We start from the raw sequence: 72089 nt of genomic DNA, 5'->3' as shown, positions 1-72089 counted from the left end.
TGTATAGATAAGATACAACATAAAGGAAAGTGGCCTTCTAAGTCAAACTGTGCATAACGGACTACACTAATTGACTGGCGTTATATCTTTGCCAGTTGTAGGTAGGTGTAACAAACTAAATATAACAAGTGATAAGTTAGTGGCCATGTGAGTATCATAATGACCACCAACGTGCTAAGTGTAGATATGTGGACTCATCTAGCCAGTCAGTCCATCATCAATGTCCGCATGTCTTGAGCTTGCCAGCTCAACATCTCTTTCCAGTTGGTATCAGAGCATGAGTGCGGGAGCTCAAGAATGGAGTGAGGAGTGCCTTGAATCGAGGTCTACATCGAGGTTCCTACTTGCTGTCTGCCATTGAAATCAGGTACTAATCTCGATCTAAGCCACCCAAAGCAGGTGCCAAGCTTGAGAGAGCCATTGAGGCTCGGAATTTGAGCCATTGAGCCCATTTTGGATGCATACAGGAAGAGAAAGCATGCTGGAAATCGTGTATGATAGCAATGGATTGGTGGGTTTTTGGTTCGAAATCGGTTCATGGATTGATGCTAGAAGTTGGGGGGCTTAGAGGAGATTGGATCAATCGGCGTCCTTGTCGGCATACTCTGAGATGGCGTGAGATGGAGATGGACAAGAAGGAACAGAGGCTGCAGGCAACAGTGTCGTTGGAGGCCAAGACGGTTTTGAAAGGGCGGCCTTGCGATTGTGCTAAGGAGCCAAGTGGCCATAAGAAAGGATTCTGGCATGCAACACCAAGCTTTGAAGCCCTTGGAAGAGGGTGTGTTGTTTTTTTTGGAGGGCAAGGAGATTTGAGAAGGGAGATGGCCTGCAACTAGCTCCAGGCGACTTGTTGAATACAACTGGGGGAAAATGCTTACTCCCGCAACGTCGGACTAGGCTAAGTGCTGAGATCTAGAGAGGGTTGCAGTAACATCGTTGAAGAACACGTCCCCTTGCATCATCGTGGTGAGCACCTCTAGCTTCAAAGCCTTATCCATTAAGGTTAATTTAAATTTTAAAAAATAAAAAAATAAAAAAGAGAAACCTTTAACTTAAACCATGTTCATATTGGTCAAGGGGTGAACTGGTTATTTGCTGGAATTGTGTTCACATTGTAGAGCTCATGAACTGGTTATTGCCCAAATTGGTTCATAGTCAATCTGTTCATATTGCACAGAAGAAGAACTAGTTGGTTTGAAGACTGAAAAATGCAGTTTCTATACAACTTACGGGAGGCTATTTAGAGGTCGATTTTTGCTCAAAAAATTCTAGCAAAATTTCTATAGCTTCAACTTGATATGTACTTCCAAGTTGGCACAAAAATGCATAAAAATTGTAGGAAAAGTGGTCAATTTTAGACCCATGTTTTGATGCATTATGGGTCATACAAACATCGTGTGGGATCCGATTTGAATGTTTCTTGTTGGAAATTGAATATATGACATATTGGCATCATGGATGGATGTATAGGTTAGTTTTTGGACACATGTATGATAGTCATATTGCTGGAAGCTATTTTTACATGCATTTTTGGACTATTTTTGATGCTTTTTGGTCTCGGATTTGACCATTGATGTTCCGGATTGGGGCATGCTGCTGAATACCATTTGTGGACACTTTGTATTGTTGGTTTTTCTGAATTTTCAGCAGCCATAATGTCTGACACATCACAGATCACTCAGATTGTAGGAGACAAATTGACCAAAGACAATTATAGTGTTTGGTCTTATAGGATGGAGAATTTCTTGATGGGTGGAGGTCTATGGGACCTCATAACAGGTGATGATGAATGTTCGAAAGTTCTAAACATCCAACTGAAGAGCAAAAGAAAGCGTACAAAGATTGTACAGGGAAGAACATGAAGGTGTTACTACATTGGATCTCCATATGTATTTTAGAAACCTTGATTCCTCATATAAAAAATGCAAGTACTTGTAAGGAGGCATGGGAAATCATTGAAAAATTGTATGGAACATGTATAGAGGCTCGTAAGATACAACTCAAGCAGAGATTACATGGTGCATGGAGAGGCAATCGCATCATCAGTGACTATGTGGCAGAAATCAAGCAAATTGCAGAAGACATTGCATCCATTAATGCATTTGTTGATGATTATGATTTAGTGTCAGTGACACTAAACGGACTTGGACCAGCTTTCAAATCTTTGGATACCTCTATTTCAGTTAGAGGAGGCTCTATGCCTGACTTTGAGGAGCTTATTGGATTGTTACTTACAGAAGAAATCAAGTTGGGATTGAATGCATCTAGCAGTGGTAAAAATGCAGGTGGAGACAATGTTTTCTATCACCAAAGAGGTCGTGGCAGCTCATCTAGAGCTAGAGGCTCTTCACTTGGTCGTGGTAATTATGGTTTTTCTCGTGGAAGAAGTAACTTTGGTCGTGGTGACTTCATGCATAGAGGCAGGGGGAGATCTTTCCCTAGAGGTAGAGGATGGTCTAGTCCTTCACAAAAAGATAACACTTGTCATTATTATGGGTAGTTTGGTCATTTTGAGAGGGATTGTTATCACAAAAAAAATGCTATGTCTAGGGGTCGTGGAAGGACCCAATATGGCTACTATGTGGGCATTTATGGTAGTATAGGTTATGGACCTAGAGGTGGATCGCCTAGAGGTCACCTATTTGCTATGGAGCATGTGCTTGGGAGCATGACTCACCCTCTTCGTGAGAATGACTAGTTTTTGGATCTAGAAGCTACAAACCACATGACTTATTATGTTGAGTGGTTTGATAGCAAGGAGCAGATGCAGAATGAGGAATATGTTGCCATTGGTGATGATACTTTACATAAAATTACTCATATTGATAGTGTGCCACTTGTTACCAAAGATGGGATTGAGAATAAGCTTGGTGATGTACTTTATGTGCCCACAATAACTAGGAACTTAGCATCGGTTGGTTAAATGACAGATCAAGGATTATAGGTGAGATTCAATAAGTTTGGATGTTTCATTAAGGAGTTCAGTAGTGGAAGACTTGGTAGGGTGATTGCTCATGGTAGAAAGAAAGGGAGATTATTTGCTTTGGATGTAGGCACTCCAGTGATTCAAAACTCTATGTATGTTGAGAAAGGACATGGGCAAGATAAGGTTGTGGAATTATGGCACAGAAGGATTAGTCATGTCAATTTGTAAAGATTGAAGCAAATGCAATCAAAACACACAGTTTGTGGTCTACCGCATTTTGGATATGTGAATTTTGATAATGTATGTGAGGCTTGTCAATTTGGCAAGCAGTCCAGATTGCCATTTCCAAAGAGGGGGAGAATAACTAGCTATCCTTTGGAAATGGTACACTCAGATATTTGGGGCCCATGTCAGAATGTTTCCATGAGCGAAAGATATAGATTCTATATCACCTTCATTGATGATTTTAGCAGAATGACTTGGGTGTACTTTATGCAGCATAAAAGTGAAGCATTTGAAAAGTTTTTGGAATTTAAATCTATGACTGAAAAGTAGTTTGGATGCTACATAACATGTTTGAGGTTAGATAGTGGTGGAGAGTACATGTCATATGAGTTTTGTGACTTCTTGAGATATCATGGTATCAAAAGGCAATTGACATGCAGGTACACACCTCAACAAAATGGTGTGGCCTGAAAGGAAGAATCGAATCATTTGCAGAGGTTGCAAGGGCAATGATGAACCAAATGAACATGCCATTGTCATATTGGGCAAAAGCAGTGCATACTACCGTTTACGTTATGAATAGGACACCTATAGCCTTGATTCATAATGTGTCACCATATGAGAAAATGTATGGCAAGACACCCACTATTGCATACCTTAGAGTCTTTGGATGTGTTTGTTATGTTCATGTTCCGGATGATTTGAGAAAGAAGATGGAACCAAAGGCTGTAAAATGCATTTTCCTTGGATATCCTGATGAGAAGAAGGGATACAAATGCTACGATCCAGTGATGAGTAAGGAAGTATACATAAGCAAGAATGTTAGATTCAGTGAATATGAATCATGGTACAAGCCCAAAATTGTAGTGGATGTTGATTCCTATGAAAGCAATAAACGATGGCTATGGAAGAAATTTTTTAGCAAACAACAAGGCTGAAAATCAGCATGTGGAAGATGCTTCAAGACCTCAAGAGAATGTGGAAAGTAGTGGCAGCTACAGTCCATGGAGTGGTAGATTAAGTGCAAAAGGAGTGTAGAAGTTGCGAAAGGAAAGAGACCTATGGTTGAAAGTTCAGAAGATGAATCTGTAGATGACGAGTATGGCATTCCACATGTTAAAACACTTGGCACTAGAAGTGCAGGAAAGTATGTTCCACCACACGCTAGATCAGTTGAGACACATGGTAGTGCACCTCAATTGAGAAGGTCAGAAAGGGTAAGGTATCCAATCGATAGATTGACTTATAATGGGTTCATGAATATGCATTATGCATACATGGTTTCTAGAGAGCAAAGAGTGGAGACAAGCAATGGATGAAGAGATGAATGCACTAAGGAAAAACAAGACTTGGGATTTCCTGAAATTACCTCATGGTAAGAAATCCATTGGATGTAAATGGGTTTATTAGGTCAAATGTAAGTTGGATGGTTCCTTTGAGAGGTATAAAGCAAGGCTAGTTGCAAAAGGATATGCCCAAACATATGGTTTAGACTATGAAGAAACATTCAATCCAGTAGCTAAAATGACGACAGTGAGATCGGTGATTACTTTGGCTTCTATCTATGGTTGGAAACTTTATCAAATGAATGTGAAAAATGCATTTTTGAATGGTAACTTAGAAGAGGAAGTGTACATGGATCAGCCAGAGGGCTATGTAGATCCAAAATACCCACATTATGTATGCAGGTTGAAGAAGGCTTTATATGGACTAAAGCAAGCACCAAGAACATAGTGTGATAGAATCAAAAAATTCTTGTGCAGTATGGGATTTCAACAGAGAAAACCTGATTATTCACTTTATGTGAGACATACAAAAGATGGTATGGTTGTTGTCATCTATGTTAGGTACATTTGAGAGGGAGATTGTTGAAGTCAAGCATGGGTTACATAAAGAGTTTGATATAAAGGACCTTGGTTTGTTGAGATACTTCTTGGGTATTGAGGTTATTGACACCCCTCATGGTATATGGCTGATACAAAGGAAATATGCATTGGAGATGTTGGAAAAATATGGCATGACAGGATGCAAACTGCTTGATAAACCATTGGATCAAAATGTAAAGTTGATGGATGATGGATCTTATGTTGAGGATGTCACTATGTTCAGAAAGATGGTTGGTAGTCTTATCTACTTGACCATTACAAGACTAGAATTGAATTATGCTATTGGATTGATAAGTTAGTTTATGCACAAACCATGCAAATCACATTTGGATGTAGTGAGAAGAGTTGCTAGGTATGCGAAGAAGACATTTGGCTATGGCTTGTTTTATGAAAAAGGAATCAAGCCTACATTTTTTGGATACTCAGATGCAGACTGGGTAGGTAACTCTATGGATAGAAGATCTACTAGTGGCTATGCATTCTCATTTGGTTCAGCCATGGTAAGTTGGAGCAGTAAGAAACAACATATAGTTGCTCTATCAAGGCACTGAAGCAGAGTATAGAGGCATTGCATTGGCAGCATGTGAGCAGACATGTCTGAGATTGATTTTATATGACATGGGAATAGAGATTGATGGTGGAGTTATTATGTATTGTGACAATGTTAGCAGCATTATGTTGGCAAAGAACCTAGTCTACCATGCAAGGACAAAACACATAGAAGTGCACTATCAATTCATTAGAGAAAAAGTTATTGATGGAGAGATTGACTTGGTCCATGTGAAAACAAATGACCAAGTTGCTGATATCTTTACCAAAGCATTAGGTAAAGATAAGTTTAAGTACTTCAGGAGTGCACTTGGAGTCTTATGTGTGCAAGCTCATTCTGAGCTTGAGGGGGAGTGTTGATAAATATGACATATCATAAGTCATATCCCATGGTTGTATGTATCTAAAGGAGAAGCATATGTAAAGTGTCCTTAAGTTGAGGGTATCTATCACTTTGAGGATACCACCTGGAGTAGTCTGTGAGAATAGATGTATGTAGAGATAGAAGAAGATGAATATTAAAAAAAAAATTGGTTGAGCCTCCATATCCCATGGTGTCCACTCTCCATTGTGCATCTCTCCCCCTCTCTTTTCATGCTGCATATAAATGTCCTCATGAAAGTCCTCATATAGAAAAGCCATCTTGACATCTATCTAATAAATATCCAAATCCAATTGAGCAACCAAGGCTAACAAGACCAACCATAGGGTGGTCATCTTGACCATCGAAGAGAATATCTCACCAAAATCAACTCCCTTTTCTACCTTGAAGCCCTTAGCAACCAATCTGGCCTTATGTGCTAGCTTAGGGTGACTAGGGGTACTCTTTAACTTGTACAACCACTCACATAGCAATACACACATTTCTTCAGGAAAGGAAACTAAATTCTATGTATGGTCCTTCTGTAAAAAAATCAAACTTTGGCTGCATAGTCCTCTCCAACGAATGAGAATACCTCGGTGTATAGCCTCCTCATAAATAAGCTTGTCACCATGAAATAATCCATAGAGGGCTCATAGCAATCAATAGGATGTAAAGCTTTAGCAGAGCATCTCAAAACTAGCTTTGAGGTGTGTATGGCTTGTCCTCTCTATCCAACACGATTATTCTGCACAATAGATGGATCTTAGGCCACTGCGTTATCAACAACAATAGCAAGCTATCGCACAAGGGCTAGCTGTACTATAGTAGGAGGCTCCTCTTGAAAGATCACCTTGTGTACCTCAATCACCTACTTTGGTTTCATATGTATATCTTCCACATGGAGAACTACATCATGGCCGTAGTTAACCTTTCAGGCCTATGGATCCCAAAGGTAATAGCCTATCTTAGCTACATCCCCATATCCAAGAAAGATGCATTTGAAAATCTTAGGATCCAATTTATTGCACTTGTCTTTGGGAATATGATAGAAAGCATCATAGGCAAAGACTCGCAAGTGTGCATATGAGGAAGATTTACCAAATCGTATCTCCTCTATAACTCTACCACCAAGAGTAGTGTATGGGAATCAATTATTGAGATGCAAGGCATAGTAACTGCCTCAACCCAAAAGTATTGCACTAAACCTGCATAACTAAGCATACTATAGAATCTTTCCTTAAATAGTCTTGTTCATGCACTCTATGACACCATTTTGGGGTGGGGTGTATGGGTTGGTTTACTGGCATTAATACCCCTCTCATCACATAGCTACTCAAAACCCTTAGAAACATATTCATCCCCATTGTTAGACTATAGACATTTCATCCTATACCTAGATGGTTCTCAACTATGGCCAGAAAGCACTAAAACATAGGCAAAACATTCAATTTTTGCTTAATAGGATAAGCCCAAACCTTATGCTAATAATCATCTATGAATGTAACAAAATACTTCACGCCACCCAAGGACTGACAGGACATGGGCCACAAATATCCGAATACATAAGAGCTAAAGGCTCACCCACATCCATAGAACCAGACTTCTTATGTGAGTTATGAGTCTGCTTGCCATACAAACAATGATCACATGAATCAAAATAAGAATAATACAATGATGGAAGATACTGCAAATAGATCAATACTTTTATTTCTTTCAAAAACATGTGCCCAAAAGGAAACAATGCCATAAAGATACATGTGGAAGATTGGCTCACAACCAAAACATCGTTAATAGATCCAAAAACATGCACATGTTAGAGGCTACTACCCCTAGCACCTTTAGCAAAAACAAGAATGCCATGGGTGATCTTCCATGAAGAATCACTAAAAGATACATGATACCTATAATGATCCAACTATCCATTTGAGATAAGGATTTTCGTCAAAGTCGATACGTGATATATGCCATGAAGCACAAAAGGAGCACCAGTACCAACATCACCTATGCCAATGATATCCAATGTAGTGTCATCTCCCAGTCTAGTAGAATCCATAATAGTATGATAACTATGAAACCAGTGGTGATGTGGGTAATATGGAATGAAGCCCTCGAATCATGAAGCCAACATTGAGAGTAAGTGGACAATTCATCAATCAATTGAGTGTAGCATCAAGACAGAAAACTGCAAGAATGTAGTCATTAGAACTATATTCCAAGGTATTTATTATCTATCTTCACATTGGACTTAGGCACAATCTAAGTGGACTTTGCATTTTCATGTACTTTTCCCTTGCCTTTCTCATTGCACCTATCATTGTGTATTTTATGGCATTGCAGCCTAATGTGACCCTACTGCCCACAATAAAGACATGTCAAAGAGGACTTATGACCGTGAGACTTTCTAAGGGATTGCCCATGAGACTAAGCACAAGAGCGTGCTAGTTGCATCAAATATTCTTTATGTTTTTCTAAAGTAAGTAAAGCACTCTCTATATCACTGTATTTAAAACCATCCTTAGGAGGATTAGCACTCATAGTAGTACAAAATGTATCCCATAACTCTGGTAGTGTGACAAGCAAGAACAAAGACTTTATGTTATTCTCAAACTTGATGTCTTGCAAGACAAGCTAGTTGAAATAGAATGGAACTCATTCAAATGAGTGGACATAGGGGTGGCCTCCTTGATGCAAAGATCCAAAAGTTTCGTCAACCAGTACAATTGAGATGCAGGACTTTGCTTGTCATAAAGATCAAGGATCTTATTCCATAGATCATAAGCATCACCCTTAGTAGAGATAACATTGAAATACACCTACTTAGACAAATATAATATGATAGTTGACTTGCATAACTCATCAGGATCATCCCACCTTTTGGATTAATGCTCTTTATTATCCATGGCCTAATGTGGGTCTTTTGCACCATGACTTTCCATATTTGCATCTTCCAATATTATAAGTGGTTACATCAAGCTTTTGAATGTTGAAAATAACACTATTGGGTAATGCATGTGAAGTACCTGCCATAATGGTTGCAAAAGAATTGCATAGGTATCCTAAGGACATATATTGCTCATCAATACATTTATGCATTGTTTCAATGAAGTCCTTTAACTCATGAATTAGAAGGAAGATGCAAGTAGAGAGGCAACTAACATTACGACTTATCAAGCTAAGGTTGGAAATCCTAAGTTTAATCTCACCACAACTCTGGAAAGACTTATAGAGTTTAGCAAGCAACTTAAAAAGGGCGAGAAACTTTGGAAGGGCTTGTGAAGCTCATGGTACAACTTAAAGCCTTGTTGCATGTGGAGGTGCCTTGCATTAATGCTTATGTAGAGCCTTTTTTCCAAAGGAGGAGAAGATGAAAAGATTAGTCCATCTCCCATGCTCATAAATTGTAGGGTTTTGGATGACTACAATGAGATAGACATGGAGGATCATAGAAGAAGAAAAGGTTCCTAATGGACACACTTGAGTAGCCCCCAAAAGATATGCATGTTCTGCTTGCAGATTCGTAGTAGAGGCATCCGCCCCTATTCTAACAGACTCTGCCTTGCCAAGGTTTTGAGCTACTTTTCATAATACAATCCCCAATATGTCAAGGACTCTAGAATCCAAAAGCGATTCTTTATTGTTGTAGGTAAAAAGTAGTTAGCTGATAAGACCCTAACTCCCAATTCCTAAACTTTGTTGAAATTTGCTTACCAACATTAGAATCTTCAAAACTATTAAAATTTGACAATAAAATACAAAAACTTGGACATGACCTCCATGAATTTTGAAAATAGAGTCTCAAAATTATATTTATGGGTGAGATCCAGAGTTGATTTATAAATAAGCAACTCTAGCAGTAGCAAGGCAAGATGAACAAAGTTAAAATAATCACTCAAGTTCCAACAAGAAAGAATGTAGAAATATTGATGAAGAATTACTTTCAATATATAACATTTCTAGTGGAAAGAAAGAGTAATGACATGGAAAAATAACTTAGAAAAAGAGAGGATATTCTCTATACAAGATAGTCATGGAATGCACATACAAATGAAGCCTTTTGTAGCAAAACCTCTAACATACTCCCACAATATCCATAATGGCATTGCATGTTGCTAAGCTGATTGAAGAGAACATGGTTGGAAAATGGCTCCCTCTTTGCACTCCTTATATACAAGACCATGTGTGAATGGAAGATGGAAGAAGCTCCATTATTCCAATTAGGCAGCAAAGATAGTAGAAATTGCCTAGGCACATATTATGTATCTTTAGACGAGCATCCACAATATCTTTTTTTGTTGGCACAAGAGCACAAGGTAACACGTTAGATTAAAATTATGTTGTTTAGGAAACAAATAGAAGCATCATAAGCTAAAATATAGACATTGGCATGTGAGGAGGTGCACTTGCCATTGCCATAGCCAATATTGTGCCTCATGCTAGTGCTTATGTCGGTGTTGGTGCTACCATAGCCAAAGCTATTCCTTCTACTATTATTGCTTCATGAAATGCTATAGTAATCTTTCCTCATCATGAATTAATCATTGTGAGGCTTGCCAAATTGATGGTCAAGAAGCTTAGCCATGGTAGCTCGATTCCTCTCTCTCGGATCAAATGAATTGGTTGGATTATGAGAAGGTGCTTCCATGTTTAGGCGATTCTCCTTTTGGGATCAAAATGGAAGGGGCTAGATTATGAGAATTTTGTTTCCCTGATCAAGAAAGACATGATGTGAGGAGACTAGTGATGTTACTGTACACGTGCATGCACATGTGTGCATGCTTGCACGCATGCACATGCACACAGGGGGGGAGGGAGGCAAAAGAAGAATAAGAAGAAGAGAAGTTTGCAATTATGGTGAGAAGCATGATATTAGCCTCTTTGCTCCAACAATAGTTCTTCCCCTCCATATTTTCCACTTCCAACTCTATCCGACATAAAACTTGAAACATGGGAGTTGTGCAAGAGAGAGAGAGAGAGAGAGAGAGAGAGAGAGAGAGAGAGAGAGAGAGAGAGAGAGAGAGAGAGAGAGAGAGAGAGAGAGAGAGAGAGAGAGAGAGAGAGAGAGAGAGAGAGAGAGAGAGAGAGAGAGAGAGAGAGAGAGAGAGAGAGAGAGAGAGAGAGAGAGAGAGAGAGAATTGATCAAACCTAAGGTACCATATATATATATATATATATATATATATATATATATATATATATATATATATATATATATATATAGTTCCAAATCAATTACCACATGTTGCAATGGTATCCTGGCATAGCCCTCCAATAGACATATATAGATTCTTGCTAGGTGTGAGATAGATGTGCAAAAATGACATGATGGATCTGAGTCCTCTTGTGAAAATAAATTATAATTATAATTATAAATACCCATTCAAGAACATCTTACCTCTTTGGCCCTACAGTGTGCACAAAGAGAGATAATCCATTATGAAAAAATAAAAAAGAGATAGGTAGACATTCCTACATCTTCCACCTCCATATCAAATATCTTAGATGAAGGAATAGAGCCATGATATCCAGCATCATACTTGCCACTTGGGCTTATCGACGGTAGTGGTAAAAAAATCATGCAAGTTCTCCATTGATACATGGGCTCTAAGATTGTGATCTCATAAACTTGAAGAGAGGCATATCTTACACAACAAAAGATTGATGAAAGGATAAAAAGGGAAAGTGACAATAGGAGGGTACACACACACACACACAGAAATAAATAAATAAATAAATAGAGATTACGCTGATATAATATAAAGTGAGATATTAGACTTAAATGCACCATTGGAAGAGAAATGGTATTTTTATTTTTTGAAAAGAAAAGAGGTTTGCGAGTATTGTACACTTGATAGCTAGGATTGGTGTCAAGTTTGTGAAATCCCTCAATTATAAGTTTAATAGACTCTAATACTCAATATTGAAAAAATGGAACACTTAAAAGAAAAATCTGTTGTTTATCTCATGCATAGTTTAAAAGACATGTATTCGCTTTAGACCACTTACAATCTTTAAGACATGCATCTTACATTCAACTTTTATTTTCAACTAACAAAAAGTAAAGCACACTCTTCCAAAACAGGATATCACTACCTAAACTTGGTTGCATGTGCCAACCTAGTTATACTTATCTAAACATGACGATATATATGTACATAAAAATGTTGTCAAGATTATTAAGATATAATATTTCATATCATGATAACGTTATCACAATTTGAAAATAGTAATATACTAGTTGGCATGGCCAACCCTGCTTCATGCAATGGGTGCCATTGTGAAGCTTGTGAGGCTATGTCTCACTTGCTTCATGTTTTAGTGAGTTTCGCATGGTTACTTCCCATCACTCACAAAAGAAAATAAAACAACCAATACATTTTTCATGTAAATGGCATGCTTCACGTGTAATGACATATGTTATAAAGGTACTTGAATGTATGATGCAAACTCTTAGATACTGAATGTAGCTTTTTTATGAGACAAAGAATTAATACTTTTGAAATCTTCATTTTTGTAGAATTAAGCCATGCATAACTAATCCTAACCTACAATGTTTAAAATCTATATACTATAATAACAAATCATTCACATCTAAACAATCCGTTGAACACACACACACACACACACACACACACACACACACACACACACACACACACACACACACACACACACACACACACACACACACACACACACACACACACACACACACACACACACACACACACACACACACACACACACACACACACACACACACACACACACACACACACACACACACACACACACACACTCACTCACTCACTCACTCACTCACTCACTCACTCACTCACTCTCTCTCTCTCTCTCTCTCTCTCTCTCTCTCTCTCTCTCTCTCTCTCTCTCTCTCTCTCCATTATAGGTAGAAACTCATGGTGTTATCTCTTTTGAGGGAAATCTGGCCCAAAGTAAAGTACTTTATAATTTAACTTATGGATTGCAATCAACTACAAATTAGGGAACCACCACCCTTCTTAGTCAAGGAATGTTGATTTCAGATAATGCATTTATAAAAAGCAAGATCAAGTGCATTGGTGGAGAGAAAGCAATTGTCTACATGGAGCCCTCTTTAAAGTTCTAAAACATAAAAAGTTTTAGTCATTTAGCTCACACATTTGTAATGTGTTTGTCATAAACATACAACTTCATTATGTCTTGAGTTCTCTTAATACTTTTGCATCGTCGTTTAAAAAAACCCCATCTTAACTAAGCTCAAAGATTGGCAATCTTTTGGAAGACAATGGAGAAAAGATAGCTTTTACAACCATACAAAGCGTTAAAGTATGTAATTCCAATATTTGAATGAGCATTAGAGAGGTTGAATACACTTGCACAATAACCTATGAGGAGATGGATCAGCTTATAAGAAGTTGTATATTCACCCTAATGCAATTTTTCTTTATGGAGCACAATTCTATGAGGCCCATAGCCACATTGCAAATGTTAAATACCCATTGGATATTTGGCCCAATCTGAACTTGAGCAAACCATAACAGTATCCAAAGCTATTATGATACTTTTCTCTGCCTAAATTGTGTCATCTTAGATCACGTCCAATCAATCCTCAAGGTTAATTCAATTGGAGAATTATGACCTACAATCTTCAAACTTTGAGATGCAACTACTTTCAGGATAATTCACAAAGAGACACCCAATATGTATAGTGAGATGCATCTATTGTGACATTATTCAAGTAGAGATTTGCCAAGTTCTAGCCAAAAAGCATACGTCTCCTTGGTTGGATAACAACAACATACATAGCATCATATTTATCATTCAAGGAAGACTTTTGTAAAACATTCAAGAGTAGCATACTAAATTGAATTGTAAAGAAAGAAAGAATGGAAGAGACATGATCATGTTTAATCAAGAGCATGGTTCTAGTCAAAAGCTAGAAGGGAAGTGACATGACCATGTTTAATCAAGACTCAAGAGCATTGCTTTGGTCAAGCAAACGAGCACCATGTGGATCAAGGTGGTAGAACATAATTTATAGTTCATCATTTAGGCATCAATGTGCAAACACACATATAGTTGTGTGCATAAGTGGTTATTTATCACATATTTTCACATAACATACTTAGCAATCATGATACACACAACCACTCTTGTATCCATGTAACTTGTAAGATATCTGGGTATTCCATCATAGTAATGTATTAGCTTCAATGTATGATTACACCTAGTTGCACTAGCATGCAAGTTTTTTTCAACCCTTTACGTTAATAGAATTGTGTCTACAGTACAATTAGCTCATGGAACGTAAACCATGTAAGTGTTTCCCAAGGTCAAGAAAATATTTAACTTGGCTTTACACACATGAATGCTAAGGTGAAGAAGTTATGTTTACATTCTTAGGTTAATGTGTTGAGTGGCACATTCTAGAAGTTGAATGATTATGATATTCTTTACAGTAATGACATAGGTTCTTGACCACTTTACATTAATGACATATTTGGGATTGTATGATAATGATAATTAAATCTAAATTTAAATGAAAAAAAGTTTAGTATTTATCTTTTTTCCCTCCCTTGTTTTGTTCTTCTAGTCTCTTTCCTTCCTTGGTGGTTACTTGTTTCTTTCTCTCCCCTCTCTTTGCCATGGATATAGAAATTCAACCTTCAACAAGGTGCCCAGACCTTGAAATCACATCCATATCTGCGCTTAATTCATTTCAAATACATGGAAGATGGATTTCTATCATTACTAACAAAGGTAGGTAGATTATCTTGCAATAAGGAAAATGTGGGAAAAGACAAAGATGCGAGAGCCCTTTCATCTCAGCTTGGAAGGGTAGGATCAAAGATTTCGGACTTGGAGCAAATAAGAATAGTATAAAAGAGATTTTACTACAACATGTATTTACGCATAGAGAGTTGCATTTGAAAACCTGAGCTTGAGATATTCCATTACATAGACCAATTTGTAAATATTTTATTCTCAATCCTTTTCTTTTATTAATCTCAATATTAGGTTTTATTATGATATTTTAATTTTTTTTAAAATAGATATCTATCCTTATAATCTTGAGGAATAGCAACCAATCAAGTAGTATTATTGATGTTATGCATGGTTTGATTGGAGAAGAAATCTACAAAGATAGGAGAAAAATATAGCTCATAAAAATGAAATATTTTTTTTAATGACCATTCTTATATTATTCCTATGTAGCATGACCAATGGGAGAAACAATATCACTTCTTTCTTTGTCTAGTTTTACAAGCCTTGAGTGGTTTTTATCAAGTCTAGCCACTAGTAAGATCTACAGATGTAAAATTTTTTCTAAGATATAGGGAGTATTAAAAACTAATATCTCAAGTAGGCTAAGCAAGATTACTTTGTTTATACCTATCAATATATTTATTGATTTTTTTCCAATGGTAAGTTAATAAAATTAAAGGCTATATTGTGAGTCAACAAGCTAGCATATGATCTTGAATGCAAGATAATTTGTTAGATAGATCAATACTCTATTGCTTGCAAATACATGCTTGCTACTCAAAATTTCATACTTAGCTGTTATCATAGTAGATGGCATTATGTTGGTGGTAATCTAGTTGCTTTTGATTAGAATCTTGAGTATTTTAGCAAAGATTATGTAGTGGATCTTGATGTTTTCTCAATGAGAACATTATTACAATTTTAAAGGTTAGATCATCATTCACTCTACATCAAGTGAGGATGGATTCATAGAATGAAGATATCGAATTGCTATATTTATTTGAATTCTTACTTAACGACAAACGTATAAGTTTGTATATTAAGTTATATATAGTAGATGCATATTTAATTCCACTTCTTGAATGTCAAAAAATATATCTTACTTTAATATAAATATAAGTTCAGATATTACAATAAATGTGTACATTTTTTTTCTTTATGGTCTTATAAGACAATATACAAAAGCTACATCTTTTGTACGAAATATCATTTTTAGGAGTTCTTTTGTCTTTCTTTGATGCTTTAGTTGCCTTAGTTGTTGAGGGCATCTCTATTTTCATCTCTACTTTCCTACTCGCTCTACCCTCATTATCTCCTTGTTCTTCTTGTATGCAATTGACAATTATGTATTTAAAAAACTTTACTTGTACATACCAAATATGCTCACTATTGTAATAATCCTTGAAAGGCTATCACATATTTGAAAGAAAAGAGTATTAGTTTAGTATTATTTTGTAATGGACTATCTTTTGAGTGAAAATCTATTTTAAAGTTAAACATGTTTTACATTACTTTTATAAGTTTGTCATCATTAACATAAATAAACTTGACCAATATTTTAGCATTTGCAATCGCCCTTCAACCACAGAATGGCTATCATATTGATGAAGACTCTACAACCACCAACACAAAGAAAAATTATGTAACTTTTTTATGGTAGTTTATGATTCGACTATCTTGATATATTTTGATGAAAAACTTACCACAACTTGTCTATACTCCATTTGTGCAAGTAGATTAAAAGACATAGGACTCTTTCTTTGTAACACTTTCAAATGATCAAGAAGCCTTGGATTATTCAACTAATATCTTAGTATTTCCATGGATTTCTTTCAAAGAATTGATTAAGAGACATTGCTTATTCATATAATTTATAGTAATTAGGCTTCAATGAGATTTACAAATAATTATAGGTAAATAATATAGTATAATAAACTCTCTTGAAATTAGATAAAATATCAAACTACTTATTTTTCATTGTATGGAAAGAAGCCATAAAGTATCAAAATCAATTTGATTGAGCCAATGGCCAAATCTATTCATTTCAAGCTCACCTAGCCTCATGTGATGGGAGATTGAAAGATCAAGAATCTCAAGTTTTTTAAATATATTTATTGGGAGTTTTTACATCATACACCTAGTAAAAGTAGTAAGATAGTAAGTATATATTAAAAATTTTATTGCTAGAAAAATATTATTCTTAAGAACAAACAAATATGTGTATATTATACTTGAATCTAATAAGAAGAATACAATCATTTACTTCTCTTCTTTTATCCTTGAGGATCCGAACATATTCTAAGTCCAAAGCGACAATATCATTTCTCTTGCTTATGTAACCAGGTAAGAAGCAACATACACATTGAAACATGCTAGATGAACCCCCCTCAAGTATGTCAGAGAGCTCATCTTCTAGTGCTTCTAGTTTCTCAGCTATTTTTTTTCTACTTTCTTCCTCTTATGCTCCCCCCATTTCTATGCTTGTTCCTTTGTAGCCTTTTCCTCCTCATATAGTCTTGTATTTGTGATATCGTCCCCTTTAGGATCAATGTCTTCCTTTTTCTTTTTGTATGGTGGCACATTTAGAATATTGTATATCTTCTTATTTATAAGAGGAACAAGCTCTAAAACCTTGAGAATCTATACCTTAACCTTCTTAAGATAATCATATCCTTATTTGTCAACCTATGTATGTGGACGGTATAGATGTATGCATCCTAAAAAAACTCAATCGAGAAGTCATTTATAGCCTCCTAGATGCAATTGAGAGCACTTTTTGTCCACTTAAAACTATTAAGACTATGCTTATCACATATCTCCCTAACCATTCTTTGAAATGATAGCTTTCGAACTACATTATTAAGAGCCTTCGTTGCCTTTCTCATCTCTCTAACATCTCACAACTCATAAAAATATTATCTTATGCTTTGTTGGTGGCTTGGAAGATATATGAATCTTTTGAGTAATATTTCTAGGGTCAACCTTTTGCTTCCTTGTAGTGGCTTTTGTTCTAGCTATAATTAAACTCACCAACTGTCAAAAAAGTCATTGCAATATAGTCAATAATCCATCATGTCCACATTGACATATGAAATACAAAAACCATATCATGCAACAAATAAACATCTACGAGAATCATGTTTTATAATACAACATCAATCTAACATTTGATAAAAAAATGTATAAAATACAAAAAACAAGCAAGTCAAGCAAAAGCAAGCAACTATTTTCATGTTTAATACGATATCCCTATAGAGTTCATCTAGCAATTGGTGAAACGTGAAACCAAGCTTGCACAAAAAACCACAACGGAAAAAAAATAAATTTATATGAAAGGGGGGAGGGGGGGTAATAGACATCCTCTATCAACGTATAAAACACGACAAGATGGCCAAAAAATAAGACATAAATACTAAAATCGTGTTTCATGCAATAAGTTTACTCCAAAGCACCAAGAAAATTGGTTTTTTGGCCCATACCTTGTGATTACTAAAATGTTTGCATTGGAGGATTGAGACTTTCTTGGATACTCTTACTAGAGTTGGGGAGCTTGTTGGATTCGGAATGAGCCTCTGAATGGAAAAACTAAGGTTTTATTGGAGAGGTTGGATTGAAATGCTAGAGTTTCTCTCAACTTAAGAAAAATAACATTAAAATACTAAATTATAGTAGTGTTTGATAACATGTGAAAATTTGTATTTTAAAAAGAAAAAAAAAAGCTCCCTTTTTAGATTTAAAACATCATTTTTACTTAAGTTTTAAGGGCAACAGCTCTATTATTAAATGTTTTGTTTTTGAAGTCTTTCAAGAGCAAGATCTCACATAAGCTTTTTTATTTTCAAATGCAATCTTCTTGTATCTCCATCAAAGATAACCCAAGTCCCCCCCCCCCCCCCCCTCCCCCATGTCCCATTGCAACAAAAAAAACATCATCCATGACCTACTAGTGCTCCACAATATCAAAAAAACAAACCATGTAAGTGATCATTTCAACTTAATTCCTAGTTGGTTGTCTTGTGAAACACGATTTTTTGAAATTTGTGAGTTGTGTTTGCCTCAGTTGTTTTCATATTTTATACAAAATCTTGATCAATGAATTTTAATAAATGTTGTCATATGAAACACAAGTTTCATTTTGTACTTTTCTCCTATTTGTCTTTTATTTTATGCTTCATACAACAAAGGCTATAATGGGCATCTCATAATGTAATTATCAAGTTTTATTTCTCACTTGAGTCTCTTGTTTGTAATGGTTAGTTTTTGCAAGGTTAGAATGTTAATAAAGAAGCTTTTCCTTGAGGGAATGGAGAAAGAAAAATTGGAGGACACATGTGATGATAGACTCTTTGATTTTCTTTAGAAGATAGGAAACTCATCCAAGTTTATGTGTATCAGGGATATATTGAATGTTCCTTGACAAGAGCTCTTGGGGCATGTTGAAGAGAAACTTGAGGTGTACATGGAATCTTATGCTAAATATGCAAAGAGTCTCACAGTTGATAAATCCAAGTAATCAATGCTCCTAGAATAACTTTGCTTACCAAGTTTTATCCTATTAATGATGAATTTAGAAAGTGTGAAACAAACTACCCTTTTCATAAGGATAAATAACAATATTTTTGAAATCAGCTTCAAGGAAAATAAATCTATTATTAAATGATTTTTTAAAAAAAGTATTTTAAGAGTAATATCTCACATAAGCTTTCTATTTTCAAATGCAATCTTATCGTATCTCCATCAAAGATAAGCAAAGTCCTCCTATGTCCCATTCCAACAAAAAGCACATCATCCATCACCTAGTGCTCCACAATATCAATAAATCAAACCCTGTAAGTGACCATTTTAACTTAATTACTAGTTCATTATCTTGTGAAAAAAGAATTTTTAATTTGTGAGTTGTGTTTGCCTAAGTTATTTTCATACTTTATACAAATTCTTGATCAATGAATTTGAATAAATGTTTGTCATATGAAACACAAGTTTCATTTTATACTTTTCTCCTATTCGTTTCTATATTATATTTCATACAACAAATGCTATAATGTGCATCTCACAATGTATTTGTCAAGTTTTCTTTCTCAATTGAGTTTCTTGTTTGTAATTGTTAGTTTTTGCAAGGTTATAATGTTAATAAAGAAGCTTTTGAGGGAATGAGTAAGAAGAATTGGAAAAAACTATTCTTTTTTATTGACAAGAGCTCTTGGGACATCTTGAAGAGAAACTTGTGGTATACATGGAATATTATGCTAGATATGTGGAGAGTCTCACAATTGATAAATCCAAGTAACCAATACTTCTAAGATAACTTCTATCACCAAGTTTATCCTTTTAATGAGGAAATTAGAAAGCATGAAATAAACTACCCTTTTCATAGGGTTAAACAACAGTTTTTGGAAAAAAAGGTATACGATTGTTTCTCTCTAATATATAGAAGATTCTTTTGCAGAGAAAGTGCAAGGCAAGAAGGTTGAAGATGTTGCATGCATAGATTGATAGGTTGAAGAGAAAACATGGATGTTTCAAGAGGATGTTAGGAACCAATTGGTATAACTTTGTTATCTTATTGTGTTTAAGAACGAGAACATCACAAAGGTAAAAGAAAAGGAGATAAAATTGAGAATAGAGATTGAAGAAGACCCTCTTGATTTTATCCCTACATTTCCTATCTACCTTATCAACAAAAAATGATATTTATTGCTCAATGGTATTCAGCACCCTTTTTATCTTAGAGAAGATTACTATTTAGCTATCCTAGTAGCATAGAACTAGATTGATAATGATTTCATAAGATATGAACCATGGTTACTAGCATCTCTAGATATTGAGGAGAAGAATTTCCAAGCTAGCTCCATAGCCTTATATTCATGTATTGATCTAATTGTGGAATGTAAAGAAGGGGCTATCCACAAAAGAATTCTTAGAGATCCAAAAAAGACTTGACATTGAGGGCATGGGTTATGAAAAAACAATAAAGTCTCCATTAGAGGATAAGCAAAAAAACTCAAGAAATCTTTACAAGATAAGAGCCTTCTTGAAGATGATGAAAATCCGAAGTTATGAAATATATTTTCAAGATCTTCATAAACTTAATGCTAGAGTTTTGTTGTGCTAATGGAGAAGTAACTTTTAGATTTTTATCTATTAATAAAGAAAACTTTTTAGGCTCTTATGCAGATTGAAATTGAAGACCTTGATAACTTTCCTAGAAGAACCAAGGCTCTAGGGTATTGAAGTGACACTATATTGGAAGCTTGAAATCAAACTATTGTAATTTATTATAACAAACTCTCAAGCTCTCTAAGTTTACTAATGATGGATTTAAAAGCTATTTCCAAAGTCCCTAAATCTAAAGCTTTCAATAGAGGAGCAGAGAAGATAATTTTGGTGGAGAAGAAAGAAGCCATAAGGGTTTTTAGCTATATGCCTAGTTACAATGGATCTAAAGCTAGATACTTAGGAGTTCTTAGCTCCTATTTATTCTCCCATATAGGAGATGAAAAAGATTTGAAGCTTCTCCCAAGCTACAAAAAGCAAGAGTTTTTGAAATGCAAAGACTTGATTGAATGGGCTGAAACCAAATATTCATATGTACCCAAATTAAATTAAAGGAACTTAAAGAGTCGAGGGTTTCTTAAAACCCATCTTTTATCTTCGCTTTGTTTAGTTTGTAACCATCCTAGAAATCTTTTCTTTGCACAAGAGTTTAGATATCCCTCTTTTCTTTTTTAGGTAATCATTTGTATGATTTTTGTCAAAGATGATAATTACATGACATATTTGTGGTTTTAAGCTTAAATTCATATCAAAATTGTCTTTAGAACCATTGAAAGACCTCTCACAAACTATTTTCTTTGACTCTTTCAACTCCGTGTCTTATGTGTCTAAAGTATTTTGTTTTACCTGATATTGTGATTTTTTCCATACTTAGGGTTGACCTGATAGAGGCTTCCATATTGTTTGATGAAATATGATTTATAGTTGTATAAAACATGCTATAAAATTAAAAAATAAAGAGTTAGTTAAAAATATTATATGAGTTAGATATTTAAGAAACACAACAATGCTAACTTCTTGCTATATAGCGAACAAAGTATTGATTACTTTAAGCTTTTGTCATTGCATTTTTGAAAAGGTTCAATTGGTCTTTGAAGTATTTCAGACAATAAAGTCTTAAGCTGTGGGAAATATACATTCATGTGCTTTATTCCAAAATCCTAGTTCTGGGGTTGTTGTGAAGCCTCTATTTAACTTCAAGATGGTACTTATCCTCTACCTAATGCCTATGAAGCTCTTGGATTCCTTTATGGTCTTTCTAGATGTGTTTGTACAACTTTTGGGGTTTATGAGTGTTAATGGGATACTTGCAAGGGGTTTTCTCACGTTTTTAAATGTCAAGTTTATGCCACTTTTTGATGTTTTTGCCCTTTGCAATACTATTCATCTAGCTAGTTCTCAAATACAAGTGAGAGTCTCCATCAACCAAGTCCAACCAAGTCTCAAGCTCCCTCTCATGGGAATTTTGGAATTAAAAAATAGGTAAGTATTACCTTGAGAGCATTGCAAGTTTAATCTTTTTATGTTTTGAGTCCTTCAATTCCAATCCTGACTAAAATCAAGTGCTAGTTAAGGTGAGCCCAAGCTGCCAACACTCTAGTGTGATCCAAGAGTATGTTATCAGTTGATTAGAAAACTCAAAATAACATACAAGGCTCAAGGTCTAAGTAACATTCATCAAGCTGTTAAGATTTCACCATGGAAATAAGGGTCGAATCCCATCAAGATAAGGTGTTTTACTAGGTGAGGATTAGGGTTATCTTCTCCCAAGTCCTCAACTACCTAGGCTACTCAATGGGGTGCATGGGGCCTACCCTAGCTAGCATAAGGCTAGTCTTCCTGGATCTATCAATTGAAGGAAGTGAAAATAAGCAGACTTGTGTGACAAAACCAAGGGTGTAAGGGCTTTGTCTTGTGATAGCACTTATGCAACTTGTTGTGGATACTTGACTTACAAAACAAACAATCAAGGAGATCAAATGCAAGTCTAGGATGCCCATGAGGTATTGTAAAACGAGAATCCCTTGACAACTTCCTTTCACTAGAATTTTGGCTAATTCTAACCTCAAACAACCATGCAAGTGTCAAAAGCCAATGAATAGGATTTCCAAGGGTAGGTTGTGCAAAAAGCGTACATTTTTCTCAAGCTAGGCATCTCAAGAATGTCAAAAAATTCCCTTAAGGTATCCAAATCACATATCTTGGTATTCTTTGGGTTGAAGTTGAAAATTTTGAGGAAAAGGTAGTCAAGCAAAATATCAAAGGTATAGGGAAGGTCAAGAAATATGCCTATGCAAGCCTTTTTATTTGAGTCATTGTAGATGGTACCAATGCCAATTAACAATTGTCCTAAAATTATTCTTAGAGAATTCATTGAAGGGAGACTTCTATCAAGGTCAAGGTCCAATTTGGGCAAGGCAAGCAAATGTGATGTCATGAAGCTACACAACTAAGCAGAAGCAATTTGATGGTAAGAGTGGGGTGTTCTATGGGTGAATTAACTATGCAAAATGGAAAATAGGGTTAATTAACAAGCACCAAGTAGTCTAAGTAAATACCCTCAAGATATACAGGTGTAAGAATATGTTCATGGGATATTTTAAGAAAGATTTTGAGTTCAAGTAATAAACACAACACAAAACCAACTTTACTATGTGCCAAATAAACACAACACAAAAATGACTTCACTATGTGCCACAAAAAAATATTATTCACTATGCATGCACCTTGTGCCAAGGTGGGAGATTAATGGCCCCTCAAATGCTATTGAATAATGCCCTCGAGTTATTATTCCTAGGAATACCTCAAAGGTTTTATTTTTCGAAACTCTGCTAGATTTTGAAGTGTCAAAGCTATTCCAATATAATACAAGCATATTGCACAAAATGCAAGGATGATGTAACCCCACAAGCCTCAAAAAATGGCTAGGCACAACTCATTAAGGTATGCAAGTAACAAGAAGCAATAGTGGTTAAATTTTGATATCCAATAGTGCCCAAGATATGCCTCTAAGATAATATGCTTACAAATGGCTGGTGGGCTACTATTTTTCACAATTTTATACTTTTGGATTAATAAAAACCACTCATACATTCATCCAAGCAAAGGTGATGCCCATGCACTATGATTAGCACACATAGAATTAATTTCAATCATGGCAATGTGCTTGGTGTACATATTGGATAGATGATCATTAAAAAAAACTACATATCATTTGAAAGACTCAAACCCAAATATGCAATATTTGAAAAAAATTATAACTACATTAAAAGAACAAAATGAAACAAGGATAGAGATAGATTTGGAATTATGCACCATGATTACTCATCATCGTCCATCACAATAGCACTAAGTAGTTGCAATTCAAAGAGGAGATACCAAAGACATATATGCCCCACAATATAATAAGGTAACTTCACATCCAATCCAAATATATAAACTATGGTAATCCAAGCCCTAATAGTGGGCACAATCCAATGACCTTTTGTTCCCTAGAGCCTTTCAAATGCAAAATGAAAGTGAAGAAATTTTTATAGTTAATGCAAATGGACATTTACAAATAGTATCTCCTATCATATTTACAACATTCACTAGAAAAAGGTAGACATCTAGTCAAGTAAAACAACTACAAGTACTATTATTAATTATCTTATCAAATCCATTTTGCACTTCATCACATGCACTTTCATTTGGCAACTCAACAACAATTGCAAAACATTATGTACAACATCTACACACATCATGTAAATTACTAAAACATGAATTGTTCTATGTTTTTCTAGCTCCCACTTTTGATCATGTCCTACAATTTATCATAATTAGCCTCCAATTACCATTTTTTGTAGTTGCTTTTTCACCTTCACTAACCATTTTTTACATTCACTTTAACATTTTTCACATTTACTTTTTTAGCATGTGCTATTTGTTGTAATTGTCACTTGAACACTTTAACTTTTCCTAATCTAAAATTTTCTCTCTCAAATCTTTCTTGGTAGCTCATAAGCATTGTTATTTTTGTACCTTCTAAAACTAGTTAATATGATGCAACCTTGTGAATGAGTACTCTCTAACAAGTAGTAAGGAAAAAGTACACGTGAGATGCCCTTTTTCTTCATCATCTAAGATTAAAAACAGTGTGACCTACTTGACAGTAGCTTGCCAACTCAACTCATGTCACATCCAAATCCAAAGGAAATGGCTAAAATCTTCTCAAAAAGCTATTGGATCTACATCAACTATGTTTCTATTGTTGAGCTTGGTTTCTTCTACAAAAATAACTATATCTATCCCTTGATGATAGTTCATGGTCTTGATCCTCATTTCCTTATACATGCTTTCATGTATCTCAACTCAAGGGCCAAATCTACTTAACTATTAGTGTTCTTTGTACTTCACAATCAAATGTAGATAAGGCTTCATCAAGATGTGAAATATAAACATACTCTCTTATGTTTAATGTTAAACTTTTGTAGTACATGTGTATCCATTATTTATATGAACCTTTTAGTAAGCATCTGTTATTAGGCCTTTTATATAAAAGTGTATCATTTAAGGACCTACCTAAATGAAAAGTTGAGGAAGAAATGTTCATAACAAGTCAAATTGGAAATTTAAAAAGTAAATGCAATTGCATTAATCCAAATTTAAATTATGAAGCCAATTTGCAATATAATGGACTTTTCAAGTTTTACATAACCCTACAAATTTAGGATACAAAAACAAGGACCTTGATATTATTCAACAAAAGCAAAGTCGAAAATTTAGAAGCCATTATGACTCATGACTACATGCTGTACTTGGAGAAAAATAGCACAAAAGAGAGTCTAGACAAAAACCCACAATGTAATTGAAAGGAATAAAGAAAACCTTGAAATTATTGGCAATGAAAAGCTTTTGAAGAAGCAATTTAAGCTCGAAGAAAGAACCACAATTTAAACTCAACCCAACACAGCTACTCCGAGCATTTACTCGCTCCTCTTTCCCATACTAGGGCATTAGTACATGATCAACAATTACGATTACGATTATAAACAAAGGCTACACAACACAACAATTATTAATAGGTACTTGTATGTTAATTGAATCTACAATGGATTGGATGTAAATACAAATATCTAGGCATGGGCAGGAACCATCAATCAAGACACGGCGGCCTCTCACAAGCTGTGTAGGGGGCAGGCAAGTGAGAGAAGGCCTAGTTTTGGGGAGGGTCATCCAACGCTGCATCAGTCTTGAGTCCTGGCGCGTCACGAATGCATTCATGAAAAAGTGGGCTACCATTTCAATATACGCTACCCTTTTTTCCATTTCTCATTGCTATTAGTTATTATTACTCTTTTTTTAAATTTTAGATTAAGGGGAAAAAAAAAAAAACCGAACCATGCTTAATACCTAACCGTCCTCTATGCGCAACCTCATCCCGATCTTTCTCTTTAGAAAGAACTTCTAAACGTTGTCCATCATAAGCATAGAATAAAATAGATTAACCAACAATGCTAGCCCTAATCATTTCATTGTCTCATTTGTTACTGAAATAAAGGTTGTTAGCCTATGGTATTGCTTCATCCTTCATGCATACGGTTATTGTTCAATCCATCTTCTTCCAACCTTAGACAATTCGGTCCCTTAATGACAGCAATTTATATCACAGTGCTTGCAAAGTTTTAACATGTAACTTTTTATGCATAGAACACACCATGCATCATTATGTCATGTCTTCAAGGGTATAATTTAGTTAAGGGGATCCTATTTCAATATGCCGAAGGCAAACCCTCTTCCTCGTTTTAGAAAAGGTTTTTGTTACATAGGTTTATAAGAAACAATTGTTTATGACTTGAGAGGAATAGAGAGATGGTTACATTGTCAAGAATTACTTGTAGGTCACAAGTTGTAATCCTTGTTATAGCCTTATCTCCACATGTGAGCGTCTAGTGTAGAGGTGATACCTAAGCATTTATCCAATCCTACAACAAGTAGTGCATGCATGCGTTTGCGTGTACACGCGCATGCAAGCACGCTCATGGATGTGCGTATCAAACAATAATCATGCCAAGACACACTTGTTTTGAGCATCTTATCTATTATAGGATAATCTACATAGTGAAAAAGTATAATCAATTTTGAGCATCCTACCCAAAACCTTTGTGCAAGGCTATAGCTAGTTGTACGTTCTCCGTTCAACCCTTGAGACCATAAGTAGGACATTCTCATGTGCACCAATTACAAGGTCCTTGTATCAAGCCACTTCCTAGTTTACAACTATGCAAGTACCATGGTAGATCCTACTGCAACAACAGGCCTTAACAATAGAGATCAAAGCAATACAATTGATATTCACCATACAATACCATTCCTCCTCTACTCTCTTCATAAGCTACATATAGGTGCCCACCTTGACAATGAGCCTCTATGAGGGTCACTCCTAAATGCAAGGAGCGGCCACATGCCACTATTATCACGACATGGAAGGCTTCAAGGAGTCTCTCTCACCAATATCTATGATGTCTTTGAGTTGGGTAGGTCTCTTGGTGGCCTTCACAATCACATGCAACTCATAGTCAAGCCAAAGTCAATCAAACATGACATGCTAGATGTGGTGACGAGCACATTGGTGATGACATGGTCGTTGGCAATGTAGAGTAGATGCACTATACTATATTGGAGGCCTAATTAGGCTAGAATTCATTGAGCAAAAGAACACATATCGTCTAGTTGATCAATAGGCAGATAATCGACCTCATCATCATCATTACCTCAAATCCACCCATGCAAGGAAGCAAGGCTTATTCTGAGGGGATGGAAATGCAACCACCACAGAGAGAGAGAGAGAGAGAGAGAGAGAGAGAGAGAGAGCTCCCCCTTATAGGAAGGTCAAGAGATGAAGATGAGACCTCAAATCCACTCATGCAAGGAAGGAAGGCTTTCCCTAAGGAGATGGGAACGCAGTCACACACACACACACACAGGGGATAGCATAAGTTCTCTCCATGTCATGGCACTACAAGCTAATGATGGGAACATCCATCATGAAGTCATAGCACTCACCACTATCACACCAAGCCATGGATACAATGCTGCCCACGCATAACAAGCAAGCTTGTGATACCCATGTGTGTGTGCATGCACATGCGCGAGTGAGAGAGAGGACAAACAAAGAGAACATGCTATGAGGTTAATGGTGAGCTGCCCTTCAAGAGAGAAGACTCATATGAGTGTGCATGTGCGTGCACATGCATGTCTGTCTGCACGCGCAAGCACTATTATAACAATGTGCTATTATGACAATTTTTTCATGGAATTACTAAGCCCTCTCTTTCTTTAATCATTTTATTTCATTTTCCATCTTAAAAAAGATAAATATTAGTGCATAAAACCATCATGAACAATCATCAGCCCAAGTGGAATGATGAAATAATGCAGGAACTACATGCAAAGATTTAGAGCAAATAATGTGAGATATTCACCAAAACTTCGAAAATATCTGGCACAAATCAACTGGAACACTAAGACCTTCCAAAGGCAGGCCACAAACATCATAAAAGTTGCAAACGGTCATCATTGTGTATATTGAATGCTTTAGACACTCGATCATCAAGTGTTGTAAAAATATCCTCAATTCTCTTTTTCCCCAAAGAATACTTTCGCTTGAGGAAAAGCCAAAGCCAAATGCCCCAAAAAGAAATTATTTCCACGCTGTTCTCTTCAGTTTCAAATATTGTATCTTCCTCAATGACTTAGTTACAAAACTAGTAGGTCAATGCACCCATGTATAGCTCAACACCACTAAGCATTATGCTCATCATTATTTAGCAACTGTTGGATCGAGACCATCCCCCTTGGCTGATCAAGTACCCAAATTTTGATGGGCAGGATTCATCAAAATTTTGATGATCAACTGTCCTAGTCAAGAAAAACTTGGCATGTAATACAAATCGATAGCCTAAATCTGATGCCATTGACTACATGAGATACTAATTCCAAGTCAGTTCCACTCTGCTATAAGCATTTGCAGAAGGGAGATCATGAAAAAAGTTGTGGCAACACCCTAACAAGACACTCCCAGATGTTTGACATCATAACGGTTTTAGACACTTTAATGTCTGGTTGCCACAATAGAAGGATAGCGTTCTCAGACTCAGCTGTAAATTGTCTCGACTGCTCCTATTTGTTGTTGCTATATCAAAACATATCCATATGGTGAACAGTTCTGATTATGGTGAGTACCACTCTAATACACTTCCTTCCTTCCTTCCTGAGATATCACAGCAATCAGAAAACATCCATAGCCCATCATGGGTCAAGTGCCATTATTTTTTTCCAACTTGCTAGGAAGCAATTACAAGGCAAGTCCTCATATTACAAGAATGTTGACAATGAGCAACTTAGGTCTGTACTCTATGATTGCTGTATCCCCATCTAAATTTGCATCTAATGCCCATTTCCAACAGGAACTAATGATAAGTTTCATGTGGAGTAACCATAGACATCATTACTCTTACCAACTTTGAGTAAATGTTACTACAGTTACTGTTTTGAAATTGTTAAGTGTTCAAAGGATTTAAAAATAATAATACTTTACATTGTAAAGAATGAAATGAAAGGCTATGACCTAAGCCTACCAGTTAGTGGGGCCAATGTTGATGCTGTACAAGGACTTATGTGCAGTATATCCAAGACAAGACTCAGGCATACCAGACCTGTTACAGACAGCTATGGATCTAGCATACTTCCTCTAAAATCTCAACTAAAATAAATCTTCCTCAAACTCAATGCATGACATGGCCTTTACAAACTACCTAGAACCAAACTCTTCAATTCAAAGCTCAACTTGCCTGAGCTATCCCCTTGATACACGATCATGATCCTCGTGGCAGACTTGAAATCCGCATATCTCAATGAGTGGACTAGATCTGTCCACACTGACTTCACTTGTATGTCTAACTCACGGATTGGGATTATTGCTGCCTCTTGGCATAATGCTTGGAGATCACTGCCTCCGTAACCTTCCGTATCCAGTGCATGGTTTCTATGTTTATTTCCGGGCAAGGAAAATGCTTTACCCCTTAGAACTTTGTTGAGGAGCTCCTTTCACACACTTGCATCTGGCAGAGCCACATAAATCCTTTTGACTGAATGGCACCTGAAAGCATCATTGACATGAGGCCCATTTGTTGCCTCCATTACCACAACATGTTTGTAACAAGTCAAAACACCAAGTTGCACAAGAATCTCTGACTTGAGCCAACGACTAGCTTCATGCTTGTTTGATCCTCTGCTAGACATAATACTGTCTATTTCATCTATAAAGACAATAGAGGTTGCCTAGCTCTTGCAACACCAAAAAGTGCTCTCACCAACTTCTCACCCTCTGCTACCCAGAGGAGATGCCCTGAAAAAAGTTGCTGATGATTCAGCAGCTACAGCCTTTGCTAACAAGTCTTGCCATTCCTAGGAGGACCAAAAAGGAGACCTCATGCAGGTGAACAACCCATGAAGCGGTCACTTCTTTGTATAGGTAAAATAGTCATCTCCAAGAGTCTGCACTATCAAGTCCAGCTATAGAATCCCATCTGACAGCTGGAGATCTATCTACAATTGTATTATTTACTACCTCTGCAAGCATTGGATCAATGCCCTTGGGTAATGAGGCTTCATTGAATGACGAGCCCTTGTAGAATCCCTTGCATTTTTAGACACAGCAATACTGCTACTGTCTGCTGATTTAGAGGATTTGCCACAATAAGACAGGTTTCTAGAGGAAATCTGTCTATTCCCATGAGAATATGGTTCACCCTTGCAAATTCCCTGCTCACCTATTTTGCCACTCTTGCATTTCCTGATGTAGATGTTAAGCATAGATTCGTGGCCTTTGCAGACCAATTAGACATGCCCTCTGGCATTGAGAATATTGTTGACTGTGATGGCTGACCGGTGGCAGCGTGAGTCTGAGCTTTCCATGGCCCCTGAAATTGGTTGCCACCACCCTGCTTCTTCTGTTGGGGGTTACCCTGCTAGGGTGCAGAGATCTGAGACTTGCATTTTGGCTGTGTACCTCTTGCCTTTGATTGACACTCCTTGTCAAAATGGCTACCCTTCTGACAACGTTGACAATACCTATTCTTCTTAGGTACATTTTGCCACCCTAGTTTAAGAGAGGATTGACTGTTCACTTGGGTCTCACTAGATGAGGTCTAAGTGGAATTTTGAGGTTTCTTACCCTTTCCTTGTTGTCCTGTTTGAGAAGTGGCAACAAAAGCCCCCGCTACTACAGGAAATGCCCCATGAAACTAATCGAACAATTTAGCATTATGCAAGAGCTGACACACAAATTCATAGAATGTGGGCATAGTAGGCTGTGAGATGACCTGCTGCATAAAGTCCAAATATTTCCTTGGCAGTCTGTTTAGGAACAATGTGACCTGGTCATCAAGGGACTTAGGAGCCCCCATCGTAGAGAACTCAGCAAGGAGTCACTGATACTCAGACAACTTGACCTTAAGGTCATCCTTATCATTAATGGTGAAAATTTGAAGCTCGTGGTCAAGATTAATGCAACGGGTCCTATCTCAAGCCGTATAGCGGTTAATCAAGTGTGCCCAATGCTTTGACACTAAGTCGAAATGCTGAAGTTGAGAATGAAACTCAAAGTGTAAGCCTCGCATCAGCTCAACTATAGCAGAGGCATTACAAGCCTTCCATGAGCGGACGACCTTGTATGCTTGTATCTCGAGGACTAGGGTAGGGGTAATGAGCTGGAGAGAGTGTCATACTCCGAACGAATCCTTAAATGCAGCAATGTGACCTTGGAGTGTCAAACACCAACAAACACAAGGAAGGTTGGATCTGATGCAAATGGCAGTGCAGGACAAAGAGAGACTAAAAACATAGGTGAGGAGAAAGAAAGACTAAAAACACATGAGGAGAGAGAGAGACTAAAAACGTAGGGAAAACCAGTAGCAACAGCTAGCTAATTGAAATCAGCTATGAACAATGTGTGGTAGGCTGGAAACAAGTGCCAAACTGTTGTAGACAACAATGGCCAACTAGGACCACGATGTTCTTTGCATCTAGGGTGTGGGCAACAAGCTAAAAGACCTGAAATTTGCAAAGACAAGATTAGGGAGAGTGGTAGGCTGCATGCTTATTTATAGAAAGTTTGGGGCACCCAAAATAGGGTTTTACACGTGGGACATGGTAAGTCTTTAGGATCGTGTTTCTTTTTAAAATAAAAGGTTTTTTTCATTAATTAAGTATGTTTTGGGGTTGTTTAAATCAAGCTATTGTATTTTTAGCTCAATAGTTAGTCACGTGGTGAAGGGGACAATGCAATGACTGATGTTGGGTATGGTTCTCAGCATGGAAAACCAGCTAAAAATGTGGCAAATGGCCTAAATGTTGGCACTTCAATGCATAAAGAGGTTGATGACCAGCAAGGGGTTGAAGATTTCAATGATAGCTTCAAGGATCGAATATGCATAATAGCAAATCTTTTTGTTGAAAATTAGCAAAGGATTCCTAGTTTTCTCGATTCATAAATGCCCTAAGGAGGGAGAGCCTGGGACCCAAGGAAATCACAAGATGTCAAAGACAAAAGTTGCTATAAGTTATGTTGCGCAGGTACTTGGTGGTATGGTGCAAAGATACTCATGAATGGAAGTTGCCTAGCCACTTTAATTATTGGCTAGCCATATTATTTTTATGGGCACCAAAATAATTATTAGATTAATTTTCAATATTTAAAGACTGAAAATTAATATTTAATAATGGATGATGCTGAAAAATCCATTTGGAAAGGCTGCTACTTGTCAAAAATGCCCATGCAAGACTAAAAAACATCTTTAGAGGTTGGAGAGAGGAATTTTAGTACATTCAGCCTACAAGAGGGAGGGAGGAGATATTGTTGGTCTAATTTGCAGCCATTGGAGGACCTTCTAAGTAGCCAAGGTCAAGAGAAGACCAATCTAGAGCAAGCAACAACATCTGCATGCTATTGAGACAGGGCAACAGTAATAAATGATTGATTTTCTTTAGTATTTTGCAAAGAAAGTCTGAATTTTCTCTCTCCTTTGCAAAGGTTGAGAAATTTCAGATTTCTTTGCTATAAACCCTAATCTGAGTAGAAATTAGGGTTTAGCAGCAGTCTAAGAAGCGTCCTAGAAATTGAAAGCTCCAAGTCTTGGATTCAACAAGGCTGAAGCTGTTTTCAGTCAAATTCAAGTGGAGGGACCAGCAAATCAATGAATTTGGGGCATTTTCCATCTCCATAAAAGCGGGTGAAGACCAATTGACTGCGCGAATCAAGGGGCAAATCAGATTGAAGACTTGCTGGTCATTTTGGACAGCAAGGGGAGTTGGAATAACGAAAGGGATTGGGAAAATCCCATTGTACATCAACTTCTTCTTTAATTAAGTTGAAGAAATATCGAAATAGGGACCAGTTTTGGGGCCAATTGGGTGTCCATTGTCCAAGATTGTGAGTTAATTTGCATTTCTCAGTTTTGTGATAAATATTGCTACTGTAACTAAGTTGTAATCAAGGAATCACTACCCATCCACGGAAGAAAGACTAGTTTCAGCTGGAACAGCTATCACTTGCTCCTAAATGGCCTTCTCCTACTGTTGGCTGCATAGTTACGTGAAATGGCCTAAAACAACTCCAAGACAAGTCCAAAACATGGAAATGAAAGATGGTATGGGCGAAATGCATTCCGGTAAGTGAAATGTTTTGGGCGTTTTGATTAAGAGCCACCTGACGTTTTACATCCTTGGCAAAACGTTTTGGCTGCCGTTTCAAGGTATGCTGGTCCATTGCGGAAACACTTGGTTCAAACATTGTAAATGTGGCTTTGTTTTTAGTTACACCGGGTTGAAATGTTTCACCTGGTTGAAACGTTTCATGTCTCGTTTCTTTTTTGCTCCTTTCATGCTATAGTTTGTTTTACGCTGCTTAAAACGTTCTATGTCAATACGTTTTATGCTAAGATCTTATTTGGTAACGTCTTTATGCTAATGAAAACATAAAACATTAGCAAATGAAATGTGTTGACAAGCACCTCTTTTAAAACTAAAAACGAAGTGTGGATTTTAAAAGAAAGATTATAAGTTGGAGATGAATCTGGATTTTGGCAATTTCTGGGTCGATTCGATTACTAAAGGATTCACGAACTGGTCATTCGCACACAATGCCACCACTAATAACCACTCTCTCCCCCAGTTTGTTTCAGCCCTGAGTGGACTGCTGCAAAGATTCGAATCAAATCTCTCTCTCTCTCTCTTCCCCTCCAAGTGGTACCTACCACAGTTGTAGCAGAAAAACATCTATATTCAATTGGAACGAACGACTTCAGTCTATCAGTGACCACACATACTGCAATGGAAAATTTCTCTTTTTTCTCTCGTGAATAAGTGTATATTAATATTGGAATATTTACATACGGCCTTTTGGCCAACCAAACAAAAAGGATACAAGTCTCACATTTTTGCATCAGACCATCAGGTCAACAAACACAGATACAACTAAAAGTCTACCACAACATAGAAATGTCACTCAAAAAGAACAGCTGGAGTAGAGCGAACAATATCCAGCCAGGGAGCAACAATGTCAGGAAGAACCAGATCAGCTAAGACCATAGAGGAGATCTACCATAACACTAAACCACGGACACGGGCCACATGACCATGGATACTCGATACCGAATCACAAATGAATGCATTCCAAGTGCATCAAATATGCCATAGGGTTGTCCATCTAAGGAAATGGAAAAGGCAGGAGTAATCTAAGTGCAAAGAAGACAAGGAAATCATATTTCCCATAATCCACAAACGAACCGATATCCAGTGCTGAGTTTCCGCAAACCACACACGGGAAACAAAACTCTAAATCTGTCTAGCAACAGGGCAAGAGACAAAGAGATGAAGCATTGTTTCATCGCATGTAGTACAGAACACACAACGACCAGTAGAGATCTTGTGGACATGCAACACATCGCCAATTGGAAGACCCCCAATAAGTAGTCTCCAAATGAACACTTTACCCTGATTTGAAACCTTAGACTTCCAGAGCTGCATGAATCTTTCTTGCCACTTCTTTTTGCTATCCCGAATATGCCATACTTTATTAGCCTTTTCCGTAACCCATCTCTTGGCCTCCACCATTTGATGATAAATCTAGTTGGCTGACCTTTTCTCAAAATCATCAAGAATTGCGAACTTCCAATCACGCCAAGGAGAACACGGCTGTAATACTGGCAAAGGGGAGAACCTCAAAAGCCTGTCCTGTATAGACGACCAAATGTCATGATAACCTCGAGGTACCCGAAAGTGTGTGATGAATACACCGAAAAGAATAAAGACGAGGCTGCCCAGGAATGATACCATCAAGAACTGTCTGCAACCCCAAACGAGCCATCCGATTAAACTTCTCTCTCTGCAAATCTTTATGAGGTCAATCCAACAACCTAAAATTAGCCAGCACTTCACCTTGCAACGAATTCTCCTCCTTACAAGAGTCAAGAGGGCGCCAAACTGCAAAATGTAAAATTGCTTGCCAAGAGGTGATCAAATGAGAAAGAAGAAAAGACTGAGAGACCTTTACAGGTCTTGTGGAATTAAGCACATGCCACCAAGAAGCATGAGCACTCTAACTGAAAGGCAACTCGGTAAAGTTGCAACAACTGAGGATGGTCTGCCAAGCCATCCTCTTTCATCCTTGCTCCTTAAATTTAAAATATTAATTCTGAAAATTAATTTAAATAATTATTCTAGTACTGAAAAAATTAATTTCACCAACCAATAATTAAATTGGCTAGGTCAATTTGTCTTCCAAGTATCCCAAAGCAATTATTGATCCTTAGATTAGCATTAATTAATTAATTAATGCCTAGCCTCTAATGTCACCACCAACATTAGTGGCCAATAAATTGGTCTAGGCCAGAAGCTGACACTTGGTACCACCTAGTACTTGTCAGACATAACTTATTACAACTTTTGCCTTTGACACCCACTGCATCCTCGAGGTCCTTGGCATGTTACCATGAAATAATTGCCATGTGCATCACATGTGCTAACAACCTTGCACATTTGATTAATAACTTAATCAAATGTTATCGGCAAGATTAAAGCATCTCAAACATTCACATCCTCGTGACAATGCAAGTCAATCTATTCACCTTCTTCTTTTTCTTCTTCCATAGCAGCTTAAGCATTGCCAACAACAAAGGGATAGATAAGTCTCGATGCTCTAATACCACTGTTACGTATGGAGCTGATGTGTGCCCAGTAGACTGAGGATGAAGCTCCATGATGCGGAGAGAGAGAGAGAGAGAGAGAGAGAGAGAGAGAGAGAGAAAACTCTTACAAGTACACAACAAGATGAGTAGATTGATGTGATATATTGTAAAAGGTGTTCATACCTAACACGTACTTTTACACACAATAATGTATGTTCACACACAAGGTTAAATTAATCTAAAACTAGCGTCAGATACATGCTTGCATTCGCACTCTAGGATCTCCACCATCAGTCATCACCTCTCCCACACCTGGCGTCATCTTGGTTTTTGCATTTGGTAGATTCAGAGGTTTCTTTGGTATTGGCATCATCTCTCAAACCGCTAGTACTTGCATTTGTAGCTTGCCTTCACTCCTTCCGCATGAAGTCAGCACTTCTTCCTCCAAGTGTTATCTTTTTTATGTGTTTGATTGTCTACAAGGCTAATTCCATCCTCGTGACCACCGTTTGCCTCAATCATCAGCATCTGTGCTGATCTTTCCTTGCATTTGGCAGCTCACACTCCATGTATTTGCGTTTTGCAGCCTGGACCACTTTCTAGCATCAAAGGACAGTACTTTGCTCCCTCCATAGTTGTCCTTCAGCTTCCAATGACTACTTTGATAGCCCACTACCCGAAGGATTGTGTTTCACTCCCTTCACTGTGCAAATTCCCTATAGGTGTTGTCATAGACAGGACAGTGCAGTCATCTTCTCAGCTTTGGCATCAACTTTTCTTCACAGAGCATCATGCAATGCTTCATCATCTTGTTCTTTTGTGTTTTCTATTTTCTAAGTTTCTCTTCTCTCTCAGTGTTTGCCATATAGACTTTGTGTTTTCTCCCTGCAAACCCTATTGTCTCTCTGGTCTATCACATATTTTGACATCTCCCTCTTCCTTTCCCACTTTAATCTACACTCCCTCTCCCTGTCCCACTTTTATCTACAACCCCTCTCCCTCTCCCTCTCTCTCTCCCTCTCGTTTTCATCCACACTCCCTCTCCCTCTCATTTTCATCCACACTCCCTCTCCCTGTCCCACTTTTATCTACAACCCCTCTCCCTCTCTCACTTTCATCCACACTTCCTCTCCCTCTCCCTTTCCCTTTCCTCATTTCTCCTCCCCTTGATCTACCTCAAACCTCCACCTCCATCTCTTTCTCTTGCCCTTCTACCTCTACCCTAGACTCTATATCCTTACCTTTACCTAACACTCCATCTACCACAATACCTAAGCATATTCACAAAGCTTTCGGATTGTACACCCCAAACCATGAGAAGGCCGCATGCAAGTATAATTGCTACCAATGGACTTGGAAGTTTTGTGGTAAGACCTACACAATTAGCATACTCATTCACTTGTCCAAGATGGATGGACAATCAGGCCCATATCCCGAAATCCCTTAAGCCCTAGTAGATAAAATTATAAAGTACTCCCCTATATCCACTCACAGTGGCAACGTTTCTTCTAGTACCACGAAGGCTCAAGAGGAGGTTGTTATCCCTAACATGAAAGTAGATACTTTTGAATCTCCTAGTCCATCCATCTCAATGGCCTCAAGCTCCGCCACTACCCTTGGAAGTAAAAATCCTAAGAGCCAAACCTCTCTAAAAGAAGCTATAGGAGGCATTTTGGTCTGTTTCTTTTCTCAAAGAGAGAGAAATGAATGCAAAGATATAGATTGCATGCAACCATCATTGAGTGCAATCTCCAATTTCATTTGCTTCAAAGTGTCTTTGGCATTTTCGCTTAGGACATCTCAAGTATGATTCTCTTTATGAACTAGTCTTCCATGCCTAAAGCTATCTCAAGATATCTGTAAAGAATGCTAGCTCGAGAAACAGCATTGTCTTTCATTTCCTTAGCAATCCACACATGGAGTTGAGGCTCCTCTAAGATTGATTCACATTGATCTTTGTGGACCAACGCCCACTACCGCCTTGAATGGCACTCTTTATTTCTTTTTAATTGTAAACAATTACTCTACATACATGTGGGTATACTTTCTCAAGCATAAGTCAGATGCTTTCACATAATTTTATGCTTAGGTGCTACTGGTTCATAACTAGACTAGACGTCATGTTGATTGCATGAGAAGTGATTTTGGTGTGAGTTTATCTCCCACGAGTTCTCCAAGTTTCTATAGGAGCATGGCAACTCCCGCTAGCTTACCTCTATTAATTCCCCCTCATAGAATAGAGTTGTAGAGCGTAGGGACCAGACAGTCATAAGCATGGCCCACTCTTTGCCGCTAGCAACAAAGCTTCTTGATCATCTATGGATCGTGGTTGTAAACACTTTGATGTGCATCCTCTCACCGATACCCAACCACAGTTGATCCTCAATGGACTCCCTACGAGGCATTCTTTGGTGATTGGCTTGTAGTGTCCTACTCCAAAGTCTTCATGTGTCATGCCTACACACACACTCCTAATGATCACATCAAAAAGCTCATTCCCCGAGCTGATCTCTTGATCTTTGTAGGTTACTCCTCTGAAAGCAAAAGCCAACCATTTTTCAAATCTCGAATGAACAAGGTGATGGTTAGGAGAGATGTAGATTTTAACAAGAGGGATATAGTGCAATCTTCTATACCAAACTCCAAGCTAATTCCTCATTCTATACCATTAAAGATAGTGCCTACTGAGCCAAGCCTCCCAAACTTATATGTATGTATCATTTTTAAAGGGGATCAACTATATCCTACTTTATGTAGATGATTTGCTCATTACTAGCTCAGATTCTCCTACCATAGCAAAAATTAAGGCCAAGCTTTGTGCCACTTTTAAGATGACAAACCTTGGTTTGTTGTCTTATTTCTTGGGGATGGTGGTTGTTTGTTCTTAGGGTTGTATTTTTGTGTCTCAACAAAAGTACGCTCTTTAGCTAGTGGAACAACATTCCTCCTATCAAACATGACCTGTAGCCACACCACTTGATCCCACTGTCCACATGTCTAAAGATACCCTCCGACAACCCTTTGATGAGCACACTTATACGTCTATAGTAGGGAAACTTCTATGGTTGACTCATACTAGGCTAGATTTAGCTTTCTCAATCAATCTACTTATTCAATATTTCACTGCATCTTGCATGTCACATTGAATTGCTTGTTTCCATATTTTGAGATATGTTCAGTGTACCTATGCTTATGGCTTGACTTATGGTTCCAGTTTATGTTTGTAGGGTTATGCTAATTCAGATTGGATAGGAGATCCCAACACCCGACATTCCCATGGTGGTTACCTCTTTACCTTGGGCACGGCTCCCATTTCTTCATTAAGCCGTAAACAAGATATAATAGCAGCTTCCACAATCGAGGCTGAGTATATCGGACATTGTTCAATGATACCTCTAAGGCCATCTACCTGAGGAGTCTATTGATAGCGCTTCATCTCCCATATGACTCTCCTACTATTGTCTACTACGACAACCAGAGTGCTATTGCCCTTGCAGACAATCCAATCATCACACCATGAACACAGCATGTGGAAATCAACTTCCACTTCACCAGAGAGCAAATTGAGCTAGGTAGTACACGCCTAGAGTTTGTGCCATCATCCAACAACTATGCACATATATTGACCAAAGCAATCAATCGGTCAGTGTTGCAATATATTCTATCTCGGATCAACTTGGGTACACCCTCCCCTACTTCTTTAGCTTGACAAGAAGAGGGTGCAACCCTCCAACTTGCCCTTCTAGTCTGAGGGGTTGGCTTTCTTCTCTTGGTGATGACAAGATGGTTTTACAATCTTTGATTCAGACATTTGATATTTAGTACTATTGTGTTCTCATCCCCACTATCAAGATGATGTGATTGTAAAAGGGTATTGGATAAGTGAACAATTCCCCTACGAGGGCACTGTCCAATGGCACAAGTGCATAGCATTTTGCATGACCATGCACCCTCTTGCATAACTTCAGTACATGGCATTTTGTTCTTGTTAACATGCATCTATACGCTTTTATTCATTTTCAGTCTTTGAAGTGGTCAACTCTAGATTCACCATATTCGTAGTATTGCACATAGCACTCTCTGAGGCAGTCTCCCTTGCTTGCTTAACTGGCCTAGCTTCCTATTCACACATCTTTTTTGTCTCTCCACATACCCACCATATTTGCCTTACCCACCCTTAGCCTATTCCTTCATCATTAGTATCCGATAATAGTAGGGTTAGCTTGCTTGTTTTCTAAAGGTCTTGGATCTGCCTATTTTTGTTGTTAGTCTAGCGTCGGTTACTTAATTAACCACAATCCATATTTTCTAAACCAAAAAAATAAATTTAAATTTAAATTTAAAAAATCATCGTGGTTCCATCTGCCTTCGCAAGACTTGATCGGCCACTGAGCAGCTGACATGTACCCTTTGTCTGATACCCTAGACTCTCTAGGGTGACCACTTGGACTCCCTTGGTAAGACAACCATCGCCTCCGTAGTCTTGGTAGGCCACTGGCAACTAACGTGCATTCTTTGTTCAATGCCCTAGTTACTTTGAGTTGGGACCACCTTGGGGGTAAAATAAAAACAAACAAAATTTGAGTTGGCCTTCCTTTCTAGCTCAAATTTTGGACCTGAGGGGAGTATTGTGCTAAAATAGGCATTATATGTTGATTAGCCTCTTACACAACCCAAAAAATGCTTATGTAATGTAGAAACCCTAAAACAAGGAGCTATTCAAGAGAGTTAAAACAAGGAGAGATTGTCAAGATTGTGGGAGAGAAGGAAGGAGTCTCACTTGTAGCTTTCTTGCTTGCACAATGGGGGAATACACAGGGAGGTGGAGGCTGAAAATAGTTTTCCTCTTCTTAGTTGTGTAAGCCAAAAAGAACTCTCATACAAAGAAATAGAAGAACCCTATATATGGGTCTCAAACCAAACTCAAATAACTAAGGTGGCATACTAACTGAGCCACGAACTAGAGTAGATAAGGATAGCTATCATCTAGCTATTATTCATGGGCAGTGTACCAACTGCATCTGCAACTGACAAGTCGGTGACATAAATGCACAACGGTCACCCTGGCATATCACGAGTGGAGCTCGATCTCTCAACAGAGATTCTAAACTATTGAGGACATGAAACTTTCAATAAATAGGTATACTGCCCTCCATTCAATCTTAATCTCGTTTTTGCAAGTTTCAAGTGCTAGAAGTTCATTGTCCACACCATGTTTGCGGACATCTCGGCCAAGGCTGCCCCACACTTTCTTCACCCATCCAACTCTATTTCCAACTTCTACATTACAACCTCTGTCACTTCCTTCCATTTTACTTATGCCATTTTATTGCAGCGTTTTACTACCGTGTTTTATTGTTGCATTCTATTGCAGCATTTTACTCTCGTGTTTTACTATTACATTTTACTATGGCATTTTACTATTGCATTTTACTTGTTCGTCGCTCATAGATTCAACAATTACTACTAGATTTGCTGCACCCAAACATCTTTGGAGATTGCCTTGTTGTTTCAAGACCCATCAAAGTACAACACACTCTCCAACTCACTTACTCTACCTCGGTCCTTGAGACATGAGAGTTCAAGGTTTACTATTTATTCCTTGCACAGTTTATTTACTACATAAGCATTGTATATTCAGTATTCATTCACTTTTTCAGTTAGCGTGTTCATTGTCTCTGAGTTACCCTAACCCTCACATTGTTCTATGTTGAGTTTATGCTTCGTCATACACTTCCGTTTGTACTTCTATATTAGGGTATTTATTTACATGACGCACTCTCCAACTCATATTCTCTACCCTAGTCCTAGAGAGACTGTAGTTCAAGGGTCAATATTCACTCTGCATAGTGTGTTTACTACATTGAGTATTGTATATATTGATTTATTCATTATTCATCTTTAATGTTCACTATCTCTAAGTTACCTTGACCCTAATTGTATTCTTTATTAGTCTGTACTTTGTCGTATGATTGTGTTTAATATCTATAGACAAGTATTTCTTTACATAGGGATCCTCGGACCTCAAGTTAGGTATGTCCTAGCCTCAATTGACCGGCTCCGTCCCTAACCCTCTTTCCCATTTAGTGCACTACATCTACTTAAGGCCCTAGGGAACTTAACTCATCTATGGTTAGACATGTCTTCTAAGTCGCTTGCATCTCCTGTCTATACTTCTCTTACTTGTACCAAACCTTTGGTATAAATTGTTACAAAGGTATATTGGGTCAATGATTTCTAATTAATTTGATGCTCATGTACTTTGAAAGGCGATTTATATTATTTAAATATTTCAAAATATGATTAAATGCTCATCTTTCTATTTAAAGGTGGCCAATCACCAAAACACCCTATAATTATACTTGGGTTGTCATTGACAAGATGCCCAAGAGAAATTAACAGTAAAGTCGAGTGGTCAAATTGAGCAAAAAGCTCAGATGACTAAGATTTTACACTCAAATCGTCACATTGACTAGAAGCCCATATAATAAGTATTTCAAAAAGTAAACCAAATGCTCATAATCAAAGAAACCAACCGTGAACTGGTGAGCCTATATAATGAAGCTCTCTAGAAGCTAAATTTGGCAACTCCTAAAAATTAGAAGCTTACTGTTTTTGAAAGTTGCTCAAATGAAAATTTTGTTTGCGACAAAGGCTTCAGAATTTCACAAGGAACAATTTTGTTCAACAGCTATCTCGATCTTAACCATTTGAGAGATTTTCAAAGTAGAAAGTTTGAAAGTTTCTTTCTCTACAAAAGTGACATGCGTCATTTAGAATAGGACATGTGTCATTTTGAAAAGAAGTGTCACGACACTTGTCATTTTCAGCAAACACTTGTCATTTATAGCCTCTACTTTCTACTTTTCAACACCCAACCCCCACACCTATATCTTGGAGGTCTCTCTCTTCATTTGAAATAAGTTCTCATACTAAAATTTCAGCCACATGCTTTCTACTCTCTTATCTATCTCTCATCCAAGTACTTTCTACTTAGCTTAATCTAATCCAAGCACTAAAGAAGAAAATCAGCTTGCTGCCCAGAGTTTGCAGAAATTAGGGTTTCAAAACCCTAATTTTCAAAGTTGCAATCAATCAACCCTTTTGTATATGGTTCAGGCACTTGATGCCTGTGGTTTTGTTTCAATAAATTCCTATAAAGGGGGAGGAGACGGTTCCCCTCTCAACATGGTGTCGACCTCTCTCTCTCTCTCTCTCTCTCTCTCTCTCTCTCTCTCTCTCTCTCTCTCTCTCTCTCTCTCTCTCCCCCCTAATTTTCATGGTGATAATTGATCGAGTTGGTTGTTGAGTTCAAAGTATTGTCATTCTCACATTCTTCCCAATGCTTACACTACTCATTCACCATAGTCCCATAAACTCAATTGGGGGAATATGCAAAAAAGCACTTCAAAAAGAAACCAATCATCATAATTGCACCTGCAGTGGTGACCACAAGAGTTCTTGCCCTTCACCAATGACCAATCAACCAATGATGTCTCCATATAGTCTTCTTCAAGTACTCTTTTCTCAACAATGATGATTCTTCCAACCTCCTAAACCCCTTGCTTCATTGACCAAGTTATCATGAAGAACAAACAAAGTTGTGTTCTAACTAAGTACTTATCTATGTATACATATGCACTCACGTGAGTAGTGTATAACCACCTATGCATGGTTTGGGTCCTTCTATATGAGACAATACTCCGACTTGCTTGGAGTTTGACCCATATCCCAAACCAATCAATTATGTCCTATGCACGAAAAAGAAGATTAGTACTTCCTCTAGGCAAAGTAGACACAAGAGGTTTTCTATTGTAAATACAAAAGACTATAAAGATTCTTAGACTATCACCTACACTTTAATCTTGACTCTTCCATCTTCCACAACCTACAATTCAATTCCCACATCCACTCAAATCTATCCAACCAAAGGGACTACTAGAGGATACAACCAACAATGATAAGCTCTTCAACAACTCCGTCTCACTAACCACTACCGCCACTCCCCCTAGGGCTTATGAGGGAGATAATGTTAACTACAAGTGGCAAAGCACAAATGGAGAAAAAGAATGCAAGTCAAGTGGTGGTGGGATCCTAAACAATAAATAAATAAAACACATACATGCAACACCATAAAAGTATGTAAAAAATATTCACCTAAGTAGAGGCATACATGCTCTATGGTCTAATGATACTTACACTTATTGCTTGTGTTTCTATTTGGAACTAACACCTACAAGGACACACCGTTTTGATTGGAGCGGAGACTTGGATGCTTCAGCACTCCTTGCTCCTCTTTTGTTGGGCTTCACATCTCTAGTCTGAGATTGCTTCTCTCGAGGCTGAGTTACAGTCTTCCTTGAGGCTATCATGGGGGACATTCATTTCACAAGTTCTCAATCAGATACAGCCATCACTCTTCTTCACTTGGTGCCTCTCCTCTCCCCTTTGGCATTGATATATTGGGGTGAGACAAGGTGCTTACTTCACCTTCTACCGCTCGATGCAAGAGAATAAGTATCCTTCCCTTAGCTCTAATAGGATCTTGGCCATTGTACTAATTTACTCACACTTTTATATCATCATCCATTTGCATTTTGATAATCAAGCTTGCAAAAGGGCGCCTGGGCAAGAGAACAATTCCCCTATGAGGACACTACTAAAGTGGTACCACTACATTTTCCATAGCATTTAGTTTGTACATACAACTCTACATTACACCTTGCATCCCCATGCATTGATAGTCTTCATGAAACAAAGTTCCTTGGATGGGGGAAAACTTTGTATGCAGGCACCCATCCAAGGATGAAAACTCCTTACACTATGTTAAGCTTGTCTCCATTTTACCTTGTCAAATGAGTGGTTGACTTGGATCCACCACACAACACATTATCATTGTGGCAGTCTAGTATGGCAAGCATTTATGAAGCTATTATCTCGTCTATAACTCTTCGCCCTGGCATCACCTTGCACTACATCTGTTTATAGAGGATGTTACTTTCCTTTCTTCATTAAGAGTCACCTTTTACAACAACAAAAAAAAGTAAGAACTTTAGGCCCTAGCGTTATCTGAAATAAGATATTCATCATAAAGTAACATGGGAGGGGTTTTGGGGACAGGATAGGGATAGGGGCATGAATTGCCATCCCTTGTTACCACGAGGGGGGGCTTTAACATGGGGACAAAACTAGGGCAGTATGGGGATAGGATAGGGCGTGGATGGGGAGCTAGAAAATGGCCATCCCCTATTACTATGATCCATCACCTCGATAGTCTAGGCAAGTTTTGGGGCAATCAACGTGCACCCATTGACCAACACCCTTGCTACTATGGGATGGAACTTTTCAATTATGAAAAGAAGCTGGAGACATGACTTACACACCCTCTCAAGCACAGACCTTTTTGGGCCTAAGAGAGGATGTTGATCAGCTAATAGTAGGGTTTGTACTCAATCATAATTGTCGTGCATTAACCCTTAATTTAGTCTCCTTAAAACAACCCCTAAAAGCAATTAATGCAAAACTGCCAAAAATAAATGGCTTATATTTGATAGTAGGACAAATGCAACCCCAATCATCTATAAATAGGCATCTTGCGTACGTGCATCCTTAATCCCTCATTCCAACCTGCCACCCTAAACACGCTCACTGCTTCACTATCATCAAATATAAGCCATTATCAAATATAGTCTTCTCAACTATGCAACTTGGTTTGGAGAGCTCCACTGCTTCACTATCATCATTATCAAGCCAGTACACCTGTGGCTTCAGTCACTGCCGCTTGGAGGATATCCAGCTCCATCCCACATCATCTGATCGATCAGCATCTGCATTTTTGTGCTAGACAACTTCTATAGAGTCATGTGGCCAGCAAGGTGTTAGTGGTGTACATATCCTGGGTGTTAAGACTCATAGACTGAGTATATTTCATTTCTAAGGAGGTATACATTTAAAGCTGGCAGATCTATGTTTCTGGCCACATTTAATGCTGGCTGACCTTGTTATTTTGCATGATTTCTACCTATTTAAGGCAGCCGCCCCCCCACCCCACTTCACTAATACATGCACACTACATCCAGTTGGAGATGGGGACCAGGAGCACTTTGCCAATTGCTGACAACCCATGCCTTTGTAACACACTTGTGCTTTGGTGTACGCATTTTGCTCCCCAAGTTCATTATCTTTCAGCTCATGTGTTCTTGTTCTTCTGTTCAGTTCTTTGAGTTAATAGCAGATCTATCTTTTTGCTTCCGTTGCTCCACATCATTCTCACACAGAGTTTTACATCATGCCGCTTGAGAGATATGATGTTTTGTTGGGTATGCCATCGTATTATAGAATTCATGCAGCAATCGAGAAATTTAGCAAGAAGATCTCTCTATAGCATAGAGGAAAGACTCATGTTTTGGATCCAAAGTTTGAGAGCGAGTCAATCCCTATTGTATTCAAAGTCTTTGCAAGAGGAACTTCCATCAATAAGGCTTGAGGAGCTTCCCAGTGGCATAGTCTTGCATGTAGCAATTCACCAAATAAAGTATCCTTCAAAATTAGTGCAGCCTGACATGAAGAGACTATATATTTAGATGAACGATTTGTTCACTATGGTTTTGGTTCAAAAAAATGATGGTTCATGGTAGATGTGTGTGGAAGCAATCAATAACTACGATCAAGAATCGTAGACCTTTCCAAAGGGGGTGTGCAAGAGAACATGTTAGATGAAGTACAGTCAAATTTGTTGAACCCTCAGTTCCATAGCAACTATTGGCACATAAGGAAAGGAAAGGAAAGAGGTAAAGTTTCCAATTGCCATCTTCTATGGATGCAAAGTAGATGGAGCGTGAATAGCACTATTCACCTTAGTTGTTGTAGCTTTACCTAAAGGCTTTTCAATTAGAGCTGACTTTGGTCATGGCTTCTTCAAGCTCAATAAAGCATACCTCTAAAGCATGGCTTGATACTCAAGGTCAGCAACCCCTACTTTGATCCTCCAAGTTACATGATACCTCTTCGATAGGTGCCCATAGCATTCGTCATTGACCATTGACCATTTGGTCACTAGGTGTGGACACATCCTTAAAGCTTGGATGGTTAAAGGGTATTGTAGTGTTAGGCCCACTAGGGCATTTAAGGAGTTCTATAAATAGAACTTGTGACTCATTTGTGTGATGTCCAAGAGAGATCAACTCTTGGACTCTTAAGCTAGACAATTCCATCTACATGTTGATCGTATAGGGAGTCAGCCCTTGCAATGACAGCTTAGCCCAATATGTTGTTGGTCCTAGGCTCAGAATGAGCCCATTTGGCTCTTCATCTGGGAGGTGAGTCTCATGTCCATCTCTTCATGTCTCTCAGTGCTTGTATGGCTTTTGCCATGTCATGTGTGCAAGTTGGAGATCTATGGGATGTTTCGTCCATGCACGCTAGATGCCCTCTCGCTATTGGCTACCCTTGAGCTAAAGTCATAATATTGCCCACAGCATTTAAAACTTCATCCAATGAATCTAAAACCACCAAATGCTTGAGGGGAGCCAATCTTCACTCCATGCACCTCCCCACATTGGCACCCCACCTCCCCCACCAAAGCTAGGAGATTGTCGCTCAAAAGAATTCAATTGGCTTTGCAAAAGAGTGAGTGCATGATGAAGCACTACTACCCTTGTGCACATTCGTTGTGCCTCCATATGTGTTACCTCCACGAGAAACACAAGTTCATCATGTGAGCATGGGAGAAGAAACCTTGTACTACAAAACAACTGAATATTTAAAATCTTCAAATTCCGATCACTCTTCACCTGGTCCTCAAAAGTTGACTTAATACCAATTGTAAGACACTAGGTCTTCATTGCACAACTCAAGAAAAAGATAAGAGAAACCAAAAGGAAAAAGGAATCCTCAAATATTTATTACAACAATTATATATACATACTAGGTGTAGGCTGTGACTACCGAAGCTCATCCCAGCATTCTTCACTTAGAATCCTCGAAGCCACCTCATTGTCCTTTCGCAAACAAGCCAAGAACACTTCAATCTCGAACACTCCAACTCACTTGATAAGCCCTCTTCACTACTCTGCCACAAGGCACAACCTTTGATGATGATGATGATGGGTTTGCAGGAGACTACATTGCTGAGCACAAAAATAGGTCATTAGTCACTTTTAAGCGGTCTGAAATATTTTACAAAAAGTGTCTCAACATTAGAGAACTCGACAATTGATGTTAAAATTTACATTGAAGTGTTGTGCAATGTCAAGTAATCACACCGATACTGCTAGATTAGGAAATCACACCACAGGCATGATGCCAATTCATGTGGCAGATCTCCAATCACCATGTAGCAAAAATTAGCAGGGTGTGACATGAACAAACTGCGTTGCCGTATGTGACATGCAGAGCCGGGGGCATGTGCATACCATCAATCCAGCCAAAAGAAGGGGCCCAATTTTCACTTCAGAAGGTAAGGCCCTGTCGCTGAGCAACAGAGAGAAGATAGGCCACCATCCACCTTCTCCAGCCGTAGCAAAAACACCCAATCTCTTCTGCGGGGAAGACGAAGCACGTCAGAGCCAGGACAAAGCCTCCCAGCAGCAACGCACAGATCGGAAACATGATGCTATCCAGATTCTGGAGGCCCGACATCATCTGCTTCATCTCATCATTCGTGTCTTTTTTAACCCTTTCCTTCTGAGGGATCCAGAGTCCGGACAAATCGGACACTTTTGCAAGGTCCAGAGCGCGCTTTCTAAATTCTCGGTTAATTAATTCCTAGAATAAAAATTTCCACTTGCACGTGGGCAATTTTTGAACCATAATCTTTTGCCTTTTTTGCCATTACACTCGCGACTCGCGAGTCGCCACACGGGAACGTCACAAGAGGGGCCATGTGCCTCCAAATCTTAGCCCCATCATAGTCATTTCCTATGGGCACCGAAGGATACTCCAACTCCAAGACCCAAGGGAACAATGGAGCTTGATCACAGATTTGAGAACTACAAACTTGAGGAAGGTAATCCTCGGTAGATAGACTGACCACTACATTATATAACAAGAGCTAGGTGGCAAGTAGAGTAACCCTGTAGATTAAAAGAGGCATGAAGATGCGATGCATGTGAGCCAAGATTATGCATGCAAAGGTGTTGGCCATGGTAACAAAGTATGCAAAAGTGGTGACCGTGGTAATGGGTGGAGAGGAGATGGAGCTAATAGCATCGGAGGTGCTCACAACCAAGACCTGGGCAATGACCACCATGGCAAACAAGATTATAAGAGGTGTGCATTGCCGCTTGCTTTCATGATGTGGAGTGCAAACTTTAAGAACAATCGAAGGAAGTTCAAGTGTTGAGCATGGGTAAGGGTATCCAAGGGCTTGGGAGAAGTTGCCCAAGAAGGACCACTACATGTCAGAAGTAGAATTTGAGGAAGGAATTCGTCCAAAGAAAGACAAAGAAATACATGGCTATAAAAGACGAGCAATCGAAGGCTATACTTGTAACATACCCACTCCACAAAGCTAAGCTAGAGAAGGCAACATTTAGTAGTCGCTTGGACACCTTTTTCTAGTAGCACCATCTCGACCCCCATAGGATTCACAATCTTGGCTAATCTATCAGTTTATGAGTCTCTCTCGCAACAAAACGTCAAGGCCTCAATCCAAAAAGATCAACCTAAGGGAGTTTATGATTTTATATTGATAGCAATCTAACGCATATCCTAAAGAGACTACTTCTTAGCCTCTTAAGGACAAGAGTAACCAACATTGCACTTGGAGAGAATGAAATAAGGGGGAAGTAACTCACACATTCGGTCCTCCTAAAATAGTGTTAACTCGAGTTCTAACCTGCCACTTAGGTAGTCATGATCGATCAGCTCTAATCCTAGTCAGGACTACCATCCACCCACTTTCCACCCAATGGACTCAAGATCTCTAGTTTATCAATTAATATCTTACCATATTCCTTGCACTTTTAAAAATATCTTAATACTTAATTAATATCTTAACATATTCTTTGTACTTTTAAAAATATCTTTGTACTTAATTAATATCTTACCATATTCTTTGTACTTTTAAAAATAACTTCCTTAGTTAGTCCATTGCATAAGGTTTATTTCGTATTGCTTTAAGCACATACACACAAATAATTCTTCAAAAATTTCCTTCCGATTTAGGTTTCAATTCCTTCACGATATCCCAACCCCACAAAGTCGTTCAATCCTTTGTCTAGAATCCAAGGTCTTCCATCCCAAAATCAATTATAGGGATCATGAAGCCCTCCACACTATAATCAACCCACTTTCCATCCAACTCTACCATGTTATGTGTATATGTAAACACAACCTCCTTAATTATTCTATTACTCCTTTAACCACATACGCACGAAAAATTCTTCAAGCAATTCTTTTTCATATGGGTTCCAAATCCTTTATTATGATCCCTATGGATTCACAACTCCCACGAAGTCATTCTTCCTCAGTTGTTGAACATAATAACCTTCAGTCGGGCAAGTAGCCCAAGACGGCCATTAATTAGTGTGTCTGAGACAAGGGCAAGAAGTGCCAAGGTCCAAAGCTTGGGGGATACCCTCAGATTTCTTGCTAAATTGGGCAGGACTTGTCTATTTGGGAACACCAGTCAGGTGCACCATGAAAACATGCCCTAGAGACCCGATTAGAAGGTGGGAAGAGGGTATATTTGGTTGGGAGGTGACTAAGACAGATAGGAAATCTTCTTCTCTTTCTCACATTTGGTATTAGAGCACGTGGGTTTCCAAAAAAAAGATTTGGGAGTTTTTGTTATGAGCATACAAGTGAGATCATCTGGGATTCGCAAGAGCACACACCACACAAGAGAGCTCTCTCTCTTTTACTTGAGAGAATGACTATCTCCCTTTCACCTTTTATCCTTAGTCCTTGTGGCACTTTGCATGTGGGATAGAATTCCGTTTTTACCAAGCTTGTGAGCCCTCCATCCCCTTGTAAATTTTTTTTAAAAAAAGGGTGTTTTTCTCCTCTTTCTGATCACATTTTCTGAGATCTATAACTTCTTGGTACGATATCCAAATTGCAAACCGATTCACGAGCTTCGAGAATGATTTGAAGACAAGATTCTAAAGTATTATCATTGCCAATTGAGCTTGGGAGAACTTTCGAAATTTCGCGCCAAAGTGACCTCTTGAGGCGGGCAAAAATTGGGATTTTTGGGCTCCAACGGACTCCGATTCAAGTGATGTCAGTTCCTGTGGTATTCTTGCATCGATGGAGTATCGAATTTCAGCATATTTGACTTCTAGTTTTGACTGGCGAGGACATTTCAATTTGCTTTTGTGGTGCCAGATACGCTTTATCTCTACCTTTTGGGGCTTAAAATTCACTACTTTGAGTGCGTCTATGTATGCTTGAGAGCGTGGATTCTGTGTATTTGGATGCTTATGCATGGTTTCACAGAGGATTTTCTGACCTATTCAGCTTTGCACTTTTGTTCGAAATGTACAAAGAGGCTTGCTTTTGACATGTATGCTTCTCGTGGATAGTACTTATGCGAAAACATAGTAGTTTTCTGAAAGTTTATTGTATTTGCGCTTGCCTTGCTTTTGTTGGTTTGAATTATCAATCCAAAAAAAAAAAACAAAAACAAAAACAAAACATCAATTAATCAATCATGTCAAGCATTGAAGATATGCCTTTGAATGACATTGATGTAGAGGAAGAACCTCTTATGCATGATGACGAATCGCCCTCTTCATCTAATGATGTGCATAATTGTCTTCCTAGTTTGGAAGGCACTATGCAAGTTTTGCTTGAACAAATGCAAATGTTAACTCAAAATGCTTTGGATAAAGGCCTTTAGATGAGAGTTTACCTGATGCATGTATGCATGACACACAAGTTATACATGATTCCTCCGTAGTCGTTCCTCCGTTGCCAGAAGCTAAGTGGCAGCTTAAAGACCTTAAGCCGCCTTAGTTCGATGGCACGGCGGCACAAAGGACTATAGATGCGGTGGAACAGTGGCTCTCTAAATGGAAGCAGTGTTTTAAGTTATGCCATTTTCACGAGGATGCTTTAAAGATACAGCAAGCTATATATAATCTCATGGATGTCACTCACCGTTGGTGGCAAAAATTTGAGCAGGATCATGCAAAGCCGTCTACTTGAGCTACTTTGTCCAGGATTATGCAGACAAGTGTAGAGAGATTTTGTTAAAGGTCCCTGAACATATTCCAAACTTTTTGCAAGTGCACAAATTTGTCATGGGCTTAAAAGAAACCTTAAGGCCACTTGTCAGGAAGGAGATATGTAAAACCTTGAATGAGGCAGTGGAGCTTGCATTAGTCCTTGAAGATGGGAAGGCCCAGAGATTTCCTTGGACTAGAGGTGCACGCCCTGTCTTTACTCATGTAGTTGCACCTAATGCTCCTCGTGCGAAGGACACTAGAGAAGTGCATATGATCAAGACTGTGACAGGTACCAAGAGGAAGGTATTTGCTATGGCTGAGAGAGCCTACAATAAATCCATGCTCACTCCACAGCAAAGGGAGAAAGCAATGAGAGAAGGACTCTGTTACAGATGCCTAAGGCAGCATAAATTTAAGGCTTGTCCCAAGAAGGCAAGAGTTAGTGCTCAAATGGTGCTTAATCCAATGCAAGATGTGGATAAGGTGAGAGATGACCTAGATGAGTCATCTCCACATGACTCTGGTTATCATGAACAGATCCTAGACATCACAGTAACAAAGAAAGTGCCAATAGTGCTAGATGCAGTGTTATCGCCTAAGGCACAAAACGGGTACCCGTTTGTTGACACTGAGCTCATTGTAATGAAAGGCATAGTGGCAGGATGCCCTGTGCATATTTTATTTGATGTGTTATTAGCTCTAATCTCGTCAAGAAGCTGAAGCTCAAGTCTACCCATTCAAAATATAGTTATTCGGTAGAGCTAGTTGATGGGATGGGTACAGAGACATGGATCAGCGAGTTGTTGACCTCCCTGTACAGATCCAGACCTATGAGGACAAATTGGATTTGAAATTATATTGCTTGCAAGATTCGACCTAGTGTTGAGCAAGCAGTGGCACGCAAAGAAGAGACGTATCATTGACTTCTCTTCTCATATTTATCAATTTGAGCACGAGGACCAACAATTGTTGATTCACGGAGAACCGGATCTCTAAGAAGCGAAGATTCTCTCGATGACCAAGGCGCTCAAGATTGATTGTAAGTCTATTTACTTTTGTTATATTTTAAATATTTCTAAATTTATGTCAAAGGATGACACGGATAAAGGTGGAAGTTCCACAAGTATCCCTTTGGCCTTATCAAGTAAAATAAGATCCCAAATTTTTGATGTATTTAAATCTAATCTACCTCTTAGTTTACCTCCTCGTAGGAATGTGGAGCATAGGATTGAGCTCTTTGCAAGAGCTAATCTAGTTGCTAGACCCCCGTTCAGGATGAGTCTTCAGGAGGAGAATGAAGTTCGTAAGGTGGTGGATGAGTACTTAAGCAAAGGATTGATTAGACCTAGCTTTTCACCCTTTGTAACCCCTGTTTTACTTGTAAAAAGGAAGGATGGTTCTTTTTGAATGTGTGCAGACTACATGGTTTTAAATAAAATAACTGCCAAGAATAGATATCCTAGCCTCGTACTAATGATCTCTTGGATGCTCTAGGTGGTGCTTCTATCTTTAGTAAGATTGATTTAAAAAGTGGTTATCACCAAATTAGAGTAAGAGATGAAGATATTTCTAAAACTGCTTTTAGAACAAGATTCGGTCAATATGAGTATTTGATTATGCCTTTTGGTTTAACAAATGCTCCTGCTACTTTTATGATGTTAATGAATGATTTACTAAGACCATACATGGGCAAGTTCGTTGTAGATTTTATTGACGATGTGCTTGTGTATAGTAAGAGTATCCATGAACATGAGTCACATTTGGTGACAGTCTTTGAAACTTCGCCGGAAGCAAAACTCTATGCTAACCCAGACAAGACGATTCTATGTTTGGCAGAGATAGAATATTTAGGTGATATTGTATTTGCCGATGGGATCAAGATGGACCCCAAGAAGGTTGTTGTGATAGTTAGCCGACACCCCAAAATGAAACAGCTCTTTGTTCCTTTTTGGGATTGTCAGCATTCTATAGGAGATTTATATACACATACTCGTATATAGCTGCTCCTATGACAGATTTATTGCAAGATATGGTGCCTTATGTGTGGACATTAGTGCAACAAGAAAGTTTTGAGGCTATGAAACAAGCAGTTTCTATTGCCCCTATTCTCAAGATAGTTGATCCTGAGAAACCATTTGTTTTAGAAACAGATGCAAGTAGCATCATGATAGGTGTAGTCCTTAGCCAAGAAGGTAGGCCTGTAGCTTTTGAAAGCAAGAAGCTTTCCCCAAACCAACAGAATTGGCCAGTTCATGAACAAGAGTTTTATGCTATTGTTCATTGCCTTAAAGTTTGGCGACACTGTTTATATGGTGCAAATTTTAAAGTTTATACAAATCACCATACCCTTAAGTATTTTTGTAGTCAACCAGATCTTCGAGGGCACCAAGCTTGATGGGCTGAAATGATGCAAGAATTTCATATGGAAATTCTATACAAGAAGGGTAAGGATAATGTTGTTGTTGATGCATTATCTCGTATAATGTATCAAATGAGCTTTACAATTTTACAAAGCTCATTGCTTCAAGAAATAAAGGAAGCACAGTTAGAGGACTCTTTTATGGCAAAATTTATCAGGCCATAGAACAAGACTCTTTGATTAGGGATGGACTAGATACTTCTGTTTCATTACCTACTGCTATTTCTGATAAGGCAAGTTCATTTGAGAAATTTTCAATTGAGAATGGGTTTCTTAAATGAAAAGGCAAGATCTGTGTTCCTAGTGCACGGGAACTACGAAAGAAAGTTTTGTTTGATAACCATGATGTGCCTTGTGCAGGACATCCTAGTATTGATAAGACCACACATCTTGTTAGAATGACATTTTGGTGGCCAAATTTGGCCAAGGATGTTTGCCAATACGTCCAACAATGCTTTCAATGTCAAGTTAATAAAGTAGAACGGGTGAAGCCACTAGGTCTGCTAATGCCATTACAAATTCCAGAATCTAATTGGAAAAGTATTTCCATGGATTTCATTGTCGGCTTACCTAGAACCCAGAGACAAAAAGACACTATCCTAGTGATAGTGGATCGCTTCAATAAAATGGCTCATTTTATAGCCACTCGCGAAAGTGTGGAAGCTCCACAAGTCGCAGATTTGTTTATTGATCATGTGTTTAGGTTGCATGGTCTACCTTCGTCCATTGGTCTGATAGGGATGTCAGGTTTATTGGTCATTTTTGGCATCATGTCTTTGGTCGCTTAAAAGTGTCTTTAAACATATCAAGTGGTGATCACCCAGAAACAGATGGTCAAATAGAAAGAGTCAATCTAGAAGACATGCTGAGAGCATATGTATCTGATAAACAAACAGATTGGGATACACATTTGTCTTTGTTAGAATTTGCATATAACAATAGACCTCATAAGGCGACAAGTTCGTCTCCCTTTCAAATAAATTATGGAATGAATCCAATTTTTCCTAGTACAGCAAGGTCAGATGAGAAATGCCTAGCTGCAACAGAATTTCTTATTGACATATAGGCTAATATTAAAATTGCTCAAGCCAAGTTACAACAAGCTGCTGATAGGACTAAGCATTTTGAAGATAAGAAAAGGTCAAGTAGGATCTTTGAATTAGGAGAAAAAGTTTTCTCCAAGTGCCAGCCAAGTCGGCTAGTTTATCGACTAGAAAATGTCCAAAGTTATCTCCAAGATATTGTGGACCGTGGAAAATTATTCAGAAGCTAAGTGATGTAGCTTACTGATTGGAACTTCCTCCTGGATGCCGTGTTCATCCAGTGTTTCATGTTAGCAAATTAAGAAAGTATATCTCACATGATGATAATCTGATTGATGATATGGTACCTTTGCAGGAACACGATTCAACTATTGACCATGGACCAGACAAGATACTAGATCAGAGAGAGAAACAGTTGCGTAATCGTACTCTCCACAAGTATCTAGTTGCTTGGAAGGGTCTACCAGTTACTAATGCTACATGAGAATCAAAAACTCTGATTCGACAATACTTCCCATCACTAATCATTGAGGACAATGATTTTTGAAAGGGGGAGAGAATGTCAAACATAATAACCTTCGACCAGGCAAGTAGCCCAAGACAGTCATTAATTAGTGTGTCTTGGACAAGGGCAAGAAGTGCCAAGGTCCGAAGCTCAAAGGATACCCTCAGATTTCTTGCTAAATTGGGGAATCTGTAACCTTATCCTTGAGTCTCTACCAGTCATTTGCATCTAGTCACTCAAGCTTCGAGGTGCGACATTCTTTGGGGGGTATGGACTAAGTCGTCACACTTGGACTACATTCTTGGCATCGAAAGTAGAGGTATCAAGTTGATTTCTAGGATGATGCCCATATTTGAAGTGCTTGGTGTATTACAGATCCATAAGATTGGGATGACAACTCCTTGTATTGCTTGTGGCATGAAAGCCAGGATCTCAATCTTTACCAACATTGGGTATGGTCCCAACGAGGTTCCATAGTCCAAAGACATTCACCTCAAGAGTGAGTTTGAGGGTTCTCAAGGGCTCAACTAGCAAGGTTTCCTTCCATGTCACTAAGTCACCTTAGTCAGACCATATTGTGAGCTCTCCCTCATGCTCTCCTTTTTTTGAGGCTTCATTCTTTGACTCATTCTATCCAATCTCATAAGGGTTTGCCTCTTTGGACTCAAAGGCATAGCCAATGTCTTCATCGCTGAAGTGTACTACCTCCTTTGATTCGACTTGACTAGGATGGGATATGGCCTTGCATTGAAAGTAGGGTTTGCTTCATCCTTAGCCACAAGCTTAGCTTGGGGGGTTTTGGAGGCATCCTCATTCTTAATCTCTCATGTTGGCTCTAGCAGCCTACCTCCATTTCTTGGCATTTGGTTTCACCTTCTTCTTCTTCTTCTCCTCATTCTCTTTCCCTTCCTTCTCTTTTTGAATCTTTTCTCTATCTTCTTAGCCTTGTTTGCCTAGGTTTGTCTATTTTTGCTTCTCTTCTTTCTTCAACTTTGCATCTATGTCTAAGTCCACTTCTATCTTCTCTTGCTTGGCCTTCATGCCTAGATCTAGCCTTTTTTGTGTAGCTTCTAACTCAAATTATTCTTACTTGTCATCTTCTTCTTTTGGCTTTCTAACTCTTCACACTCTCTTAACTAAGTTGGCTCCTCAACCTCTTTCTAGTTTGTCTTCCTTCTTTCTAACTTTGTTTTTCTTGTTTTCTCCTACCTGTTTCTTCTCATCTTGCACAATCCTTTTTTTCTCTTCCATTTTCTTCCTAGTTAATCGTATTTGCTCTTCTATCACTTTTCTTCTCGTTTCTTGTCTTATCTTTTCTTCTATATTCTCAATGGCTCCATCTAATAAGTCTTTTTCTTCTTCTTTCCTATTACCTTCTTCTATCTCTTCCCATATTCTCATGATTATCTCCTTCAACTCTCTTTCTAGGCTATCATCATTGAACTTGTTAGTGTTCAGGTTGTCAAGGACAAGGTGTTACAAGATAAGTTGAGCTCATCCTCTCCCTTATCTTCTTCTTTGAGTTGTTAGGGATGAGGTGTTCCAAGATCAAGATCAAGCCCATTCTCTCCCTTCTTTTCTTCTTTTCCTTCCACTTCTTCTTATTCTAGCTCATGTCTCTTTTCTTCTTCCTTTTCTTCTACTTCGCCTATCTCCTCTTCTAAGGTTGAAGGGTTGGCTCCATGCAGAGGATATCCTATCCAAGGTGCTTTCATCCTTCCATTCTCATCTTCTAAGTCTATTTCCTCATCTACATCCTCATCGTCAAAGGCATCCTGTGCCTCAAAGGAGATGCCATCTTGGCTTCACCTTCAATCTCAACGGTCAAAGGTGTTTCTTGACTTAAGCAATTGTGCATCTCCTCTCCCTTCTCAAATGATATCTCATCTAACACTAGGCCTTTTAGGCGACAACCTATGTTTACAAGGGCTCATCCTTCTCACATGTCCACCCATCTTCATCTTCCTTCTTGTAGCCTAACTCCTTCATGATGTATTCTATCTTTGAACTCATATCCATCCTCCCCTGGGGGGTCCACTAGGGTTTACCATATGGTACCACGTGAGTGTAAGGGAGGGGGATTATTTAAGGGAAGGAATGTACATTTTATAAGGTAAGGTCCCATAAATAAGGGGTAGATAAGGGGTATTTTCATATATTTCTTGCACACAGATGTCATCTCATTATTACTACTAGTGAATCCCCCGTGCATCCTCCATCCTTCTCCCTTCACATAAAATTTTATCTTTTCTTCTTCTTCTTCTTCTTGAACTCCTTTGGGTTGGCATTCTTTGGGGTAGTACTCTTCTCCTTCTGAGGGGTTGCCAGTGTAGAGCCACTATCCTTTTGGATGGTAGTCAATGGGATAGCCTTTAGGGTAGTAGTATCCACCTTTTTCGAAGTAGTAGTTGATGGAATATTGATTTTTAGGGTAGCCTAATTCTAGCTCTTCTATCATTGGTGCTATCTTTGGGGTAGTAGTTGACCCCTAGCTATGTTAGTATTCTTCTTCCTCTTTTTCATCTAACCAAAACTCTTATTCACTTGTCACCTATTCCTTCTCTTAGCTCTCATTTGGCTTCTCTTGCCTCTTTTTCTCGTCTTTGGCTAGCTTCATTCCATCATTTAACCCTTGGACTCTATTAGCTCTCATCTACTTTAGGTACAATTCAACCTGCTCTTTTGCTTCTTTAGATTCATAGGTAGTCTCCAAGTCCCATCTTAGCATGATGTCTCCTTGTAGCTCTGTGTCAAGGTCTGGGGCCATCTTGACTTGCCACAATTGGCTCTCACACACACCATGATCAGTTGGTATTGGACCTTCTCCATGTTCTAATCTAGCTCTTCAGCCTTCTCTTCCAAATTGTGTAGCACTTCAGTTCCTTCATGATTCTCCTGCTCCAACTCCTTGATTGCCTTCTATAATTGCTTGATTTGTTTAAGTCATGGCTCTTCTTCTTGTACGTAATCTTGAGCCATTGACATAGCTTGTCTTTCTCTTCAAATGAAGAGCTCTCTCCAAGTCGTCATTTTGAATGGTATGCCACACATCAATATCACACCATGGCTCCCTCTCAACTTTGTTGGCATATCACATTCTAATTCACTTTTCAACATGTATCATGCCTCGAGGATGTCACAATGTGGGGCATTGCTTCGTGTTGTGTCACATTATGTTGCATCATCTCGTGTTGCATCAGGATCTTCTCTATGTCTATGAGCTTGCTTCTCTAATTGAGCTAGTTTGTTCCATGCTAGATTTGCTCTGATACTAAGTGTTATGGACCTTCATAGGATGTCAAGTCATAACATGTCATGAGGCACATGAATGGCATCGGAGAAAGGCACACAAGATATATCAATAAAGAATATTTTTATTCATGATACAGAAAGATATAAAATCGAGGCATATATTAGGACTACACCCTCATGATATCGCACATGTGAGAGTTCACCACTAAGCCTAGGGAATCACATGTAGAAGCATAACCCAAGCAAAGTTTGAGTGACTACTACTCCCTATCTAGGTGAACTCATAGGCAAGCTCATGGTATAACTATAGAGCCCATACCCTTACACACAAGGGTGTGGGGGGGGGGGGGGGGGGGGGTTTTGTTGTGCCAGATGCCATATCTAGGGAGAGGGTACGTAGGGTGGAGAGGGGACAAGGGGTGGCACATGTGGCCAAGGGATCACTAGTGAGGGGAGGGTGGGGGCTACCTTTTTTTTTCGAGGCAGAGGGGGGGGGGGGGGAGTTTTGGGTTTGACAACCTAATAGTGGTGGTCACCCCTCTTATTTCCTTATTCTTCTTCTTACTCTTTCTTCTTTTTTTTTTCCTCAAGGTGGAGGGGATGGATTATAGAGGAGGAGGGGGAGGCATTTCAATATGCCTTGGGTTATGGCAAGCATGTTAAGTATGTGCATCCTTTCCTTTTTGTAGGTTGAGGGTAGTATGTACCATTTGGTACTATGTGTCAATATGATATTGTCATGTGTATGTCAATAGAGAACAAATGGGGTGCTAGTCTATGCATGAATGATTACTCTTCACACTATTTGTCACATTGGTAGAGAGGACACTTGCTACTTGATAATGGTTCATAGTATGTGGCTTTGTTTTATTTCCTTTCCAAGTAATGTTGCTATTGTTTCTAGGTGTGAGCCATGAAGAAGGAGAGTAAATGTGAACGAGGGTGACGGTTTGAACACAAATAGATTTCAATATTCAAATCATTACGGTACCAAAAGGGTATACATGAAGAAGGAGATAATGGAGGCCACTGCATCATCCAATGATAAACAAGAAGGCATTGGATCACGAGTCCCCTTTCATGGTAGGATTAGCACCATTGTGGTACACCTCTTATTACATCCATGCACATTGTTGAGGTTAAATCATGAGACTACATGATTTGTTTTTGGCAAGCCAAGATATGTGAGAATAGAGTCTACCATGTGCCATTTGTTTTGAAGAAGTAAGCTCCACGTTTGTTACTTTCTTTACAATTGAGTTAGAGGTATCCACCCACAAATGCATATGTTTACCATGTGGATAGAGTATGGTCTACCAAAAGATATTGTGTGCAAGTTCTTAACATGGATCAAAGTGTAACCTTCAATTTCATAGAATCATGCAACCTTCAAATGTGTATGCTTAACAATAATTCTTAGTTCACACATAGAGAGGTCTTGGGCTTGAAAGAGTCATTAAGTGGATGGTTCACTTGCTTGCTCGATGACAATGAGCAATAAGGTATCCTTTTCATGTTAAATGGATCTAAATCATGCTCGCAATTTGGTCTTGCTATGAAATACTATTATAAATGGTCAGCCTTCTTCATTATGTTTACTTTTAGTTCTCACACCCCATGCTTTTAACATCTGATTATTAATGAAGACTACATAGCATCTTAATTCTTGAGGTTATTTTGGAGATGTTGCATGGAGAATGCTTTTATATAGTCATTTTGATTAATTTTTGTTGAGTACTAGGGGTTCATACTTCTACTCTTCTCCTTCTATATGGAGGGTGCATTTTGAGGTTTTGTTTATGTTATAGGTTTGCAATTCATATTCTTCATGATCATCAATAGTTTACCACAAAGGTCTCTACTTGGCTCTTTATCAAGTTACTATGGGGTGAGGGGATTACTTTTATGCAATTCACACAACGATCACTTTTTTAGCATCCATGCTATTTGTTTGGTTACTACATTGTGCAAGGATTTTTCATGTATGCATGACTTTTCTCATTGCAACAATGATTCTCTTTGCACACTATGCTTTTTACTACTTGGTCGTGGACATAAAGAGGTTATTTGCTTCATATCCAAAGTGAAGCTTTCTTGTTTTGAGTGCTTGTTTGTGGACATAATGAGCTTATTTGCTTCATATCCAAAGTGAAGTTTTCTTGCTTTGAGTACTTGTTTGTGGACATAAGGAGCTTATTTTCTTCATATCGAAAGTGAAGATTTCTTAGTTCATTTTTGGCCTAGATACACATCTATTTCTCATGTTGTATTGTTTTGCTCCTTTGTATAGTACACAATTGATAAATGCACTTATATTGCACATTAATCTTGTGATTGCTTGTTTGAGGAGATAAGGAGCTTAGATTGATTTATACCCAAAGTGAAGCACATGAGGAGTATCTACCATTAGTCGAGCATGTTATCAATGATACACTTCACACCTCTACAACTAACAAACATAATCATAAGTAGATCTTCCAAGGGGTTCAATGGTGCTATCTCAAGATCTAGAAGTAATATTTGGAGTCGTTTGGGGATTTTTCACCTAATCTTCACCTTGGAAGAAGGGGCCTTTCTACATTATTAAGAAGTTAAATAATGTGATTTGTCAATTGGAGCTACTTTCTAATTGGAAAATGCATCTAGTGTTTCATATGAATAATTTTGTGTGACATCATGGACCTATTCTTATAACAATCCCAGATTAGGGGAAGCTAGAGTTAATGGATGTTGACGAGCTTCAAGAGCATGTGACATAGAATATTTGTCTTAGTTTACACTATGAGGCAGCTTTAAGGAATCAAAGTGAAGAGTGCTTATTCATACTTGGGCTCTTAGAGCTAATATTTTACAAGCCTCCATTAATTGTTGCAAGAAAGATCCAAGGATATCTTCCACCTTTTTGGATTGTCTCATCTTCTATTGAGCTGTGCAATCAAGACTATGAGTCTTACAAAATCTTCACCTTCATGTTTCCCTATGGAAAAAATGAGCAACATTGAAGCAGTTGCAATGGCTCTAATGAGAGGCTCTCATATATTTTGGCAACCTCATGCCTTGAAAAATGCAATGATGCATGCAAGGCATGCCTACTTATGTCTATACTACCATACATCTTTGACATGCATTATTATTACATTTAGTCCATGTGAATCATGCTCTAGATGTTGATGGGACACATAGCAACAACCCCACTCCACTATTCTACTCATGAAATTTTCAAGTGACCTAGCATTCCACACATAAATGGGATGACCCATCTACTTGGCAAACTTTGCATAGATATTCTTTCATCATTTTTTGCTTCCTTTGGCCATGAGGATAGGTAAATGGAGCTATTAGGGAAAGAATGTGCAATTGGCCCTAGAGTCAAGTCTAACACATGCAAGAACCTCATTCTTGGGTATATACTACTCTTGATGGCTTACAATATGCATAAGATAGGGAAAGAGGATTAGGGGTTTATAAATGGAGGTAGTTGACCTAGGCTGCCGCTTGTCTCTAACTTGAGAATTCCTTGGTGTGTTGCAATGAACAAAGTATTGAGAGACTCTTCTTAAAAAAGTTTGATGTGAGGGAGGTGGACTATCAATGTACTCTTTACTTAAAGGATGTGCAGTGTTAGGTCTATTCAATGGGTGATGATGACTTCCTCTTTGATATAGAAAATGCATGTTTGTCAAGGATTTTAAGAGTTCATAAGCCAACACAACGTCTTGATTTAGTTAGGGATTTTGAGAGTTCTTAGTAGATTTCTTTATTGAAGATGTATTTGTGATCCTTCTCTATAATAGGTGATGTAGGTACTACATTGGCCATGGGCTTAAAATAAGTACCTATGTCTACAAGATCATAGCTTCGCATTGGTAGATCTACTATTCCATCTATTTATTGGGTTATTCAACTATTGATAATCTTTTGTTTTTTGTAGCTAGAGCTTTAGCCATACAAAAAACACATCAATTTCATAACTTGGTCCCATTAGGAGCTTTGGGTTTAATGGAGCTTACTTAATTTACCTAGTCTCATCGATACCTTTGGAAGCTTACTAGTTGATCGTTTATACTGGTCCACATTCTCATTCTCTTTTGTAGCTTTGGACAGCTTGGATGGCCAAGCTAGAGACACTTGCATTGGAGGTTCATGCTCTAGATGGCTTGGAGGATAATACTTATTAATGTGACATTCTATTAAAATAATCTATTCCTTCCCCTTCTAGAGTCTCTAGTTTGACATTGGATGTTTTGCCAATAAAGGGATGTGGAATGCTCCTTGGTCTTTAAACTTTATTTTATATTTGTGGCCTCTAATAGAGTAGACAAACAAAATATCACCCTAGCCAATGCTTCTTTGTTTTACATGATTGTTAAACTAGGCATTTTGTTTGCTATTCTCGTAGATCAAAGCATGCACTAGTGAGAGGTAGATCTCTGGTACAAGCATTCAAAGTTTTGTAAGCCATGTTTATTGCCTTCCCACATCTCATACATTGCTATTCATATACTAGGTATCAAAGCTCACCAAGGCATGATGGCATACATGCCATAGGTAAATTTGAATTGGATTTGGCATGTTGCAACCTTGTAAGCCATGTGATAGGTCCATGGCTACTATGAACTAATTTCTCCAATCATTCTTGGAAGTAGATATTGGTGTGGTAAGGACATTGACAATAAAATTTTCCATGAATTTTACTTGCACATTAGCTTGAGTATACTAGCGAGAAAATTTTCTATTAATGATTAGAATGTTGTATCTATCACTCGACAAGGCATCCTGTTATCTGGGACTATTTAATGTTGATGATGGACATCCAATCGATAAAGATGACTACCCCTACTAAAAAAAATAAAGCCCATGATATGATACTATTCTAAAGAATATTAGTTACACCCCTCCATGCAAAAGATCATGAACCCAGTTTGTATATTCTTTACTCCCTTGGGAGTTTCCTTTTGATATGATATAAATGTATGTTGTTTTCCTTGAAAAATTGAAGCGTGCTCCTATGTCTCTTCGTTTTCTTGTATTTTGGATTTTCATACCTGCTAGCACATCAAATGCTAATTTCTATTTTCACAAGTGATTTTGACCCTCACTAGCTAAGGCGACAGATGCATAAATGAGTGCAACAAATGTGCACATCTAGAGAATCAAATCATATATGATGGCTATATGATTGGATGATATACAACATAAAATTGATAAGTTGTAGAGAATTTATAATAAGTTATCTTGTGTGCATCCCTCCATGGGGGGTCATTGTTCTCCATGGCCTATGCCAGCTCCTAGATGGGTGCTCTTGTGAAAAGAGGATCAAAAGAGGGCAATCATTGTGGACTTGAATGGTTTGCTATAGCATATTGTTGAGCAAAGATATGTTAGTTCAAATTCTCCTTATAGTCTAGACACGGTTAAGTATATTGTTAATAGTCGAAGTATGTCTAGCATTGGAAGGATTAGCATTGGTTCCTAGACTGGTGCATCCACTTCTTTAATGTTTTGGTTTAGAGCTAAAACAAGAGACCTAAGGTTTGTGAGATATTGCAAAAGGTATTTCCGAAACAATAGGTAGAAGCTTGCAGGTGTGTTTTCACAAGAGGACTATGTAATGCTCAGGTGGGATGTGGATGATAAGCCAGTCTTCTTTAAAAAGTTGGAGAACTTCCGGGCACAGAGCTTCATGTAGACAAAGTAGAACACATTGATAGTTGATGATGACTACTATAAAGTGTTTTAAATGATCCTAGGACATATTTGATTGTCCCTCAGTTGTAGCACTAGAACACGAATGATCAAACTTGTTTCTTAAAGGATCAATTGAAAGACTGGCCTTTTTAATGGCTAGAGAGTGAAATCAGCAACAACAATACATGTAGAACAATCCATTTGATAAAACACTAGACACATTTTCGGATACTATGACTAGGAAATTGTATTGAGAAGCATAATATAAACTTGAGGATGAAGAGAAGAGTTATGGAGGTGACAAATTGAGGCTGATGTTGAGGCTAGGGGATAGGGATACAAAAATAAAAGTGAAGATAAGGAAAATACCCCACTGTGCTATTTTGTAAACATTCCTTTATGTAATCATACATTCAAAACACATAGCCAATTCCATGTTCAACGTCTTGAGATACATGGTTAACTAGAATTGTGACTTTTGTTGCCAATTCAGTGTTCCTTTAGTAATTAATGTGCGCCAATGAGTGGTAATTTGGGTGCTAATTTGTAGTACTTTTATGTGCTATTTAAGAATATGTACATAGAAACATTGTGTAATCCATGAACTTCATGCATGTACTAACTAATAATTAGTAATGTGGTAAGAGGCCAAAATTTAAAAAGGGGTATATTGTGGGGACAAGTAGTCTGTACATATGCTAACTAGCAGTCTCTACATGTGCTTTACCAACAAACTATTTTTGTGCAATTGGAGCAAAGTTGTAGGTGCAAAATATTAGATTAAGCTACTATCTAAGAGTGTTGTTTATACTAATTAGCGGTCTGTTCATACTAAGCAGCAAACTCAATAGGTACATAGCAGCAAACTCTTCTTATGTATTTGAAGCAAGGTTTTGCAGATGCAAACTAAAAGTACATCTAGCTACTATCTCTGGTAGTGTTGCTTGTGCTAATTAGCAATCTGTTTTTTCTAATTAGCAATCTCTATAAGTGCTCATTGCAAATTTTTTTGTGCATTTGAGTAAATCTAACTACTATCTAGTAGTGTTGCCTATGCTAACTAGTAGTTTATGTATACTAACTAGTAGTCTATATAGGTGCTTACTAGCAGACTGCTTTTATGAAGTGGAAGCAAGGTTATAAATGTAAACTAGAAGTACATCCAAGTGCTATCTAATAGTGCTGCTTATACTAATTAACATTCTATTTTTTGCTAACTAATACTCTCTATAAATGCTTGTTGCAAACTATTTTTGTGCATTTGAGTACATCTAGTTGCTATCCAATAATGCTACTTATACTAATTAGTAGTTTGTTCATGCTAACTAGTAGTCTATATAGATTATTACCAGCAAACTATTTTTGTGATAACTAGTAGTACCATATAATTCACATATATATAAAAATGATGTTTATATATTGAAGGTGGTTACATGTCAAAGTCAAAGGGTAGGCTATTATATATTGCCTCAAAGGTTTGTGGAGTAATGGTGTACATGTGCCTATGCTTTGGATTTTTCCATGGATACCTTGGTACAACAAACAACATGTGGTAGTATATGAATTGGGGGCATATCAATGCATAATTTAAAAGTATAAGCATATGATATTTGCTTGTAGTATGGACTCTCAATAAAATAAGACCCTTTTGAAATTTCATTATTCCTCTCATCAATATATCTCTCTTTTGCACATTCCTTTTTACTTTTTAATGGTACACTTGACTAGGTAAAGTATACACCCTCTTCATTAGAGGTGCCTTCAGGATTCACTGTGAAATTATACAAATACACTCTCTTCATTGAAAGTGCCTTCAGGATTCATTATACATGATCCATGGACTTACTTGAATTAGGTAGAGGAACTAAGGTGTGAAATTGCCAAGGCTTTATGTGCACTTTATTCACACACCTATTCCATTGCCCATACATGCATGCATCATAGAAACATGCCAATTACTTGATAGTAAGACCTGTTGGATAACGTGGGTTGTGACCACGGACATCATGCATCTGGGGTCTCTACTTAATAGTCTCCCAATTCTGTCTCACCATTCCACTTAATATCCCTATTCACATCTCCAACTTTGACATCCCAAAATTCCCAAGCACATTCTTTTTTTTATAAAATGGACAAGTAGATTTAGCTCTCTTGGAAAGTCTGTCCTCGCAAAAATCGACTATGTTTGCTGCACACTTTAAAGATATTGAATTAGGATTCAATTGCTACAAAAAAAGTGATTTTATTAACAACATTTTCTCCCTCTTGATAGTAGGTCATGTGCACAAAAATTGTGCATTGCATAGAGTGCCAATGCATAGATTGTATCTCATTTTTCTCTTTGAATGCATAATTCTCAATGAAATCTACCACTGAGATAACCATATCATCTCAAACTTCAAAATACGAGTGATGAATTGTTGTGCTTGCCAACCAGAGTGACATAATCGTGCATGATGAAATTCTATAGCTTGGTCTTGAGATATTGTAATAATTGTTAGCATTGCATCTCCTTATTTATTATGTCATTTCTTTTTTTATTGTTTCCCTTTCGCTCTTCCATATGCACATATTCAAGGACTTTGATAGTAATGTTTTTCCCTTTCTTTTTGGTTTCTAACATGGGTAGACTATAAAGTTCTTTACATCACAATTTTTGCATCTACCTGTTAGGCACTTCTGATCATGGAAAGTTGCATCCCCTTTCCTTGGACAACAAATTGACTCCCACAAGTGTGTAATACCTTTAAATGTATGGCCCAAGGCTGAATATCCATGTCTTCAATCATCGCTAGAACAAACTCTACATTTGCAATGGCATCCCACTGGATGGACCCCAAAGCTTTGAGATCACATGTTGTTCAATGCATTTCTCAGCAAGGTCATTTGCACATGGTATTCACAACAACATGTATATCTGTCTCACAGCCGATAAACAAAGAAAGGCTTGAGGATCTCAAATTATCCTAGTTGTATCTTGCACTTGGGATATATTACTTTGAATCGAACCTAGCAAAAAGGAACATAATTTAAATTAGCATGCATTTCTTGAAATGCCAAGTAAAATTTAGGTGCTCACTACTACAAAGCATGAATTAGACAGGTGTATTACAAACTTCTATCGTACAGGAATGCAGTAAATTCAGGTTGACAAGCCACTGAGTGCCTAGCATATATTTGTACATTATATGTTCTAAATTAGCACATGTTGACAAATTGGAGGTGTTAACTACCACCCAAAGAAAAATTAGGAAGTGTTAATTAGCACATGCATGCACATCAAAGTGCTAAATAGAAAGTGCTGGCATACTCCAATATGCTAATTAGCATTTGTTGTCATACCTACATGGTCTATTTAGCAATGTTGGTAGATTAGAGTTGTTCATGAGCACTCAAAGGAAAATGAAAAAGAATTAATTAGTAATAGGTGGCATACCAAAGTGCCAAATAGAAAGTCTTGTCACACTATAATGTGTTATTTAGCACCTTTGCCGCTATACTTATAGAGTATCTGGCACATGCGCACTTGAGCTTGGGCCTCTTCGCGGGTTCAAGGCACCCACCTCGTCTTGCCTGTCTTGTTGTTCGATGGACAAGTGCATGGCTAGCACAATGTCCTCCTCTTCCTTCCTCTTCAATTCCTCCTCCTTTTCAACAGCCTTTCACTCGATTTTTCTTTTAGTCTCTTAGACTCTTCTTTCTCCTTCCTCTCCTTTTCTCTTCCTATTTCTTCGACTCCTTCTTCACCTTTTTTAGGTTTGCTTTCTCTTGTGTCATCATTTTCTTGGGTTGTTTTGGTTTCCTTTTGCTAGGCCAATTCTTGTTCGTGACGGGGGGTGACCTTCTCGGTGTTTCATCAGCTCCTTCCTCTCCATTTTGCACCTCCTTCATTGCTTCTTGAATGACCATACTTGATGAATGACGCTTTGGATGATGGTTTCTTCCTCTTAGCTCCCTTTGATGCCAAGGACTCCCCACCAGCGTGTTTGCTTTTCCTAGAGCTAGTGCCTTAGTGGATTGATCAACGGTTTTCCACACGTAGTCGTTCGAGTCCATTTCATCCAATGCGTGAGCCAATCTTTCCAGCAAGGGCACACTGATTCTGTGCATAAGGGAGTTGTATCATTGGCTGGAGAAGAGAGAATGAATGACTTTCGCCTACAGTCAGATTTCTGGGTCAGGGATGTCTTGAATGCTTATGCCATCGTTTGTCAGGACTTGCTTCTTTCTCATGTTTAGCATGGCATATACATCTCACTGCTGTCTCCTTTCCACCTTGGATTCTAGACCCAGTGCCTTCTCCACCGAGGCTAGATTTGAACTTGCTTCGCTCCTTCTCCCCTCCCCACAGTCATCATCCCACATTCCTTGTCAGGGTTGTAGGTCCTCAAAAATTCCACACACTTGGTTTGGTCGGGCTCTTGTCGGCGGGCTCCCGTCCAAACTTCTCGAGGTACTGGGCTAGGTTGCATTTCTCCATGACCCTTTTTGCAGCCTTCTCCTTAGCCACCACCTCTGCAATGTTATGGATGCTTCAAAGCTTTAGCTAGTTGTAGGTGCAATTTTTGAGGAAGAGGCCATACTTTGCTCTTTCCTTGTTCGTGAATCAAAGGCGGTGGGCACGATCCTGTTGTGATGCCATCTTCAGCTCCTGTCATAAAACCATGGTTCACCATTAGCGTTCTTAAGACACTTTCTTGTTGAAATATAAACAGGAGTTGATCATGCTTTTATGGAAAGAAGAACATGCTTAAGCATTAAAAAAAGAATTTCCTTTAAGCAGTTCTATTCATTTCCAAAATTTTACGACACTTTTCCTTGATCATGAGTTGATTTTCATCTATTTTGGACGTTGATTGAGAATTTAATTTTTCCTTGCATTTTTCATTCCCCCTTACATGTTTGACTTCACCTTTTCATTTCACCTGTTGATTTTACCTTACTTCACCTTACCTCAGCCCCTCCCCCTTCGCGAATGAGAAGAATCCTTCCTAGGATTAGAGGCTGAGAGGTCAAGGGCCATCAATGCATGTTCTTGGGGCTTTACTTCTGCATGAGCCAAGTATAGAAATTTGGATTGTATTCTAAATGGGCATAGCAGTCCATGTCGAAAGGATGGATGCTTGCTTGAGTGATGTAGGTGAAAACATCCGTGAAGGAAATCGCCAGAGTTTATTTGACTGGAAATGTGTAACTCCTCCTCGCTCATAATTCGATCTAGATACGGGTGGGTCATGAGGTGCTCTTGTAGGGGTTGATTACAGATGGTGGTCAAAACCCTATAGGAGGTTGGAGCTACATAAGTGGGGTCATACTCTGAGGTTTTTATGGCACATCATTGCTCAACATTAGTCATGATTTGGTAGCCTTCTAGCTTCCATTGAAGTCGGAGAGCATACTATTTCCTCAAGAAAGAGGAGTCGGCACTAGTGAGCTATTTTAACTCCTCGATTTCTCTATTTGTGGCAAGGACAGTGCTCTTGTGATAGGACGTAATGAGGTGTCAGTTTCATGCATGTTCTCTAGAAATCTCAGTAGCAATTAGCTCCTCAGCTGCTTGGAAAGCCTTAATGAATACAAATTATGATTCTTCCCAAGAATAGGGAGTGTACGCACTTGTCTTGCTATAGGCACATCCAAAAGACCTAAATCCAGCCTGGCATAGCTTTTAGCAAGTGTCATAAAGGTAGCGTCCAAGCATCTAAGGCAAGCAACCAAGTCATCCCTCGTATTCTCCGCTAAGTTTGCGGCCAAGGTTAGAATTAATATGCACTCATAAGATAGTTCAATAGGTGATTGTTGCAGCTTGGGTTGCTCTTGAGGTTGTGGCTTAGCCTCTTGTTCAATGGGTTTGGTTGGAGCTACGGGTATTGCACTACTAATTGCTTATGAGGTCTTAAGGATACAAGTGAGATTAGGTTGAGGCCACTTATGAGCAACGGGATGTAGTTTTTATTGGCTTAGGCTCTGCTCACCTAGGCTTTTGAGGTTTTATGGGTTTTGTAGCTTGAGTCTCGTGTGGCATGTGTGCCTCATTTGCCTTGACCATCTTGGCCTTATGTACCCATATCCACACAATACCCTCATAATAGCCTTGAGCTTGCAATAAGGTTTTGGAGACCCATCGCGACTTGACCATTCGTCGAGGTTGGTAGTGTCGTCTCGGCCGTCTAGGTTTCGAGTGCGAGTTCTCAGCCTTGCGGGGTAGTGGTAGCCTGCTCCTAGGTGATGGGCCTTGATGTTTAGGGATCCATTGGAGCTTTGGTCTATAGGCCTCAACTTTGACTCTCGTGATTTGTCTACCTTGAGGTTTGGCGGCTTTGTAGACATTGAAGGAGTTGCATAGCCCTTGCTAAAAGTGGTGACTATACGTGCATTGCCTATGGCAAGGTGAGTGCACTAGGACTCGTAGTTGACGTTGCAATGAGTTTACTTTTTAAACATGCATCCTAACAATGATATTGTACCTTCATCTTTAGTGTTTGGCAGCACATAAAAGATCATTGGTATGCTCTCAGACTCGATAGAGATTGCTACTTTGCACTTTCCCAAGAGTGCATATGAATGGCCCTCCAGTGGGCTAAGTTTGGCATTAGTGGGTTGTAACTGGGCTTTGCCAATTTGGGTGCAATGCTTGTGAGTTAGGACATTAAAGTCAGCTCCTTCATTGATTAGTGCATTGAGGGTGGTCATGTGCTTGGCAGTGACTATTATGCTTAGGTAAGCTGGTTCTATTGTTTCCTCATTCTCATTTTCAATCTCCATAATTGTGGCCACTTGTATGTCAACATGAGATTCTAGCATTGGAGGTTCATGTGATGGGTGCATGGGGGATAGTACTTCTTGATGTGACTACCGTTGAAGAAGCCTATGCCCTCTCCCTCTAGGGTTTTGAGTTCCACATTATTGATTCTACTAATGGTGCGGACTCTGAAAGGCCCTAGCCCTCTAAACTTCATCTTTTATTTATGTCCCTTAATTGAGTACAAGAGTATTAAGTCTCCCTATTCGAAATC

General features: G+C 38.3%; 1 long non-coding RNA gene across 1 annotated transcript; it reads right to left on the bottom strand.

Annotated features, from left to right (window-relative positions):
• Positions 1-25266: 25266 nt before the first annotated feature.
• Positions 25267-48726, bottom strand: LOC148037817 (uncharacterized). Its single transcript, XR_015690698.1, has 3 exons — positions 48408-48726; positions 47921-48122; positions 25267-26005 (listed from the first exon to the last, which is right to left on the bottom strand). It is a non-coding gene; the product is annotated as an uncharacterized LOC148037817 (long non-coding RNA).
• Positions 48727-72089: the final 23363 nt, after the last annotated feature.

The sequence above is a fragment of the Lygodium microphyllum genome, chromosome 4 (assembly GCF_053477565.2).
Source record: "Lygodium microphyllum isolate KBCC chromosome 4, Lygodium_microphyllum_v1.1.10, whole genome shotgun sequence".
NCBI classification, from domain to species: domain Eukaryota; kingdom Viridiplantae; phylum Streptophyta; class Polypodiopsida; order Schizaeales; family Lygodiaceae; genus Lygodium; species Lygodium microphyllum.
Note: the sequence above shows the minus strand (reverse complement) of the source record. Positions and strands in the feature narration are given on the sequence as shown.